Genomic DNA, 72,089 nt, shown 5'->3' with positions numbered 1-72,089 from the left:
TCATTTCTGGAGTCCTGGCTGCTGCAGTGCTTATGGCTGTCATCCTAGTCGTTCATCCTTCCAGTGTTCTCCTAGACTCTACGAGGGCTTTGGCTGCTATCTTAGATAATCTTTTCCTTAAGAGCCTCAATTTCCTAAAACAACCATTTGATAGATTGAAAGTTATCTATCAAATCGTTCTTCACATTGTTCAGAAGGTTGAAGCCAGATTCTCGTGTGTTATCATACAAGAATAGAAGAGCAGGGTCGATGAGCTCATCATAATGGGTTCTACCATTGAGGTCCTCCATCACCTGGATGTTCATTGGCTCTCTGAAAATTCCCAACCTAGTAGTATCCATGTTAAAATTCCTCCAAGCCCTCCTCTTGTCCTTTCTTATCACCTCCCCACTTTTTTCCATAGTCTTATCCTCAGGCAGGGAAGAGGGCGAGGCAGGACCAGGGGTCTCGGAGGTCAGGGTAATGGGGTCTTCCTGAAGTAGGGTTTGGTCCGCTTTTCTTTTTCTGGGGTTATTCGGGGGAGCATTGAGGGTATCGAGGGTTTCATCCCTGTCTCTCTCCCACCCCTTTTCCTCATCCTTCATAGTGTCCTTCCCCTTCACCTTGTCCTCATCCTTAGTTTCAGTCTCAGTCTCCTCTACTTCTTCACTGTCTTCTTTCTCCTCCTGGGGCTCAGGCTTGGGGAAAATGGGGGGGAGACCTCTAGGGCTCTTTTTGCTAGGAAAGCGGGGGTTGTGGGCAACAGAGATGACTTTGGTGGAATAATCCCCATCCTCAGATTTAATAACTTGAACATCCTTAGAGTTTGAACTGGCAGTGTCCTCTGAAGCATTAACCGGGTCACCAAGGGATTTTTCCCTAGTTTGAGCTTTTAGAAACTCATAAACCAAGAAGAGAAGGCCTTTGTGAAGGGCAAGATTAGTGATGGGTTTTCTCTTGAAACCCTCAATATTCTTAGACATGGAGGTGAAAAGAAAGAAAGGAAAGGAAATTTTAACAACATGCCTAAAGTGGTTTAGCAACACAAAATGGTGCATTCTTATCCTATTGAACCTGGAGTCAAGAGTGATATACTCAATGAGAATCTTGAGAACATACCTCCATAATTTTTTGATGGATTCCATCTCATAGTAAGTGTCTATCTTGATAAGTTTGTTCCTCTCAGTATCGTCCTTGAAAAATTTGCTAACAGCATTGGCCGACATCTTTTTTATCCCTGAAGAAGTTTATGCCAACCTGAGGGAATTTTGTCATCTCCGCTATCAAGCCCTCAGTGATTTGGTGGGTGACACCATCTATTTTGACTTTCCCGTTGTTCCATGTTTCCACCATCCCCTTGGTAACCCCAACATCGAAGCCATGAAGCTTCTCCATGAATCTGGTTATACCCCCTTTTTTGAGCTTATGTCAAACCTGCTCCTTCCCCTTCCACTTCTTTGTTTCCCCCCAAGGCTCTCTTCAGATCCTTTCCCCTACCATGGCAGACTTCGGCTTTGTAAATCCTATTCCTCTAACAGAAATGCTGAGCTCATTTTTTCTTGAGACACTGAAAACAAAAACGTAATTATGATTTTTGGTGGTTCTATTCATGCCAGCCCTCAAAGTGTGCCATCCATACGCATGATTATGACTTGAAAAGAGCTCTGCATGACTTCTAATTACACCTCTTTCGATGTGCGATTTGGCGTATCTTTCCATAATTAAAAAGGGGTGATATTAGTACCTTGGATTTGATCCTACTGAAGTAACTCAATCACCACTGCTGGGATTTCATTTCCATTTGTCCATGTCATCACCGAGTTTCTGGTAATGGCATCATTGGTGAACCAATCAGCAACCGAGTTGGCTCCTCGGTAAGTGTGGCTAATGAAAGTCCTTTTGAACTTTCCCAAGTCAGATCTAAGGTCCTCAATGACGTTAGCAATCGTCCAAGAGGGCGAGACATGTCCTTTGATGCAATTGATAATGTTTAGGGAGTCACCCTCAAGCCATAGGCTCTCGATCCCGAAAGCCAAGGCTAGCTTAACAATCTATCTGGCCGCACTGGCTTCAGCAAAGTGATTGGTCTGGTGACCAAGAGGGAAATAAACAACTGCAATTCCTCCTCCTGAACAATTTCTAATGATGCCACCACTACTGGCCAGTCTGAGATTCCCCTTAGCCACCCCATCGAAGTTGGCTTAGTGCCAGTCCTCAGGGGGGAAGGACCATCTTGCTTCTTGTCTTCTCTTGTCCCTGTCTTTCTTCTTGGCTTTACTGTTCCCTCCTTCCTTGATGTTTCCTCCCTTTGTAATGGCAAAGTTCTCCATAGTTAGACCTTCAATTTTCTCTGCAATTATGAACTCAGGAGCCTCTCTATCTCTGAAGATTTGGTTGTTGCGCTCTTTCTAGATTCCCCAGCAAAAGTGTGGGAGAATCCAAGAGCTAAAAATTTGAGTATCCAAAATAGAGTGGTGGCTTCTCTGCTAGCAAAAGAAGTCCTGGATGTTGGTAGGGGGGCACTAGTTGAAACCAAGATCCCTGGTCAGAAGATTCCACACCTTAGAGGAATAGGGGCAAAGGATGAATATGTGATTTACCGATTCTAGGTTAAGCTTGCAAAGGTTGCACCTATTGGGGATGAATTGGCCTTTCTTGGCTAAATTGTCCAGGGTAAGAATTTTGTCTTGCAGAAGCAGCCATAAAAAGATATTAATTTTGGGAGTGAGGCCAGAAATCTAGGCATTGGCCCACAATGGCTTCTCCATTCTAGCCCATAAGGAGAAGTAGCCAGAGGCAACAAAGAAAAGCCCATCTGAGTTATCACCCCAAATGACAGAGTCCCTGTTGTTGTTGATGGGGGTGGCATTCAGCAAAATCATCAGAGGGATAAGGTCCAAGGATAGCTTAGAGAGGTCCTGCCAACCTTGACCAGTTCTAATTCAATAATAATGTTGGAATATCTAATTGTTTGAATTTATAGTGGATATAGCTTCTATCATCTTCCATAACTAGGACTTTGTGCGAGATTTGTGAAAATGCACTGACTAGGTCATCCTCAACATGTATTATAGGGTATCTCTTAAATATAGGTATGGCTTTCTCCATAACATGATGTACTGATGACTCATCCATTTTTACTACTTTTAGCTTCAATAACACTTCACAATCAAATAAATACCTTAAAATTGTGAAATTAGGGCTTCCTATGAAATTCAATGAAATCTCTCTCCAACTTCTTCAATTTGCCTTTAAACCACCTTCTCAAGACTCTGTAAGCTCCAAGTGATCAAATGGTGTGTAATTAAACTCATTTTAACCATTAAATTCAATAAAATCTACCTCTGTATTAATTGTGTAAGTATGTATGCTCCAAATAGTTATTTCCTTTACCAATGACTTTGTTTTCATTCGTGCACTCACATATGACCTCAAAATTGTATGTGCTTTTAACTATAGCTTGTTTACATCCTCCAATACCTTGAATTGTGCAAAATCTAGTTCAATCATTACTGGTTCTAATGATTATCTGATGCAATATTCCGCTTTATGCTTGGTGATTTAGATTGACAAGGGAGTTTCATTAGTGATTACTAATTTCAATCTATTCTTTGATGTTTTTTTAGACTTTTGAATCCATACTTTTTTACTTATAGGTGTTCCTTCCTTTACAAATGTTTCATTGAAGTTTTCTACTTGCTCTTTCACGTTTTATTTCTTCCTTTCATCATTGCTTTCATTCCTTCTATAATTAGGTATCCTTGCATTCTATGATTTCTTATGAAATGATCTCTTATTTTTCCCAGAACTATTGAGTCTACATAACCTTGTAGTATGTCTTGGGTTGTTGCAATTGCAACATGTCATGACATTGTTTCCATATCTAGGTCTAGATTGGTTGATTTGTAATTCTTAATTTCTGGCAATGTATCCAAAGTTGTTGTACTTATATCATACTACTCTATTTCTTATGACATTGGTTTCTCCAATAAGTTTACTAGCTACAAGGTTAGTCCTTTTATGCATTATATTATTACTATTAGATCTACCTTTCCTATAATCATCAGCTTTATGTACATACACAAAGCAATTATAATAATAACCATAAAATAGTTTAGTATACTTACCTGTGCAATCAATTTTTATGTGTCCAAGATGATTACATGCAAAGCATCTTTCATTAAATTGTTTCTTTACTTCTTCAGGTTGCTCAGGTTTATTAGGTATTTCTTTGTTTAGATCTTCTTTTAGATTAGGTTGTTGGTTTACTAGATCTTATTCCTCATTAACTTTAGATCCCTTAGATGATTCTCCTTTAGCATATCCAATCATTGTTTTGTCTCTAATGGATTTTTGTTCCATAATCTTTTCATCAAGCTTCTTAGTTCTTGAATATAACTTCTAAAGATATTGGTTCATTTGTGTAAGTTATCCTTTTACAATAATATTTTATTTCTCAAGTTTTGTCTAATGTAGTTTTGTAATCTCAAGTTTAGATGCCACCTTGGTAAGTTTGGATTCTAGACCTCCATTCTCATATCTCAAATCTGACTGACTTTTCTTCTCATCTTCCATCATGCTCATATTTAAGTTTTTAATCTCAAGTTCATGTTTCAAAATTTCATTCTCCTTCTTAAGCTTGGAAATTGCATCAATATAATTGATTTGGTAATGTGACTCTTTCTTCTTGGCTTTAGATGATTCAATATGCTCTTTCAAATTCTGAATGAAATCTTGTGCATCTCTAACTTTGATCTTCATTTTATTTCTTTCCTTTTTAACTAAATTATGTTCCTCAAGACCTTCCTCCAGATTCTTCAGTACTTGATCCATATCCATAGAGATCTTACTCAAGATGTTAGGCTTCCTCTAAGAAATTGTTATCTAATACCAATTGTTAGAAATAGGGAATACTAAAGGGGAGGGGTGGTGGGGGGGATGAGGGAGTGTGAAACAGTGTTCCACAAACTTTTGCCTAAGTATGGATATTATTAACAATCTTTAAACTTACATATAAGATCAAATTGAAAAGTAAACATAACCATAAACAAATAAACTTGTAAAACCATTATTTGTTAACCAGGAAAACCATGGCCAATAGAAAACCCTGGTAGGGATGGCACCCACAAAATGATCTACTAATCAAAAGTATCTTGTGGAAGACATTGACCATTTAGGAATCCATTAAATATGCGTAGTGTATTTGTCCTTGTTAGAGGACCAAGCCTCACTAGAAGCCTCAATATTGTTAGGAGTTGGTATTACAATACAAGGAGCAAGTTGAGCCCACTTCCCAAATGTGCATATACAACAATATAATCTTTATACAAAAGTGTGAATACAAAAACCTTTAGTGACTATGCTAATATCTACAATATCTGATTTGTCCTTTGAGTTCCACTTTGTAAAATTGTACATGCACTATCTCTTCTCTGCTCTGGCATCAAATTCACATTCTTTACAATATTTTTCCATGTGTGGATTAACATCTAGGATGTCATCTCAACATTGTTAAGTATTTTTTTGGCAAACCAAAACAATCCCTTAACCAAAATGCCTTTAGTCTTCCTTTACCTTTGTTATGTCTGTTCAGTCGTGTACATGGTAAATCAACTATAACTCTATTTGTACACATCCAAAACTTTAACTTTGCTACCCATGTGTTCTTCAGTATTCAAACTATCTTCATCTAAGAGTGCACGTATTCAAGTGCCTCTAGTGAAGTGCACTAAAACAATCTCTATGGTTGCTCATTGTTTTCCTTTACAACACTTAGATATTTTTCTGAGTCTTATCATGCAAAAATTCATATTGTCTTTTGCCTTCTTAATAAGAGCTATATGTTTCCATAAATGAAAACCCTAACAAACTTCCTTAGCCAAATTCCCAATAGGGTTTCCATGTGAAAAAACATTGTCATTGATGTATGCTTTCTCGTGTGAGTTTGTATGGTTTTGCTTTATTGTATTTCTCACTACTTCTTTGTTAAAGAAATTGGTATGTAAGTTATTTGAAGTGTTAGTAGGGATACTTAGTTTTAAAGGTCAAATTGATTCACCCCCACTCTCAGTACTAGTGTACATACATACATACATACATACATACATACATACATACATACATACATACATACATACATACATACATACATACATACATACATACATACATACATACATACATACATACATACATACATATATATATATATATATATATATATATATATATATACACACACACACACACATACACACACATTCACTCTTACAAGAAAAGAATCTAACCTTCATAACTTCTAATGAATTTCATAAGGATTTAACATAGTCATGCAACCATTATAACATCAGATGCAAGCATAAAACCATTATTTGTTAACTAGGAAAACCATGGCCAAGGGAAAACCCTAGTAGGGATGACACCCACAAAATGATCTACTAATCAAAAGTATCTTGTGGAAGATATTGACCATGTTAGGAGTCTATTACATACGTATAGTGTATTTGTCCTTGTTAGAGGACCAAGCCTCATTAGAAGCCTCAACATTGTTAGGAGCTAGTATTACAATATAAGGAGCAAGTTGAACCCACTTCATAAATGTGCATAAACAACAATATAATCTTTATACAAAAGTGTGAATACAAAAACCTTTAGTGACTGTGCTAATATCTACAATATCTGATTTGTCCTTTGAGTTCTACTTTGCAAAACTATACATGTACTATCTCTTCTTCGCTTTAGCATCAAATTCACATTCTTTACAATTTTTTTCCATGTGTGGGTTAACATCTAGGATGTTGTCCCAACATTGTTAAGTATTGTTTTGGTGAACCAAAAAAATCCCTTAACCAAAATGCCTTTAGTCTTCCTTTACCTTTGTTATGTCTATTTAGTCATGCACATGGTAAACCAACTATAAGTCTGTCTGTACACATCCAAAACTTAAGTTCTGCTACCCATGTGTTCTTTAGTATTCATACTATTTTCATCCAAGAGTGCACGTGCTCAAGTGCCTCTAGTGAAGTGCACCAAAACAATCTCTATGACTGTTCATTATTATCCTTTACAACACTTAGATATTTTTCTATGTCTTATCATGCAAAACTTCATATTATCTTTTGTCTTCTTAATAAGAGCTATATGTTTCCACAAATGAAAACACTAGCGAGCTTCCTTAGCCAAATTTCCAAAAGGGTTTCCATGTGAAAAAATATTGTCATTGGTGTATGCCTTCTTGTGTGAGTTTGCATGGTTTTACTTTATTGTATTTCTCACTACTTCTTTGTTAAAGAAATTGGTATACAAGTTATTTGAACTGGTAGCAAGGATACTCAAATTTAAAGGTCAAAAAAATTCATCCCCACTCTCAGTAACAGTGTACACATGCACACGTGTACATATATACATGTACATATACATATAACACACACACACACGCGTTCGCATGCGCATGCACACGTACACGCACACGCACACATGCACACACACACACACACATTCACTCTTACAAGAAAATAACATAACCTTCATAATTTCTAGTGAATTTCATAAGGATTTAACATAGTCGTGCAACCATTATAACAGAAGATGCAAGCATAGAGCTATTGAAATGAGATTCATAACTCAAAATTTAATCCAACTCAATGGTACCATCAGAAAGGATAAGACAAACATAAATTTGAACCCTAAAATTGATAAGAAAGGTTGTCAAAAACCAAGAATAACATGAATATGCCCAATCGAGGATAATGTTTAATCACTTAGGCAGAGAACCTATGTGCAAGAGGGTTACTTGTGGAAACTTTGGTGCTACCTCTAAAATAACAAATTTTGAGAATTTTAAGGCATACTCAAACCTATGTAGCCAAGTGGAGTTGATGTTTGGTACCAGTAGATCCCTATATCATTGGGATAATTATATATATGTATGTATACATACATGCATGTATAAGAAATAGTGAGAGACAAGGAAGGGTGAGTACAACATTGTTAGATCTCCAATAGGAGTGACCACAACTACCTCCTCTCATCCTACAAGCACATCAGACAAGATCCATACTCAAGCATGATGGGTGAGTATTGTTAGCTCATAAATAATCATAATCATATAAATGAAGAGAACGTAAATAAATCACTAGTGATAAGGTAGTCATGTAACATAATCAAGTACCATGCTAGCCAACCAAATAGTATTCAAGATCACATATTTAAAACAACATAAAAACAATGATCAAGATCTTATTATCCAGATAGTACCACATCATCTAAATCTAATCCACACAAAGTCTGTAAGTGATAAAATGCAACAATTATGTCCAAACTCAAAACATCAAGTAGAATCACTACGACGGGTATAAAATCGATAATCAAATCATTGTCATCTATTTTGCATAGTTCCAAACCCCTTTGATATTAAGTTTAGTATTCTATATTCACAAATTGTAAACCCAAATCATGACATCTCACTCTAAATTATTCTATCTCCAACAGAAGTAATTTTATGTCTTCATCCCGATCAAAATAACCATCCTTGATCTTTTCATTTATGTCTCTTAATTATTATGCATAATTTTTTCTTTTTGCATGACACATTTTATTTGTATTTTTAAACTTAAGTATCAATTATTTATATCTTTAAATTTCCATCTCATAAAAAATGAAAGTAATAGAATGATGCAACTCCATAACAACTCAATGTAAAAAAAATGTTTTAGTTTGAACCTCCCAAATGCCATATTAGTTCCATAAGTGTTACTTATTGCTAGTCTAAATTTTGATTCACTATTATATACATCCTCTATTTTCGTTTCTCCCTTCAAAGTTAGAGTTTTTGAACCCTTATCGTCTCATCTCTTTTTCATCTCACCCCACAAAGTGTACCCTTCACGAATTATATTGATCCCTTCGAGGTCTTTGTGTCATTCTAGGTGTATAGGACTGAATCAATTGTAAAATACCTATGATCAAGTCTTTTGAATCAATTTGAACCACTTTATACCAAAGCCCAAAAGAGTTCAAACCAGTTCCATTGAAGGTTTTTGGATTAACACTTATTTTGCAGGTGGGACCTACCAAATGATTTGTGGGTCGTAATCGAACCAGTTCAAACCACTTTGTACCAAGGTTTGAAGAGGTTAAAATGAGTTCCAATGTTGAAAAATGGTGCCGAGAAGTAAGATCAATGATTGATGGGATAACTACCTTTAAAACATGAAAAGTGACATCCCAATAATGATGGAAAGGATGTATTGGAATCAGTACCACCGAGTACAGATGATGAGTTGGTAGCACAAGTGAAAAGGCCAAATCTTCAAATGAAAGATAAATCTAAATTGTCAAAGGGATATTAATGATGATTGGGGTAATTTAATCAAGTTGTCATATAATGAAAGGACATCATAACTTATTGAAGTGTGTATGTTGCACCGAGATTATCTCACCACTAAGGCTCAAATATTTAGTGGTACTTTTTATGTATTCAAATACATTTAAAATCCAGTCTAAGCTTATTTTTGTTCTAGTCTATAAAATTGAAGGTAAAGTGGTGGATGGAGAAAATGAAGTATTTCTAGTTTTCAGTTGCTTGCAAGTAAGGGTTGAAAGCTTTTTTTTTAATGTTCTTTTTGTGTCATTATTCTTCAAGAAGAAAGAACTTAGAAGTGTTTATCCTTGTTGTAAGTATAAAGTTTGTTACACATTTCTTTAGGAACACTTCTAGTTTAGAATGTTGACGACCTATAATTTATGATATAAATCTAATGGGGGTTGAAGTGGAAAAATTGCAAGAGAAGTTTTTGGCACAAGCAGAGATTAAAGGATGTCTTGAAACTTTGACAAGTGGGATCCTTGAAGTCGCTACCTTTCCTCCTGCCTTATGAAGCCCGAAGTTACTCTAGTATTGTCTTAACCATTACGATGTCAAGTCTAAGAGCATAGTAAAGAGAAATGGTGATACCCTTATGTCAATTTATAGGCAAACTATCATGTCAGTCTTCAAATTACCTAAGTCATCCTTTGCTAGTTTCAGTCCTACTCAATCCTTGGTTCAATTAAAAGAGGACCCTCAAAAGGATTGTAATCAAATAGCTAGAAAGTGGACTAAAACCTTCTACAGAGGAGGTTCAAGGCTCCCAAAGGTGTTAACTAGAGATCATATGAAGTCTCACATACATGACTTGGTAGTTTTGTTACACATAGTTAAAGGTTCAATTGATGTCCTTGTTTTTTAAGATTGGATGTTCCACTATATAGATATTGTTTTGAATGGTATGTAATTCCTTGATTGGGTTGAATTGATAGCTAGTTCATTAAGGAATCAACTCAAACATTCATAAGCTACTAGATAAGAATTCTACATGTCCTCCTATTTAACATATTGTCTTGCATGTCTGTGTAATCTCACTGCAATTCCTCATGAACCATGGAGCGAAGAGATCACAATGTACCAATATTGCACTTTGCTGAGAAAAGATGGAGTGTTGGAGGATTTATGAAAAATAAATGATGTCTTCTTAGAAAAGTTGTACCTCAACCTCACTAGAACCCTGATGCAAAGGATGTCTCTAGAAGCCCAAAATTTAGTACAAAAATATGGAAGCTTCTACATACAATTCCCCAATTTCACTTACCTAAGGGTAGGGGGAGTTGAGGAGGAACCACTCAGGTTGCCGAGGTATGCACTGGAATGTTTTGTTCTTGCTGAAGCTTGTAGACAAATATTTTTTGTGATTATGAACAATCTCCTTGAAGAAAAACGAGAATCCATGTTCCCAATTAAACTAGGTTCCCTAGCTTGTAACACTATGCTTAATGCCTCAATGATTGGGAGTGATTTGTTGAATCTCAACTTAGGGTTCTATCATGAAAGGGGAAATTTTGATAATAAGAACTTTGAAAAACTAGTACTGGGTTTGGGAGTTCGAATATAGTTGGTGCCTCACATTGAAGACCTATGGGAAGATTGCAGTAATGAACAAGAGGTCATGAAGAGGGATCACTCAAGGCTGATGATTCCCCAAATCAAATCACTATAGTTAAAACTCAATACGAAGGAACTCGTCGAAGATGATTAAGATGTTTTAAAACTAGGAGATAAAGAAACAAGTGAACAAGCCCTCCCCAAATTTGACTAGAGTCAAAATGATATAAATCTTAGGTCCAAGTTCATACTAGAATGCACTAACACTTGGTTGCAAGGGAAAAATCACAAATCAACTAGTTCAATGCAGGTGGAAAGAGCTAAAAGGGTGTCTCTTTATCACAATTCCCACCTTCTGACATCCCCCTTTTGTCAGATGATGTAGGTAGCATTTCCTCGACCAAGAACAAAAAGGTGGCAACCTCACTTGAACCAGCGACCAAGGCCCCCACCAGTCTATCCCACGGCTCCTAGAATGAGATTCAAAACTAAGTCTATGGCATAGGTTCAGATAGTGGTTCAAGAGACTAACTTCATGGATTTGGAACTAAATAAAGAAGACAACCCTATAATAGTGATATTACTATTAGGATTTAACTGTGTGATTTTGAGTCAAACTCATTGACCCATGTTTCATGAGTAGCGATTCAACATGAATCTATCTCTCATGAGAATAAATGGAACACTTAGCACTCATTGGATCTAGGTGATGCTCATAGGGGTGAAGCATTTTTTGAAACCTTCACTAGGTGTTGTGCCTTGTGAACCATTAATTAGAAAGCCCCTTAAGCTCATCAATTGATAAGTAGGAGATAATTTCCACAGGTCAAATTGTGATATTGCTATCAAGATTTAATTGTGAATGATTTTGAGTCAAACTCATTGACCCATGTTTCATGAGTAGTGATTCAACATGAAGCCATCCTTCGTGAGAATAAATGGAACACTTAGCACTCATTGGATCTAGGTGATGTTCAAGGATGGATACAAAAGTGTCTAAAGGTATGAATGTGGTTCAACAAGGTTTCATGACACCTACTAAATATGATGAAGGGATGATAGCAACAAGTTTTATCCCCTCTTAGCTATCTAGCTTAGTAAACAAAAAGTGTAGCCTGAGAGCTATCTCTCTACTAGTAAAGGACATAGTTACTAAGTATTCTACTCACACTCCTAAAACCAAAAAAGTAAAGAATAATGCTTGCTTGATCAAAGACCCTACCATGGGGAAGGTGACTACAAAGATAACCACTTATAAGTAGAAAGAAGGTGTGCATGAGGTGGAGGCTGAAGATTTTGAAGTTATGAAAAATGGATTGGGAGTTTTCAGTCAGGATACCAGTAACCATTTGTTTAAGTTCTCAGTCAATCACATGTTGAACTAGTCTAAGAAGGTTAGTCAAGAAAAGAGGTAATCAAAATGGTTAGTTATCACTATGGCTAAGTACATCAATTCCTTGATGAATGTTGGGGAGCTCCCCTTGATCTAGGCTCCCGAATCATTAAATCCTAACTCCTTTGACAACAAGCAACTATTAAAGCAAATGCAAAGGGGAAGACTATTCTTAGAAGTGATGAACACTTGGATAGGAGTTGTCATAGAAGAAGGAAATAAGTTCATCCAAGAGTTCACCACTACCTATGCAGAAGGAGAGGTACTGCTCAGAGAGATCCAAACCCTCATATTAGTGTGAGAAGTTAACGAAGTTAAATGTCAGGTGATAATGTGTCAAGTGCAAGAAGTTGAAAAATATGGAATGCTTAAGTTCCTTGCTAAAAATCCTAAGAAATCCATAGACCCTTGCACACTCTATTTAATGAAAAGCAATATGAAATAGAAAAATTCCTTGTCTAAAGCCACCATAGAAGAGGTGCGAGCAATTGAGAAGGAAATAAAGGAAATGCATAAGTTTTGAAAGACATGCAAGTAATTAACCCTACCAGTGTACTACAATTTGAGGAGGGCAACACAGATTTCGAGGGTTTGGTGAAAAGTTTCCCAGACACCATGGCTGAGATTAAAGACAACGATGATCCTATGCCCTAAGGTTTCACTACAGTGGCTAATGTGGAGTCCATGTTGTACTTGAACTAGGAGCACTTACCCAAACATAGTAGGAGGATCAAAGAACTCAAATGCCAAAAGGATGTCTATAGAGTAAAATCGCTAAGTTTGAGAAACCCACATTCTCACACAACTCAAGAGTTTGTGAGTATTTTTAGAAGTTGGAAGCTAGTTAGGCAAGCCATGTCAGGAGAGGATAAACTTGATGAAGCCGATTACTTGCATGGCGTGTCAGTTTTGAATTGCTTGCCTTTCTAAAGGCTTTTGTCTTAGAGACTATTTTTAGGTAGTTATTACCATAATTGTTTTGTAACCGAGAGAGCTAGGTTTTGATGGAGGCCTCTTGTAATTGATACTATATATGTTGGAGCATAAAATTGGTTGAGGGTTAGATTTTGGATAGGGAAAATAACTTAAATATTAGTTTCAACTAAGATACTTTTTTTTTTGGATTATGGAAGGAAAGTTTGGTAATTTGAATGTTTATTTTGAGACTTTGGGCTTGAAGACACATATAAATGCATCTATCAATACATGTCACAGTCTAAAACTATGTATTTGAACTTTGATGTAATGATTACTGTGTGGATTCTTATATCAACTGCTCTATGATATTGGTTGTTGTTTATCTTAGGTTATCATCCTTTTTCGTGTTTCTTTTTTTACTGTCTTTGATTTCTCTATGCTTTTCAAACTTGGGTAATTTTGAGAAAACTTTGTGTTTCTTGATTTATTTGAACTATTTTGCAGCTTCTGAAAATTTTCCTTCACACCTAAGAGTATGTGAGAGTTCCTTAAGTACTTTATGGAAAAAGTACACATGTATACACTTTTAATATAGGAATTTATTGAAAATCTATTAAGAGGGAGTTGTACCTCTCAAATTCATAGGGAAATGATTAGCATATGTTTACTCGACTATTATGAACTTTTATTATTTCCCAGATAAGGGTATAGAGTTAGTTATTTCATATTGTAAAAGGGAGACAAATATGTTCGCCAACACTTACTCAATTCCTTTTCACCACTAGTTGCATGCTATATTAGTCAAATTTAAGGCTACAAATATGACGTTCCTTAGCCTCAAATCCCTAGTATTTATTTAATGAAACCATTATGCACAGCCAACATCCTCACAATTAAGACTATTGATTTAATTGTACCATTTATATAATACCAAAATCATGATACTATATGATTTTGAACTATCAAAAATTCACGAAACTTGTGTGAAACTAATAATGGAGTTAATTGATGAGATACTATGTTGTAAAAAGAAAAAGAAAAATTCTTTTAAATTATCCATACAACTACTCTTCCTTGGGCACAACTAGATCTTATATAGTTGAGCAATGAGATGTTGAAAAATGAAAAAAAAATACACACACAAGAAAGTAGTAAAAAACATACAATGTGAAGGAAAAATGGATACAAGTCATTTACTTAGCAAAAACTTGTATAAGGGGAACATTCTATAAAAAAGAATTCACATATCAAAGATTTTGCACAAGCACAATTCCCTCCCTTACATTTTCTCACGTACATGCAATGCAAAAAGTTTTTGGATCAATAATCAAGTACTATTTATGACCATCTCCAAAAATTTGGAATCAATTTTATAACATTGGATTGCCAATTCTAGGATACAAACTTAGGCCCTCAATTAGATAAATACTTAAGGACTATTTATGGTCATCTCCAAAACTTTAGAATTGTTTTATAACATTAAATTGTCATCATCCAGGATAAGAACTTAGGGCCTTTTGGTTTGGTACATATTGCAATGGGTTATATTTATGTTGTTATACAAGAACAAGAGATAACAATATGAGATATGATGTCTCCCATTTGAAGATATGAGAGAAAAAGTATTTTGAGTTGCCAATGGAGACTCAACTCTATTGTTTTATTGTTCATGCAAGTTCCATAAAACTTGAACTCGTTCACATAGGTGGCACTTTTAGATATTGCTAGAATAGAAAGAAGTCTTCACTGGCTTTTGAAATAGCCACTAATTGACATACCCTTCAAATTGTTTTGACTCATAAGTCTAATACAATTGCTCATTTTTCATTCTAAAATGAATCCATAATATTGTTATGAAATTGTTAAACTTAGTTGGTTTCCTTATTTCTTTGGTATACAACATTTTGGATGTTTGAACCATGATTCAACCAACTAAAACTATATGCATTTTTTTAAATGAGCAAATGTTTCAAACTAAGATATTCATCTTTTTTTGGGACTATTTAGTTATTATTTTAGTAATGTGAATGATTTATTGCTTCATTAAAAAAAAATAAAAAATATTATGATGAATTGAAAGATTTTAATATTTAAATTGATTTTACAACTCCCACACATATATAAAATTTGTCACCATCAACCTTCTTTGCAAGTTTTTATTTTCATATAATTGAATTGAACAACTTTATCTAGGTAAGTTTTGAATTCAATATCTTTATACTAAGTAGAAGCTCAAGACCAAAATTTTAATTGAAATTGATAATTCTTCTATTGCTTTCAATCAATTTAGATGCAACAATATTATCTACAACTTCAAAGAGTTCTAAGATAGACAACATATTTATTGTTTATATAGTCTTTGACTCAAATATTGTCATTAATTTGTCATTATGAATATTTTCATATATTAGTTGCTAGTGCACTACAAAATATGCATACCAACCTCTTTTCTTGTTTTTCTTTTTGACATTGTTAATGTACTTATCTTATGTCTAATATTGCACAGTTGAAAATAGATGCAATATTTGTATCTCGTTGATCCATTAAATTTTCTACCCTAAATACACATTCTCATCATGTTTACGCTCAAGCCAAAATAAACAAAATAATGCTATTATTTACTTTGAATAATTTTCATTCACATGCATAGTTTAAATTAATTATATTTTCTTTCTTAGCATTTTTATTTGGCCAAGCTAATATCCCATACATTAACCATGTGGTTAGTTTCATTAACTATTCCTTTACTTTCTCTAATTTTTGGTTTAATTTTTATCTTAGATCATTTATTGATCTCCATGCTTTTATATTGGTTTAAGTAATGTAGTAATGAAGATGTAACAATTCTAAAGGAGAATACCATTGTTTTGTTAGAAGCATTTAATGGGAAATAAATCTTATTTTTAGACTTTTAGAGATTAGACATTGACCACTTCAAATAAAATTAGAGAAGAAAGAGAGAAGACCCCAACTTGCTAGCTATAATACACAATCGCTTAAGGCACCACCTTTGATTTAGTGGGTAAGACAACTCATTTTATTAAAAAATATAAATGCTCCACAAATCCTTCTTAAAGGAACAAGTTGCTCTTCATCATTATTATTTTAACATTTAAAACATTAATCAAACCAAATATTTACATTATTTTTAATACCATATCAAACAAACACAAATTTCCTATCTACTTAATCATGCATTAATATCAATGTCATACATTACCAACCATCCACTCATAGACTCATAATCTTTATTATTTTAAAATAAATATATTTTATGAGAAGATTGTAATTCAATTGACTAATGATGATAATATGTTCCTTGATTATATTGTCTATTAAGATTCAAACATCTAAAATTATAATATAAAGAAAGAGGCAGCTCCCTCTCGATTCCTAATCACTCTTCACACAAATATATACCTACTACTCTTGAACTCACAAGGAGAAAACTTTAGACCTAAATGTTGCGGTTTAAAATAGTGTCGCATCGTATTCCTGAAACAACTATATAAAGACGTTTCTCCTTTAAAAATGAATAAACGAGAAAGTGAAAATGATAACTGACTTAAATAGTAAGCAAAAAGTTGAGTATCCGCTAAAGTGGATTCTGCGTCACGAAGAAAACGGAGGCACCTAAAAAAAAAAAAACACCCAGAATATGAAATTAAAAGCTGATATCGATTTCCTCCAACTATATTCCAAATCCCCGTCACATTTTCTCAAGCAAGTTCTTATTTTCGGGAAGCTGAAAAAAACCTCTCGCGAAATTGTGAACAGCGAGGTGCGAAACAGTGAATTCCGTCATGGAATGGGCTCCACTCGCACGCCTGTCTGTCTTTTTCCGATTAATCAAGACAGGCGCTCTGATCGATTTAATTGCACAATTAAGAGCTCTCAACAAGATTTTAATACTGCCTGTACCCAAAATGAGTTAGTACAAGAAATCTTCCGGCACTTAAAAACTCCAAAATGCCCGATAAAATTCCGAGTTTCAACGGCTCTGTACTTCCCAGACGTTGAATTGATGGCTTATTCATCTTATGCTGGAATGTGCTTGGTCTCGTGAAAAATGGCGCCAATTTGAGGGGGGTAACGGAACCGGCATTTGGACAAAAATGTATAATCGACAGACCTTTTTGCCGTATGTCGGGGTTCTGCGAACGTTATTCGGACATGGGCTGAAAGCTTCGATCTTGGAAATGTCTTTAACTTGATTTGATTATTTGGACTGCGTAACCAGAAAGTCGGAGGGTGTCTGAATTGTCAAAGTAGAGAACCAGAAAGCCACAGAAAGTGCAGAAGAACCGAATCAAGGGCGGCTACAGCTGTATCAAATGTGCCACTTTGGAATTTTAATCGACCGGAAGACGTGGATCTTCTGTAATTGTTTAGAATATTTTCCCACTCTTGGTCAATTTGCCAGGTAAGCTTAATTGTATAGAAGAATGTGTGGGAGTTATGTATAGAGCGTGTCCTGACTTGGGATTTTTTAATGTAATCCAGCTTTAGTTTAGGGTCTTGTAATCCATTTTCATTGCTTCTTTTTATGTATCTTGAGCCCCGGTTCTTTGACTTCATCTCTTACCTTAATTTGCTTCCTCCTAAGCTGGATGAATGTCATACCTGAACAAGTTTTATTTTTCAAGCGTGTGTGCTTCGTAACTTACTAGAAGATTGAGTTTGTTTTGCTCTAAAATCTGCTATTTGGGCTATCGAAATATCTTGTAAAATAGGATCAACAATATTCCCGTGAACCTAACCTCTGAAATAAATACTCTGGATGTCAGATCTGCTTTTAGATCGTCTGTATTTGAAGGGTGATTTATCTGGAGCGCCGAAAGCTTTCCAGAATTTACAAGAGCAAAGGCATTTAACTATAGAAATACTGGAGCCTGGTGCGGCACATTTGTTGTTTTCAAAAGGTATGCCGTCTGAACACGTGATTTACATGACAGTGGATGGAGGGAAGTCTTTCTGTCTTTTTCTCTTCTTCTACAGGTGTTTCTCATTGGCTTTTTAATTGTTTACGTCAGCAATGGTACAACCGTCAGAAAGTTCCTGCCTGCTGCGTCTGGAATGAGGCGAGCTTTCAATTTTGTCTTCACGGCATTGAAATTTAACCTTATGTAGCAGAGGGAACTAATACAAGCAAACTTTTTTTTGCACTCAGATTATGATATATCACCTCTGCCTTAGCTGTAATTCATGTAAGCGGCAGAACTGGAAAGAGGAACGAGTCAAGACGCAGCTTTCACGAGCTATTGGTGTGGCTCGGGGAAGTCTGTTGTCTGTTTTGTTTCAGGTGAGAAATGCATGGAATTGAAGTTGAATCTCCTAGCCGTATTTCTTTTTAGCACTATAACAATTGAACATTTTACTAAAAAATGATTTCTTTAATGTGGTAAAAAATGTAGGCCCCTTATGAAGTAAAGCTCGAATTCTGTTATGTGCTGAACGATCTTTATTTAGTTGTTTCAGATTTTCAATACATGCATTATTCTGATTGACGGCGTGCTTCTGAAATCTTTGGGTTTACAGTTATTGGCCATGAGTTTTCATAATTTAGTTTTATTTCTTTCCTCTGTTTTCTGAGTGAAGGCTGTGGCAAGATGCGTCTTTCATAGCCCTCGTTTTTTAACCAAAGTGCGGATAATTTTTAGATAGTATTGTTTGGGTTTAAAACTTTAAAAATGCTTGCTTATGCTTCTTTCAATCACTTGGGTTTACACGTTGGCTGCTACGAAATCAACCTGACATACCACAGTTTAACACTTGTAACATGTGCTACCACAGTGGTTGTACTCCCCACGCATGTGATCCTGCAGAACTGTGTGCAAATGAAAACAGTAAAAGCCAAACGTCGTACTTCTTAGACGAGGCAAAAGGGTTTGACCTGCACAAACTGGTGTTTGAATGCCTTTGGTAATCCATTCCTGCTGAATGAGAGCAGGTTGTGGCTATAAGAATACTGCAGATGTGGGGCCAGATGAAAACAGCAAAAGCCAAACAGTCACCTCCTGATAAGTGGCAAAAGGGTTTTCCCCGCACAATTTAGTGTTTGAATGCCTTTTATAATGTTGCTCGTGCTAATCTATTCCTGCTGATTGAGAGTATGATGTTGCTATAGGAAGAATTGATGTAGTTGTTTGTGCACCTATAAAAAACAGTAATCTGGTAAATGTTTCCAAATTTTTAAGTTGTGAGAATGTAAATTCGTAGTGTCATTTACTTGTATTTGGATGGGCATGTTTGAAGTGATGTTTTCAGTGGTTGAAGCTTTTTGGAATATATAGTAAAATTGTGTTTACGTCTCAGGCTTTATGACTGCTATTTCAGATGAGGGTCGTTATTGATATGGACAAATTATATACGTATTTGATAAATAACTAAATCACATTTATATTTAATAAATTTGTGAAACAAAATGATTGTCTATGGTAGTCCTTTTTATGACTGCCATTTCTTACATTGCAATTTTGTGATTAAATTATGTGAAGACATAAGCTGAAAATAGAAAGATTTCACTGTACAAAATGTTTAGCAGTGGAGATCAAGCCTAGTGGATTTGGAAAATTTCTCTGTTTGCTTCTCTGAATATATAAGGATATATTAGGTCTCAATAAATTTATCCTTCTTTTGCTACCAGTTGCATTAAGCCCTGATGTGATTGTGCAGACTCCATACGGCTTATAATTATGCACATTATATATGCCTCAATGATAGGAATCAGTTAAACCTTTTGCATAGATTACAGTCTCAGAGAGTGTCTATCTACGTTTTTAAAGAGAGGGTAGATTAAAAGGCTGATTCGTCAAGTTCTAAATGGCTGGGCTACTCCTGCATATGAGTAAAGCTGGACAAGATCTAAAACTGAGGAAACAAAATATTGAATGTTTGCACCAAACTTGAAACCTCAGAAGGGTACTGGATGAGTTAGGACCAAATACCGAAACATACACATGATTATTTGGACAGGATATAATGCAACAGCAAAGATGTCCTTCCTTTTGTATGGGACAGTGATTAATAGTTGAAATCAGATAGTATTGCTATTCGGCCCCTATGAATCTGAGTTTTTCTTCCTCAATTAAGTGTTTCCCAGGAAAAAACATTCTGCAGAGTGTGCTGTATGTGTTGCTTTCCTTTACTAGTGGATTTAAGCTTAATACCAGCATCAGATATTTGAAATCATTGAGATGGTTGGAATTTTAGCAATTGAAAGTTTTGTAGCCACAATCTCGGTAATTTGTAGTGATTATGGATCAAATATATACTCCATGAGGTAACTTCTATAAATTACTTTCGTTGTCCTTCTGCAGACTTGTGTTGTGGATCACACAGTGTGATCTAAAACATTGATGTAAACAAAACCTCTGCAGTTTGCTTCGGAACTCATACTATTATTCTAATGGACTGTAACACTGAAAACCTGATATACATGATTGAATAAGAGGCTTCAGTAGTTATGCTGTAGAAGAAATGATCACTGCTTCTTTAAAACCAGATTTTTCTCACAGATGGTTGCATTCCTTTAATACCCTACAACAGCTCCCTGGATTTTCCCCTAACCCTGCTTCCTTAGTTGTCTTCTTAATGGTATCCTGGTCTCTAATCAACTCTTAAAATCATAACATCCTATATTAATGCTTTCGATGGAGCCTTGATAAATAGAGTTTGACCCTCATTATTTTTCTTTTTCAGACTGTCTGACTTATTATTTCATTCTGAGCTGATTCACACTTGTTGGAAAAATTCCAGTTTATTTAATATCTACACTAGTATCATTCTAATTATAGTGATACTCACGACTCCTCCAATAAATTTGAACACAACTTCTTTTACAGGGTTAGTATGAAATACAATATGTTGTTCTAATATAAGGTTATAATGTCAGATAGGAACTAGTTCAGTAGATAAGCATATCATTCTTCAATGTGCTAAAAAAAAAAAACTTAAATAAAAGCCAATATCTTCACCAAAAAAACACAATGAACAAACAAAGATGCTTTTGGTTTCTTTCTAATCTATGTAATAATTTAATGCTCTGTACACAGTGTGCAGCATTTTTGATAATATTGAATCTCATAAAAGCACTAATCTCAAGACACAACTTAAAATACTCAAAAAGAGGTGGATGAATAGCTTAGGCTCTTTATGACTTGTGGAGTGGCTAATGAATCACAATTATTCTCCTTGGTTATATATATAATATTGTTATGGGTGTCGTCCTTGTTTTTTATTTGATATATTCTAGTGTTGAAACTTGAAGGTTGAAAGACAAGCTACCGCTGAGAAATCCTTCTCAAAATTTGTAGCAAACTTGTTCATTTGAATTTCTACAGAGACTGCCACTTCCCTTATCCTACTTGTTTGAATACTTTGATTCATAATGACTGAATCTATGTCAAATGAAGTACTTGATTGTATTCAAGTACTTCTCTGGTTGTGAGGATGAATCTTCATTCTTGCTAGGCCCTTTTCCTTTACTTTTCTTCATCTATCCAAAGAGGGCTATATTATTGTCACCACTTTTCTTTGTGGCTTTTTGACTACATTCATGTTTCCTTTTTGATAGCGTCATCTCATGGTCTTTGAAGAGATGATGACTTTCTTGGGCATAAATTCCTTGTACAAGTGCTTGCATAAAAATGACAATCATTCAATGCCAAATTCACTAGTTTTGCATTGTCAAGCCTCCCCAACTATTGCAAGTTGGTTGTGGAGTTGTGTGACGTTCAATAGGTATTTGGTAATTAATCTGATTTAACAGGCCTGAGTTTGTCTCGCAATATCATCTTCCTGTATATGTTTTCATTCTGCTAAGGACTAACTAGAGCATAAAGGGCCTCCTTGGTTGTTAACTTTTCACAATTTTTTTGACAAAAATGTTTAACTGGATAGAAAAAATTGATTCTTGTTGAAAAAATGGATTTTGATTAGTCTGTTTGGTGCACTCCGATTTCATTTTTGGCGCTGACTTAATGGGCAACTCACATAATATTTGGATCTCTAAAAACCACAAGTTTCCACAAGAATGGTCTTAATTTTTAGTTCACACCAGCCTACAAATTTTCCTTTCTTCTGGCTTTGAAACCATGAAGATTTTTAGCCAAGAAAACAGAAGCCCCAATGTTCGATAGTCATAATTATTCTTTTAACACTGTGTTAGGATTACAATATTTGAAACTTCAAACTTTAGAAAACAAATACACAGTTAAGGACATGTTAAAATCAGTTTGTCATTTCCTCAAAAAATGAACAAGGAAAGCTCTACAAGCTGTTCAGCAAACAGCTAAATGGTAATTCATCATTGTATATGTATCTTCCATCTTTGGCCTGCCTTTATCCCATTTAGCAAAAGTCTGAGCCTCAAAAAGCCCCTTCTCCTTCTCAAGAGATGGGTTGGAATATGAGTCAAACTATTAATGCATATCTATTTTATATGAGACTTAATTGGCTAAAGAAAAGACTTTCACCTTTAAAAGTGAAATGGAAAATAGAATTAATGCATATCTATTTTATATGAGACTTAATTGGCTAAAGAAAAGACTTTCACCTTTAAAAGTGAAATGGAAAATAGAATAACTCAAACCAGTGCCAACTTGTTCACCCTAAACTTGTGTGGAAGCTATCCGAGTTAAAAACTTATTGTTAGTTAAACAGATTGTTCTTTCTCTTTACTCTTTGGATGCCCAATGTTTGTGAACAACAACTGATTACAACAGTTGGAAAGTTGTTACTAAGTGACTAACTTCCCTCTGAATTCTTAGGTACAGCGCCCTTTTGTATTTGAAATTTGCAATGAATTATGTTTGTTTCTAACTCTAAAAATGGGGTATGTTCTTAACCCGAGAACAGGAAAGGTGAACCAAGTTAGGCCTAAACAGGAACTAACTTAGGCAAGAATTTGAATTTTAAGATTAGTCAAGTTTATGGATTCACACATCTTATGAATCCACAAAGTTTTAACAATTCTGCAATAAATGCTATCTACAACTAAACTGATATCAGTAGGTTACTAGCTCTAGGAATGGAAAAGACTAAGTTGAAAGAAAAGCATAAAAAGGGATCTCTCTCGAACTTCCAATAACAATACTATTATCTTCAATTCGCTGTTTCGAAACAGGGGAATAAAACTCTGCTCATTCCTTCGATTCAATTCAGACCAAAAGAGAAAACATGAAACTAATATAGAAATGAAATGGAACAGAAAATGATAGACACAATACCCTCAAATTGTCTCTGCAACATCAAGTATTTCACACCAAAAATTAGTCGACCTTCTATTAATCTTTCAATTAGATACATATAGGATTCCGAGATGACTGTCACAAAATGAATTTAAATTGGTTCATCTCAATTGACAAAAGGCAAGGAGCCAATTGTTAGCTACAATCATTATATTAAAATGTGAAAAGGGGGAATAAGAATCACTTCGCCTTCTTTCCTTTATTTGACTTCACTCTGTAGGCTTTGGTGGTGACAATGATTGGAATCAACTCCTCATGTCTATGAACATGAACATTAGTGTATCTTAAGAGCCACTTGGAATGCTCTCTGGCTAGATCCTTAACGACATTCAAATTCTCTTGTATTTCCTCCATAGCCACGTGTGTATATTTGCCAAGTTTCTGAAGCTTGAACACTCTGTTCCGGTGATCTGAAGATATATCTATCAAGCCATCTAGATAACTGGAGAAGTTCTTTTGCATGACGGCCACACGGATAATCCCTTTTCCTTGTCCACTAGCCTGGGAATCTGTATCTTGGCCCCTTATTAATTCATAGTCTCTGTCTTGATCCTTTTTCACTTTAGCTTTTGTTTCCTTCAATCCTTCCTCTGCCGCTAGGATCATTTCAGATTTGAATTGCATGCTCTATAGCCATTCAAATAAGGGCTCATCTCCCCTAGGTAGAATCTTTGCCTCTACAACTTCCTTAGCCTTCATGTGAATAATCATTTTCAGTAGGGAAATGCAATCTTCACTCTTGATCTTCTTTGCTGCCAGGGTAGCTCGATTAGCTGAGATATTATCTTTCTCTATTTCAAGCCTCAATTTTGCAATACCGATTTGCTCTATGATCGTAAATCCTTTGTGCTTGAGTTTTCTGCCCCACTCCCTACCAATTTTTCCGAAGTGCTTGTCTTCTTATAGCTGGGAGATGAGAGCTTGAACGTTAGTAGTAGTAGGATCACTGGTGATTGACATTCTTGAGATGTTTGCTAATAGGGTGACTAATTGCCTGATGAAGCCATTAAGCTTGTCTCCACCTTCATTTTGACTTTTGCTAGCTTAAGGCTTTTGAGTTGCCCCTCTATCACATCATTTCTTGACTTCCATAGGCCCACCTTAGTATCATGTCTTACTTCTTCGAGATCTACAAAATGCAAGGTGAAATCATTCGTAGACATGTCTTCAATCCTCCCTTCTTTAGTGGGCTTGGCAATCTCCATAGTCAAATACCCTGTTTCAAGATCTTGTCTAAGAATTGACAGGGTCTTTTGCTTCTTGACTTTACTTACTGCTGATCCAGAGAGAGTAGCCAGAGATAAAGTCTCTTTATTGGGAACTCCCTCTTCTTTCCTCTTCCTTTTTCTGTGCAAGGTGTCCTCGAGCCATGATTTTGTGCCAATCACCTTGGATGTAGTCCCGAGTGTGTCTATACTGAGCATCTTTTTTTTGACCGGGGTCAATGTCTTCATAGCTGAAGAGAAAGGATTCTTCGGGACCTGTGAAATGAGCTTTGAAGATTTAGGGTCTTTCTCTGCTTCTGTAGTCTTCTTTGCTGCTTCATCGGACTCAATAGACTTACCTCCATTGCTTCCACCATCTCCAAGATCCACCACTTGTACTTGGGGACTACTTGGTAGGAGTAGTGTAGCACTCGTAGATGGGATCGGACTGCTATGGGGTGAGAGAGCCACTGTGATTGCACCATTTTTCAATTCCTCTGTCGTCTTCTTCTCAACATTTGTTGCAGTTTCGATTACTAGTAGAGAAGCGTCCTGACAAGTTTTGGCAAGAGGAATGCTCTTGTCAGGAGGTTGATCACCTCAATTTAATGGTTGTGCTGGTCCTTGAGTGATAGACATGGTTGCACCTGATGTACCACCTTGGGAAGAGGAAACCGCTGCAACTTTTGGGTAAGCTTGAGCAAATGTGCCTTTGCTCTAACTTCTTTGAGCTGTGGTCCATTTGACCCATTTTTCGGTCCTCTTGTAGATTGGAGCCATCATTATATCCAGCTCTTCCCCAATGTCTTCATAAGGCTCCAAGCTTATTGGAGTGCCTTTGAGCTTGGTCAAGTGTGTGTTGCTATACATATTTTGGCCATCGTCCTCCACCCCTTCTACATCAATGTTAACTATATACATCTTCACCTGATCAATTGTTAATCTGGTGAAGGCTCGATCATAGCTCTTGAACTCATCCTTGTAGTCGGCCCAGTAATCCTTAATAGTGGTGATATGCTTTATTACACTCACTATTTGCAAGACATCCTTGGCATATCCATTCGTGTCAAACATGGGCCTTAGGACTTCGTACATGACCAGCTTATACTTCATCTCAAATACCTTCAACATATTCTTGGCGTCGGAGTGGGTGTCGCAACTAAAAGCCCCTTCCTTCATGGGGAATTCATATCCTTTCTTCTTCAAGCTCCCGTTCAATATGTTCACTTGAATGGCTTGTCGTACAATCTCGATCAGCACGAGCATGTCACTGGAATACCTTGGTAGCTTCAAGGGGAATCCATCGAAAGCTGCAAGACGCAAATAAGAGAGAGATGAGAATTGAATGAAATAATTCCCAAAGTGGTTGATGGCGACCATGGCTTCAGGACTGAATCTCCTTTCTAGATATCCTTGTAGCTTCCTACAAATCCTCATGGTAAATGCATCATTTACTTTCACATACTCTGCATAACTATTCTGTAACTGTAGGCATGGATAAAACTCATAAGATTTCACATCATCATGAAAATTTTCTATTCTTGGGAGGCCTGGCCATAATTGCATTGAAGCCAACATATAGATGAGGAATGTAATGCCCCGCCCGGAGATCCTTGGAAACAAGGATTCAAATCAAGCGAAGATATTTTTTTTTTTTACAAGTATGAATGCACAAGACAACATCATACAGGGATCACAAAGATCGCAATGGAAGACTTCAACACAATCCCGACAACCAACGAATCTCCGAACGCCACTACCCAACTAACACACCCAAACAAAAGCCAACAACCACCACAACAAGATGAGGGCACAAGAAATGACCACTCATCAACGAAACACCAAGCTGGGGTAAAATGCAGAATCTCGAAAATTTGGCTAAGCCTGAAATCCTGAAGCCCTGAAAATTGGCTAAGTTTGGATTTCTGAAGCCCTGAAATTTCCTAGAATCCATAACTTATCTCTGAGAGGTCTGAAACCTATCTCAAACGATTTGTTGCGTATATTAAAATATATCTTAAAACGATATATTTTAAACCTCGAAGGTCTACAACAGAAACCCAAAAATTGAATTTCAAAAGAAACCTCCTGAATCAAAATGCAACAACATAGGCTCGAAGAACGCCCAAAAGGGTATCCAAAACCACTCTCAAAAAGATCGGATCACGAAGAAAAGTGCTCGCTGAAGGCACACGCAAATTTTTCACAAAAATCGTGCGACACTTTTTACTAAGGGAGGGCGACACTTCTCCCTTACTGCGTGCGACACTTCTCAAGAAGGCATGCGATACTGGAAAAGTATCGCGCGACATTTCTCATAAAGCCGTGCGACACTCTTCCAGTGTCGTACGACACTTCTCCAGTAATGCGTGCAATACTTTACAGTATCGTACGACATTCTTTCTATGGGCGTGCGATACTTTATTAGTGTCGCACAATGCTGAACAAATGTCGCCCATAGAAACACGAAAACACTCCCAGAAGCAAAAAGTACCAAAATAGAGCAAAAAACCTCCACACCAGGGAGTATCGGATCCACAAAGGCTCGAGGAATGAACACTCGAGTGCAAGAACAACACAGAAAGAAGAACATCAAACCATCTAAACTACAGCAGCAAAGAACACACTGAAATAAACATCGCAATAAACATCGCAGAGAACAAAAGTAACATCGCAATGTACAGAAGTACATCTCAGGAACAAAACAACCAAACTAAGTACGCGGTTCCTCCCAACCGTCAATAGCATCATAAGGCCATCGTGGATCTTAGCCATCCCCCGCGCGTAATATCCCAAGCCACCGACCAAATCGTCGGTATTGTCATAATAGGGATATCACTACTAAAAACATGCAACAATATAAGCATAAGGAAATCTAACATGCTAGTGATAACGCATAAGATAATCCTACAGTAGATAACATCACCTATCACATGCTAAACAGCAATAAGCAAAAAATATGCTAATACAATAATTCACAGCATCTAATCATATGCTAAACATCATAATAAGGGAATGCGTCAAATAAACTAGCATCATCTAAACATGATATACAAGCATCCCAATGAAAGCATAGATAACAAGAAAGCATACTCCGGAACCCGAAGTACCAAGTGAAAACATTCAGCAATGGTCGCACTAGGATAAGAGACTGTCTCTGTACACCAGTCCCTAGCAGTGGTGAAGGTAGCTACGCCTCCCAACCACGTGGCACCCATAGGTCCACACTCGTCGTGCTGATGGAGATAATGATCCAACCAAAAACACACAAAAGAACATCCATGGCTAACACTCACGCCAGACAGTATGATGGCTGCAACCAAGAACCTAAGACAATGCAAGGAGTAAAGGTCCTGGTCAGACACTCAAAAGGCTACTAAGTAGGGGCTGACATCATGGAGAGTCGCTTGGCATCGACAAGCCCAAGCTCGGATCATGCGTTTCAACTCCTCAACGGAGGGCCCCGCACACACATTTTATTATCTTAAGTTTTATTACCAGTCACATTTTCTTTAATTATCACTTAGTTAAAACTTCCTCTGCCAACCCTATGGGACTAATGTCACCAGGCTGCGAGATAGAAGCCCCCTCCATATGCTACCCTACCCTACTCATGCTCATCCTACGACAAGTGCCCGTGGGCATGCATACTCCCATCCCAACCCCAATGATCATAACTTCCGGCAAATCCACGGAAGATCGGGCCTCGCAAGTCACCCAACAAATGTACGCGCACGTACTCGTGTGTGGCGCACCACCATCACGAAGATCATAACACAAGGACAGGAATGAGAACACAATGCAAAGAAAACACCCAACTGAAAGCAACACGGGAAGGACGGATTCTACACGAATCCCAAAGCCAATAAAACCATACATCATTAAATCACTCAATCGGCCTCAATCCGAGAGTATGGATTCTACACGAATCCCAATGATGCAAGAAGACCAAACATCATGAACTCACTCAACCGGCCTCAATTCGAGAGTATGGATTCGTTCACGAACAAAAGCAAAAGTCCAAAAGAAACCATAGCAAGTTTAAAATCACTCAACCGAACACAACGTCGGGAGTACGGATGCAACACGCATCCCAATGCAACATAAAAGTGCAAAAGTGGTCTGACTGATATCCAAACGGATCATCAAGGTCCACGACCCACATTGTGCCAAGAAAACTCGAGAAAATAGGGCGGTACACAAAACGAGGTAAAAATCCCAAATTTTGGAAAAACTTCAAAATTAAAACCCATTTGGCCTTTGGGTTCAAAAACCCCAAAAATTCAAAAATAAATGAAATCGGACACCGTATGCAAAAACGGCCAGCATAACGGCGTAAAATTCCACACCCTCATCCCAAAAAAATAGGGAAATGTTCATACCCGCCCAACCGGGTAGAACTAGCATACAAAAACGAAGGGGAACACTAGTTTTCAGCATCCAAACAAATGGCTACCAAAAACAGAAGCAGAAACGGAGCAGAAACAATAAAACAGGAAAGCCCTACCTCACAGCCAAAAGGGCAAAACGGGAATCTGAACCATAAAATAAATATCCCGCAGAAGTAGCTGAAAATTGCGGCAATCCAAGGTTTCCCCGAGCTGGATCCAACGAGCCCAACCTCACGATGATCCCACGCCCGTAGCTCCCACAACGAACAAAACAGTAAATCCTCATGAAGAGGATTTTGGGTTTTACTCTCCAACTTTCCAATTTGAAAGTGAGAAGTGAGGAATTAAATTCCTCTTTGGATATTTATTCACTTTTTGGGTGAATAATCGATTAGGGCATTTAACCAGCCAATCCAGTTAAACCCCAAATCGACCCAAACGAAAACAGGCTATTCCTATAAATAGGAATTCATCTATGGCAAAGCTGCCAGAAATTAAAATAAAATAATTAAAAAGCTCGAAAATCCAAAAAACACATAAATCTCCTTAATAACTTTTCGTGACAATGCGAACCTCTAAATGAACAGACACGCTTACTGGTCTAATCACATAATGCAAATGAGTTCGGATTTAATAATCACCGAAAGGTTTAATTTAAACATTTAATTAAGGATACATTGACCATACAAGGACGACATTGGTAAAATATGAATGGCTGAATCACCAACTCCATGTGCCACTGCCAGGGATATAATTCTGCACACTAAACAACACGATCAAGTGCAATTGCATATAATAATATAGCCGAAGCAATAAATGCATTAAATCACCTAATTTAACCATTTATTTAATTATATTAAAATAATCTATTTACATCACTCACGTTCGCATAAAGCATAGCAACGCAGGAATGAAGTAAATAACCATAGCATTAAATCCATCATATAGCGAAATCAGAGGTATGTCCAAATACCAGATAACCAGATAACATCGTAAAACACACTGTCATCTCAAAATGACATCATCATGCAATATGATTAACTGAACAACATAGTAGTCTAATATCTATGATACTGGAATCAAAGAGTAACATTTGACCCTCAGGTCATCTCAAATGTAAACATAACATGAGTAACAAATATCTCTCTAATCAGAAATATAACAAGGTAAATGTCCACAACACATAACCAAAATAATCCCACATGAACAATCCATTTAATTACTTACGCATTAAATAAGGCACTTAAAACACATAAGCGAACACAGTCATAAACATGACTAACCACTGCTACAGGAGCCTAGTCTAGTGTAGCATGGTAAAAGTACACAGTGCAATCTCTACACACATCTCAGGGTAATGATAGAACAACCTCATGATACCACATCGATCCTGGTAACCACTGACACAAACCTCAGTGAACCAAAAATCACATCATAATCTCATAGATCAGTCAAAAGCATAAATAAAGCAACTGATACAAAAATATAAATCCAAACACCTCGACGATGTAGACCACTCAGGTTTATAACCATGATCCCATCACAACAAAAGATCAGCAAGGTTGCATCCATCAGGACGACTTACAAAAGTCAAATGGGAGAGGCACTACAAGGAAAGAGGACATATAGAATGTACTATAAAATTTGGCTGCACGAAGAGCATTGGACAAAATTTCACTTGCCTTGTGAGCCCAATCAATGTATTGAGTGTCAGAGCAAATGACTTGTACTAAAAAGAAACACTGCTCAACGAAATTCAAAGCTTCTACCTCACCTTTCAACCTATGTAGAACCAAAATATCAATAATCTCTGGTTTGAGGGTGGTCCCGAACAAGGTTTTAGGAACTTTACTCTTAGCACTTTGTGGTTTCTGGAACCATGTCTGCATGATTGCTTTCCTCTAGATCATCTTCTTTGCGGAAAACTTAGAGACGGCTCCCACAAAGGTTAAGTTTGAGAATTCTTTCCGTTCTGGCACACGGAGGCAATTGACCTGAGTTTGCCTGCCAATTGAAATCAATAGTGTCATCAACTAGCACAATTTGCCTTGTCTCCGGGTTGTAATGATGTATGCATTTGTCAATTAGCTGTAATGTTCCAAGTGGGAAATATGCCATACGATAGAGATAGTAGGGGTGCAGATGGTGTACGGATTAGTTCGTACAATATAGATTGAGGGTCGTACGACTATAGGTGGAGGGCTACAATACAATAAAGTCGAGGGAGAGAGTGGAGGTACAGTGAAAGATGATTTGGATGCCATACATTGTGCAATCAGGAGGTTGTATGGGGAAAGAGGAAGGCGGTACGATGGCTTTAGAAGGGCCGTAGGGTGGTTTGAAATGGCGTACGGGGGTGATGGGAGGTGAAGTTGAGCCGTATAGCAAAGGTGATCGTACGTAGTGCCTAGAGGGGGAAGTTTACTTGGCCGTACGGTGTGCCTGAAGGAGAAAGAATGGGCTGTATGTTGTGCCTGTAGGAGAACGGACGGATGAGTAGATAGCATGAAGTGGTATGGGGGAATGACTAAGTAGGCCGTACAATGGGTCGTACAATGAATGGAGGGAAGAAACAAGGTAGGTATGGGGTGTGGGGAAAAGAATGTGGGGGAGAGTGAAGGCCGTATGACAAAGAGGGAGCCGCAAAGGAATGTTTGGATGCCACAGAACAATAATGAATGCAAACTAAAACACAAGAAGATCAGATACAAGATTAGAGACTTGAACAGAATAATTCCTCCAATATATGCCGAAAGGTGGTGCTTCTATTTGCCAGATCCGAGCGAAGTAATACATGCAACCACGGAATAGGGTGAGGGATGAATCCCACCGAAACTGTACGAGCCAAATAGGGAAGATCTTTCACTTCCGAAATGGCGAATTATAGAGAACTCCAACAGGAATTCGTAGAACAGAGAAATATAATCCCAAGCATACTGACTACAACCTACAAGCCATGCTTAAATACCCGTTGGGAAACTTTCCGAGGGTGTACAAAGATAGCCGATGGCGACACAAACTACGAAAACAAAAGTAAAAATGGGTCTGAGATATATTAAATCAATTGGCCCATTACAAAAGTTTGATTTATTATTTATTTTATATCGGGAACATTACAGTCCTCTCGTCCCAAAATTTGCTTGTCCTCAAGCAAATGCAAACCTGGTTCTAAGAAACCTTCCATAATCAGCTCCTTCAGTTTCGAGTCAGGCACTAAGTAGATCTTCCCATCAAAGTAAATGATGTCATCAATAACCTTGTATTTTTCATCGTGTACATAATCATCCATCAACTCACATGCGAAAGTGTTCTTGGAATACTCGGCCGATAGATGAGCCCGCCACTTACCCAAGGAATGCGGTGAGGTGTTGACTATCTTGTTTTTACTTGTAGCCTCTGGGGCCAAATCCTGTTTAAAAATTGCCTCCATCTTCTTGATTGTGACTTCCCTCGATCCTTTATTTGACATTCCTCTTAGCAACACCTTCTTGCCATTTGTCTCGAATGAAAAGTCCATCCTTTTGAAACTTTGAGTGTACTGGTCAAGAGTTTCCAACCATTGGATGCCCAAAATGATATTAGTATCAACCAAATCTATGACAAAGAAATCATCTGCCATGGTATAGTTTCCCATGGAAATTTGTAGCCGTGGGATCACATGAGTGCAGGTTAACAAGGTTCCTCTTGCAACCTTAACCTCAAATCCTCCGTGCTCAACTGTGTGTAGGCTTTTACTAGTGGCCAAAAATGAATTGATGAAATTGAGTGTGGCGTCACTATCAATCATGATTGGGACTCGTTTTCTGTGAAGTGATCTGCAAACTCTGAAGATACCACCTCCAGTGGATGTAGTGAGGGTAGCAATGGAACCCCCTTTTTGTATCAGGGCATTTATTCTCTCTTGCTGGGTAATTTCTTTGTCAGTCGCTGCAGGTATTTGTTCTTCGTCATCATCAGGCATCACCTCAATGTAGTGAATCTTTCATGAAACAGGCAGCGATGACTTGGACCCCATGGTTCTTTGCACGTGAAACAGAGCTTTTTCCTTCGGAGTTCTTTTCGAGAATCTTCATCAAACTGAGGTTTTTTCTGAATTTGCTCCTTGTCTTTGTCTTCTTGTGGGGATGGTGTTGGTGTAACTGCGTGAGTTTTGGAGGAAGATGTGGCCATGTCACGCACCTTCTTAATAGCTTCGTTGAGTGTACGTGGGTTGAACCCTTTGATCCAGCCTCTCAAAGGCTCTCTCAGCCCATCCATGAATAACACAATTCGATGTCTTTCAGAGATGTCTGTGACCAAAATTGACAGCCTTTGGAACTCAGTGACAGTGTTGTCTACCGTGCCCGTTTGCTTTAGTTGAACTAGAGCTTTGAAGTTTAGCTCAGGATCTTTCCCATCGAAACGATCAATGAGTCTCTTAGTAAACTCAACATAAGAGGTCACTTGGTCGTGACTGAGAGTGACCAATCCATGATGCCACCACTCATGCGCCACTCCTTCGAGATGAAGTGCTGCGAACTTGATTGCTTCCTCTTCGGGCATTGGATTGAGTTGGAAATAGGTATCTGCCTTTAAGACCCACGATTGTGCGATAATGACTCCAGATCCATGAAATGGCGATAAGTTCACCTTCCCGATCTTTCTCCTGAGATCATCATTAAAATAATTGTGATTTCCTCCGCTAGGATATCTCATTCTTAGATCAACATAGTCTCTGTAAGATATTTCTCCTTCCATATTTGCATTCTGCCGATCTTCTCAAATTTTTTCTTGCATTTCCTCAAAAGTGGCCTCTCTTCCTTTGTGTGGTGCTTCTATCCTTGGAAGGGAGATGGGTATCGAGGGTTGAGAGCGAGAGGGTTGAAAGTCTGTCCTTCTAGAAATAGAATCGTTGCTATGCCCATTTTGTTCTCTTGTTGTCTTTCCCTCGGCCAATTTTTGTAGAGTTTCTTGCATAAGCCTTTGGATTTCGTTGATTTGCATTTGATTACTGTTCAACTCTCTTAAAAGATTCAAGACAATTGTTGTAGGATCTTGATGATCTGCCATTCTATCAATAGGGTTATTTTGTCTTCTCCTTCGAGTATAAACTTGCATTCACTTCCACAGGCAGGCAAGATCTAAAGCTTTGATACCACGGTAATGTTTCGAGTGGGAAGTATGCCGTACGGTACAGATTGAGGGTCGTATGACAACAGGTGGAGGGCTACAGTATGGTAAAGTTGAGGGAGAGAGTGGAGGTATGGTGAAAGATGATTTGGATGCCATACGTTGTGCAATCAGGAGGCCGTACGGGGAAAGAGGAGGGTCGTACGATGGCTTTAGAAGGACCGTACGGTGGTTTGAAATTGTGTACGGGGGTGATGGGAGGTGAAGTTGAGCCGTACAGCAGAGGTGACCATATGTAGTGCCTGGAGGGGAAAGTTTACTTGGCCGTACGGTGTGCTTGAAGGAGAAAGAATGGGCCGTATGGTGTGCCTGTAGGAGAATGGACGGATGAGTAGATAGCGTGAAGGGGTATGGGGGAATGATCAGGTAGGCCGTACAATGGGTCGTACGATGAATGGAGGGAGGAAACAAGGTAGGTGAGGGGTGTGGGGAAAAGAAAGCGGGGGAGAGTGAAGGTCGTACATCAAAGAGGGAGCTGCACAGGAATGTTTGGATGCCACATGGAACAATAATGAATGCAAACTCAAACATAAGAAGATCAGATGCAAGATTAGAGACTTGAACAGAATAATTCCTCCAATATATGCCGAAAGGTGGTGCTCGATTTGCCAGATTCGAGTGAAGTAATACATGCAACCATGGAATAGGGTGAGGGTTGAATCCCACCGAAACCGCACGAGCCAAATAGGGAAGATCTTTCACTTCTGAAATGGCGAATTACAGAGAACTCCAACAGGAATTCGTAGAATAGAGAAATATAATCCCAAGCATACCGACTACAATCTATAAGCAGTGCTTAAATACCTGTCAGCAAACTTTCCGAGGGTGTTCAAAGATAGCCGACGACGACACAAACTACGGAAACAAAAGTAAAAATGGGTCTGAGATATATTAAATCAATTGGCCCGTTACAAAAGTTTGATTTATTATTTATTTTATAATGGGAACATTACATTAGCTCCGGGGTCTGGACTCCAACTGGAAAACAAATAGCTTTGACCAACTTGCATCCTCGAAGTTTCTCAGTGATGGGGTTAATCCGCTTAGACTTTACTCTCTTTTGAAAATCCTCCATGTCATTGAAGCGAAGAGAAGTGTCTGTGAAATTCTGCGATTGAGATTTGATCCCAGTCAATCCGTCGAAACTCGCGAATCTAGTTGCCATGATCTTGAGGACAAGATTCAAATTGAGAAAGTGAAAGGAATGGCTAATGCAACAATTACTGGGCTTTCAAAAAGCTTATGCACATTAACATAATAACAGTTCAAAGAAAGAGTGGTAGTTCATTCAAACATTTATGTTTCTATATATGAGAGCCTCAATTCATCCGTTGATCTTCAAGATTTGCATCACACGAATGAATTTAAGGAGATGCCTGTTGAATAGTAAATGCAAGAGTTTAACGGACATCTAGAGGTCTTTTCATTGTTCCGTTGAGCTCAACGGTAACTTTCTATGTCTCCATAACTTACTTTCCCATTTTCCTTAAAGTTTCGGGAAGTTACCATTAGGGTACTCCGTGGGAGAATGTCCGCCGAGTTAGATCTTGATTATTATTTCTTTCCTGGAGTGTTTAGGTTTGCTCTATTATCATTCTGAGATATTCTAATCATGACTTGCGAATCCAATCTGATTATTAACTTGATTTTCTTTGGAATTCGGGAAACTGTCCTCATGGGTTGAAAACTCGCCGAGGAGAAGACAGTTTCTGTTTCTCCGTTAATGTTTCCTTTCTTAGTCGGACTTTGGACAATTGCCCCTCTTGAAGTCGGAAATGTCTAAATGAGATGCAAAGACCTTTTTGAGGACCACTCAACGCTCCTTTTCATTCCAAACTGCCTTTCGAAAAACCAACTTCATGGGTTGAAAACCCGCTGAGGAGTTAGTTTTGAGTTTTCCGCCGAGGGTGATTATGAGGGCCACAATGAATTTGAACCATTTTTCAAAGTCATAATTGTAGATAAGACATTGATTGTCTGCATGATACCTTGTTATTTGCATGTTTTTGATGTGCGTGCATCATTTAGTGCTCTTCGCGGGAAATCATCCTCATGGGTAGAAAACCTGCTGAGGAGAAGATGATTTCCAAATTTCTGCGAGCATCAATTTTTCAAATAGTGATAAGCCGTAAACGAATATAGCTTGTAGTTGGTCGTTGAATGAGTAAAATGAATTTCTATCAAACTAGGCACTAACCTACCCATAAGATCACTCGACAAAATGAAAAACCACTTGGCTAGAAAATGAGGAGAGGGAGAGAAGGGAAAGTTTGATAGAAACTCGCCTAACCTAAAAGGACTTAGACCTAGACTCAAACAAAACCAAGGCTTCGCTCTTTCATTTAACACAAGTACTCACTTTTGCTAATCGGTTAGAGAATGAAAAGTGGGGCAACACTTATCAAGGATAATAATTCTTCAATCTTATAAATATCCCCCTGTCATTGATGCAGATGACATCCTTCTATCGTTTTTAGAGAATATTGTGAATTGAAAAGTTTATGTATTTCAAAAAATAGATTTTTGGTGTACTACTTCAGACTAAAAATATGAAAATGGGAAGAAATAAACTTTTAGACTGCAGCCAAACCAGTCAAATTGCTTTTCTATTTCTCAACTTCAAAATTTGTGAAAAAGAAAACATTTTACAAAAATATGAAACCCAACAAATTCATTTTAATCAAGGGGCTATGACATCTGAAATGAAACAAAGGAAGAAACCCCAGAACATACATTGGCTTGGCTTTGCTTTACAAAGTAATATAATTCTATAACTTGATGTCCCTGTTTTGCTTGTATTACACATGTGAATGACAGAATTTAGTCATTACCTGTAAAACTATCAAGCATTTTATCTTCCAAATTCGCAATTTCTATGAGAATTTCTGTACTATGCAGACACTTTACATTAAAATCTGGAAAAATAGTTTAAATATGTTACTTGCTCGTTGATGTGAAAACATATAAATTTATAGATTTTAGCTTGGACATATGTCATACCAGTTGAAATAAAATATCCCAGGGCAAACATTAGGGTGGAGGTTCAAAACTATGTGGAGGAGAGCATGGGTGTATAATACCAGGGTTTCCCATGTGGTTTCAATGTTAAGTTTAACCCTTTCCTCCAGATTTCCCCAAGGCAACAGAACTTTGGTCAATGATGTGAACTCTTTGTAATGTGCTGCTTGCTGCAAACACAGTGGTTGGTGAGGTGGTTTCTTTTCTTCAATGCACTTAACTGGAAGAGAGGGGAGCCAACAAAAGTGTAGAAACCATTGAGTTGGCCACATGATGCTCTTCAGCTAAATTTTTGGGAAGGTGAAATTTGTGGTGGCTGATTATCTAGAGGTTGTGGAAACTGAAAGAGAGTTATCAATGATTTCCATTGATATGATATTCTATCCCACTATCATTGATAATTGAGATTTTCCTCTGTTCATTTGTTTTTTTAAAGTAGTCTGCAAGCTTGCTGTCCTTTGTTTGAAAGGAAAGGAGTGGATTTTTGTTTTAACTTTCAAACAATTGATTGTAGTAATTGACAAAAAAGGTAATGCAAAGAAAGTAATTGACAAAAATGGTAATTGACATCAATGAGCTACATAAGGTACAGATTATAATGGCACATTTTTCTTTTGAGAGAAAACACCTAGGATTAATGATTATACCGCCTTCTCATTGTATATATGAAGATGCATAATATTGTAGCTGTTTATTTACTAGAGAGAATGCTTATGGAATTGTATTATTTTACTCCTTTAAAGAAATGTAAATGCTTATTAGAGAGGCTTTTAATTTCAGGTTGTAAAGATAAGAAAGGACATCAAGTCAATTCTAAAGTAAAGATGGATCGAAGGAACTGGCTTTGGAGAAAGAAGTCGTTGGAAAAGACAATTTCTACAGCGGATCAAGCAGATACGTTACCAGCACAAAGAGCCCGTGAAGAACAGGTGCAACCATTTGAAAGAATTAATTATAATCTCACGCATCTCTTTTGAAATGAGAAAGGGATTTGGAAGTATTTCAAATTGGAAATTGCTCGTGCTAACTATTTAATTTTGTTGACTTCTAGTGCATTATTTGTAGTAATGTTATTTTCCAGAAATTGGAACGTTAAATAAAATATAATAATGTTATCAGTTTATTAGGCAAAACCCATCAACATGTACTTTACCATAAATAAGGAAAGATTTAAAATATTTTCCTGAAGTATTTGCTCATAAGAAACAAAATGCTCATAGGTTGTTACATATATGAGATGTGTAACATTATACATAAGTACAATAAGCATTTGTGTCTGATAAAATAATATAATTACAAGGGTCAAGCATAGATGTGTAATAGAAGTACAATAAGCATGTGTCTGATAAAATAATATAGTTACAAGGGTCAAGCATCTTCTATGCTTGGATAAAGGTCTTACAAAATTTTATTATTAGTTCAAAATCTTTATAAGCATTTGTCTAATTAATGCAAGAATACCATTCACATCACATAATCATAAAGTGTAGATAGCAAATGCAATTGTGGATGTATTTTTTTGTGAAATCTTACATGGACACTATTCTCTAATTCTAGAAATTTTAGTGTCTCTAGTTGAAGTCAGCAAATGTTGCAAGTATTTTGTATGTTTGTTGTCCCTTTGAAAAAGAATACACCTTTTTTGGTAATGTCCCTTCTTGGGATTTCTTTTACCCTACCTAAAATAACAAACGCAATTCATTTGCAAACAAAGCTCTTATAAAATATAATCAAATGTAACAGATTATAAAGATAATTCTGATATAGATCTTACAACAGTATGAATCAATAGTCATTAAGAAATAGTAATATGTGATAACATCTACACTTACAAGTATTACATCAAATATTAAGATTTCATAATAACATATAATATCATTTGGGCATCGTTCCTTTATAATCAAAGTGCCACAATAGCGTTAATAATTATTCATATTCCTATTGTAAATATATTAGGAATTTGTTGGAAATTATAGCAAACTGCCATCTCAATTATAATTGTCCTTGTATTGCAAGAGCATGGGCGAATTTGCCATCCTTCAATTTTGGGGTGGCGTATTTTAGAAGATCCCCAAGCTGAAGAGCTCTTGTGTGCCTCCCAGACCACAATTATTGTAGCATCTTGGGTCCACTCCACCCCCTTAGTCCACCTTAGAGGCTGGCCGTCTTCCTTGATCAAGCCCAAGAGCACTCATTCACCTTGTGGTCCACAAACATGGCAAGATTTCTGGTCCACCCATCTTTTGTTGATGTCCTTAAAGCCCAGGGCATGATTGGATTTCTGGTTCTCAGCACCCCTTTACCCATGAGCATGGCAGGATTTTGGTTCATTCATCTCTGAATGGGGTGTTTAATAACTTGTGAATTCAGATGGCCGGCCATCCTTCCTATTTGCAAACCATTTCCAACAAATTCAAAACTGATTTGAATTTCCAATAGGAGTTCGTTATATGCATATATTAATAGGTAATCATATCGGAGATGCAAATAGTTTACTTACTATTAATAATTATTTTATTTTCGCAAAGTACATGCATATAAATATATAATCGAATATTATGTCAAACTGATCTCAAAACAGGATGATAGCTGAAGCCAATGTTATTTCTGCCTTATATATTACTTTACCCTTAAGTTTTTCTTATTTTCACTTGATGTTCTCCTCAAATGAGGCTTCCTCTCCGTTTGTACCTCCAAGGTGGGAAGGGTCACAATCCTAGGTCTTGAAAAGGTACCTATTATGCAACTGCTGCCTTTTCACGTTGTACCTGTTCCCCCTTCCTGATTGCTGTTGTTAAAGGTAATAAATGTTTGTTGTTCACCATCATAATTAATATCTCTCAAAGGAAATTGACAAAAAAATGGTTATTCCTTTTCTTTTCTTATTCGGCAATCTGCTATATTTATTAATTTAGATTTATACTATCGTTATCCTCTTATGATGGGGGTCATGACATTTTTTGAAAGGAAGGAGTGGTTTATAGTTTTTGATTTTTTAATAGGTAACATTATTGGTATTATATTGATATTAAAGAGAGAGATTACAAAATTTGAGGTATGGTCATATACCTTACTACCGTATATCTACCCGTCTCAAGGCCATACATAAAACATTACAAAAAACTGCGAAGTATTAACACTCTGCCAAAAGCATGGACTGACCAAACCAAATACAAAAAACCAGAGACAAAACAAAAAGATGCCCGCATGCTAATGCCGTTGTCTCCACCATTATCCTATAGCTACTCCTTAAACATTACGAAAAACTGCAAAGTATTAACACCTTGCCAAAAGCATGGACTGACCAAACCAAATTCAAAAAACCAGAGACAAAACAAAAAGATGCCCACATGCTAATGCTGTTGTCTCCACCACCATCTTATAGCTACTCCTTAAACCAGTGCGCTGCCTCCTCGCGTGTGAATGTTGGCGTATAGTGATTGTCCAACACAGAAATCCCCTGCCTAACTCGACGACACTTGCTACAACTATCCCCCGTCTCTTCAAGCAGTGAGGCATCCACCCAGACACCCTTTGCCGAGGAAGCTCCCCCCTCTTGTTGATTCTTCTTCATGAGTTGATGACATAGTGGTTGCCTTGGAGCGAGTGTGCTCTTTCTTGGTGTAGCCTTCATGAAACCTCGCTTGCTCTTAGCCGACACCCAAATTCTCCCAAGTAGAAAATCTTCAATCTTTCTCCAACCCTACTCCACCTTTGGGAGATGTACTCCTTGTAGATTTGCAGAGGACCACACTACCAGTGGCTGAACAAATGATTCTCCACCACCAATCAATCTTCAAGGCTCCTCTCCCATCTCTACACCCACACCTAAGACAACTTGTTCAATTATATCTTCCAACCCCAAAAGCCACTGTATATCAACCAAAGTAACGTGACTCAGACTTGGCTCGGACTCGACAGTGACTCGGCAAAGTGAAAAAACCTCGAAATTTTGAGAATTTTTTAGAATTTAAAGAACATTCCATGCACCCATTATTGACTAAAGCTTAAAGACACAATAACATCATTAAATAGAAGATAATTTGATCATAATGCACATACTTAAAAGTTAAACATACATCGATTACATAAGTACAATACTACAAAGGTAAATTGTTAAATACTAGTAACTAAACAGTAGCTGAAGGAAATATTATAAAAGTAAAACATAGATATATAAAATGATAAATCCATGCAACCCATCAAAATGTATATGTATTATGAAATCCAACACATTAATAGTCATCATCAAATGTTCCAAATTTCGATCATATGTTAAGTTAAACAAAAAGTTAAAACAAGACTAGCTATGGCTCCTAGTCCTCATCATCATCGTCATTCTCATCCCCAACCTCAACCTCAGGCTCAGTATAATCTATAAAATGCCTCTTAGTAAGGCGTCTAAGGTAGGCCCTGGATGACTGATTAGCCATAGCATTAGCCTGTAAGGTGCCTCTAGGATCCACTGTAGTCTCATGCTCTGCCAATGCCTGTGAGGCCCCACTAGGAACAATTGGAGCTCTCTCGTCCTTTGCTGCCATAGCCACGGCCTCAACCTGACCCTCTCTATCTGCCTCGTCAACCCATTGTAGGTCCTCATCATCAAAGACATGATTAGTAGCCTCAACGATCCACTTAGACTCTGGATCAACCTCCTCTAGAGTAATTGGAGAGGTGTCACTATCCAAAATCTCTCTGGTCCTAATGTGCAGGTTGTAATGCACAAAGACTAGCCTATTCAATTTTTCCATAGACAACCTGTTACCCCTCTTCGAGTGGATGTGCTCGAACATGCTATAGTTGCGCTCACATCCAGAAGTGCTACTTGGCTGGCTCATTATGCAGATGGCGATTTGTTGAAGGTTTTTGGTTGAAGGCCCAAACATTTGCCACCATCTATTTGAGTTTTGAAAAAAGGAAAAGAAAAAAATATTAGTCTCATTTCAAAATTTGAACTTTAAAGCTAGAAATTTACAAACTAGATTGTATAAGGCTTAATCTGCAATTTTTACCTAGCTGCAATTTTGTACGACCTTCTTTGCAAATTTGATTTGAAAAAATGGGCCCTGATGCATTATTATAGGCATCCATCTCAAGCAATATATCTGTGGCATTAGTGGCGATCTTCGATATCTCCATGTGCACCTCCTCATTTGCCTTGAAATCTTCACGGAAACGGTATGTCGGATTGAGGTAATAGGCTGTTGCGTGGATGGGCTTATGAAGCTGATTTTGCCATCTCCTATCAATTATGTCCCAAATAGGGCCATAGTTTTCCTCAAGTCCTACATATTTGGCCTTAATAGCCTCCTTGGCCCTATCCATGCCCTCATATATGTAGCCCATAGAGGGCTTCTCTCCATCAGCAACTCGTAGGAGGGCTACAAGGGGCTTAGTGATCTACAAAACAATTAAACAAAAAAAAAATTTAGTGAATGATGAAAATTTGCAAAGTTGCCCAATGAAAATAAAACAAAAATATGTATGAGATAAATTAATTTGTAAAATTTTAAGACTTAAGCTTTTAAAATTTAAATTACTTCCACAATCTTCAAACATGGCTCCCAAAAACCATCATCATAAATGCATTTTGTTGCATCTAGCCTTGCAAGGGTGGTGGCAAAGGAGAAGGAACTCCATTCTGGACCAACAAACATTCACCTCAAAGCTAACCTTGAACTCAGCAAGGATTTTAGTGTGATAAAATTAGAGGCAAATCTTGTGATACTGGAACGAGCCAACTCCTTTTCTTTCGTGTATTCCCTCATAATGCTGAGGACCAAGGCATGATTATAGATGAACTTACAAAGATTTTTGGCCTTAGCAACACATGATTTCACCCATTCAAGCTTGCCAATATCCTTTAATATGAGGTCGAGGCAATGGGCCACAATGGGCCACACATGGAGTTCAAAAGATTCTTGGGTGTCTCTCCATCAAAAGTTTTCCTGCAGCAATTTTAAATTAGTTAGTAAACAATGAAATTTTATTGATGTATTAAAAAACTTTTAATTTTCAAAATTTAATGAAAAACTAAAATAATTTTTTTAGAACTTAGGAAGTTAGAAGTTAAAATTTTACCTGCAGCAACATAATTAGTTGCATTATCAGTCACCACTTGGACAACATTCTCTTCCTCCACCTCCCTTATGACCTCCTCAATAGCCTCACATAAGAATTTTTTATTTTTGACATGTGAGGCAACATCTATAGACTTCAAAAACATGGTGGATTCTGAAAGTGAAAATTAAACAAAATAATTATCATTCAAGAATCAATAGTTAATAAAACAAAATTTTAGTTATTCAATGATACATTAAATTTTAGACTTCGAGAAGTAGAGGATGATGAATTACTTGCACTAGAAACAAGAAAGCTTAAGAGGGTCCTATTCCTACTATTTGTCCATCCATTCGTCATAATGGTACACCCCGTTTGGCTCCAAATCTTTCTATGGTCCTCCAACTCAAGTTTCATCTCTTCAACCATTTCTAGTAAGAGGGGGCCACTCAACTCATCTTCAGTGGGGGCTTTAAACCCCGCACCATAGATGGAAACCACATTAATCATCCCCTGCCAATAAGGAGTCCTGTTACATTTATAAAAACATTTTAATTAGCATATTTCAAGTTTTCAACATGAAATTAAAATTATAAAATCGAATTTAAATTTTAAAACTTAAATTAAAAATGTAAAACAATCAAATATAAATGAAGTTGAAGTACTTGGCTGCTATAAATGGAATGTTGCAGAAAAACCAAAACTTGCAAATTGCTCTTATTCCAACTTCATGGATCTCCCTATTCCAGCCCAAGCTCTCAAGTGAGGGTTGTGCACCAAGAGTGGAATGCGGTACAAAAAATTGTCCAACCTAGGTTTTTTGACTCTAGGACGAAAGGTAAAGTTAGTACTACTAGAAGGGGCAGCAGCCGCAACACCACTAGTAGTGCAAGGAATAGATGTAAAAGAAGTATGACTAGTAGAAGCACTAGGATGATAGGGGGGAAGGGAAGAACCTTCTCCAACACAACTTACTGAACCTAGCCCGGGTGTAAAACTAGACACAGAAACATTTCCAGATGAGCGTGGAAGGGAATTAGAACCAAGTTGAGCTAACTCTGCTAATTGTTTTTTGTTTTAATTCCTTTTCTTGTTCATATTTCTCTAAGGCAACATAACAAAAACGTTGAGACTCAATAGTTGCAGCTCTACAAGGCTCAGCATCATGACCATTTATGCCAACAATATGGTATTTCAATTTATTTATCCCCCCACTATTAATGACCTTACAAAATAGGCATTTTGTATTAGTTCTACCTCTACCGAAAAGTCTATGGTGTACTTCCAACACTCATCTTTTTTATTGCTCGTAGAGAGCTTGGGTTTTCAACCTCCAGTAGCCATTATGAGTAAAGAAAAATGTAAAGGTTGTTGCAATAAGGCATTTTAGACCAAATATTACCATTTAAGCATTGTATTTTATGAAGATCTAAAGTAAAAAAAAACCCATAAACATACAAAAAAAATTCATCCAAAAAACCCATAAGCATAGAGAAGAAAATCATCAAAATCTAAAAAATCAACTCTTACCTCGTTGAAATGCTTTGGGAAGTGTTGAGAAGAGCTCCTATAAACTCCTTGATGATTTAAATGCAAGCTCCAATGTCACAAATGCAAACTTTTCTCCGCTTCCTTTCAGCTGGTTGCAAAACAATGACACTCTATTTCTCTTCTTCCTTTCTCACTCTTTCTTCTTCTCACAATAGAGTGTTATGAAAGCCCTTTTAGGGTTATAAGAATAACAAAGCCCTTTTAGGGTTATAAGAATAACAAAGAACAAAAAAAAAATTAAAAAAAATTGTTTTTATGTTTTTTTTACTCAATCGGAAGCTTGCTACCGTGGCTGGGTTAAGTGGGTTGTGACTCGCGAGTCAGGCGAGTCATGTCACCTCACTCGCCGAGCTTGGGTCACGGGTCATTTTGACTCGGTAGGCCCGAGTCAGTGAGTCACATATCAACACAAGCAGCAACTACACGACGAAACTCCTTCGTTTCGCCCACCATTAGTGCTAGCGCCAAAAACAAAGACGCCACGTCCAAGTTCGATTGCCGCTTCCAATATGCATCTAGGTACTCCGGCCCAAACATCTGCTAGACTCCCTCCAAGAAATCCGGATCATCAAACACAAATATGTTCTTAAGGTGCTGAGCAGTGATCTTACCCTTGTAAGTCCGCATCTAATTCTTAGAGCCCAAAGCAATATTTGCCTCCCTTTTTGTCACCTTTGAAAAAGATTCGAAATTTGGCTTGTCTTTTGCCTAAATTTAACTTGTTTGGAACTCTCTAGAAACAAGCATATGTCGGTGTGCCGAGAAATGATTACACAAGCTTGATATGCGCAGAGGATTGGGATCTTTGCATGTCGTAAAATGATAAATGTCATCGGTGGTAGGAGTCATGATGCCTTCCCCAAGAAATCGACCAAGATATGAAGATTATTGTTAATAAAGTTGGCTAAGGCAATTTCTCTCTTTAATCTAATACGAGGAGTCTAAGGTCCCCAAAAATTTCATTTTGAGTTCCCATTGCTGCATTTGCGTCCATGTTAGCCAACATGTCCACCACCCTATTCGCTTCTCGGAAGGTATGGGGAACCTTGAAGTCTTCAAATTCCATTAGCAATCCTTTGATCTGCCGAATATATTTATCGAGATGCCAAGCATCCAACTTCCCTTTCTTTATGCCATTAATAATTATCTTTGAGTCCCCTTCCAAATGGACTCTTCTAATACCCAGTTTAGCTCCTAAAATAAGAGCCTCTTTTGTTGCACAACATTCAGCCACATTATTTGTGCCATTATGCAGATGTTTTACCATGAAGGCAAGAGTATTGCCCTTGTAATATCTTGCTACACAACCACACCCCAATACCCCCAGGTTTCCCCTAGCCATCCCGTCAAAGGTTTTTTTAACCCATCCTTCCTCTGGTGTTGTCCAGCAAACCTTTACCCTTTTTTGAATACGATTAACTCTACCAAGCCCATAAATGGGCCAGGAGTGGTTTATAGTTTTAAACCATTGTTTAAATTGACAAAAAAATGTTAGATTTCAAAGAAAATGCACAATATCAATGAGCTGCAAAAGGTATAATGGAGTGTACTTATGAGAAAAATCACCCTAGTGCTCCCCTGCCATAATCTACTTCTCTATTATACTTCATAATAGCATGTAGCTTAGCAAAGACATGAATAATTGATTCTTCAAAAACTGTGGAGGTGACATACTTGAAACAGTTAAGAGTGAAGAAAATTGTTAGCAAGAATTACTCCTTTGCAGACAACCTTGGTTTTTACAGGAAAAAACATCTAGTTAAGTCTCCATTACTAGATTTTTCAAAAAAATCTCTATATACATGAACCTGCTCAATTCTGATTTGGATATGAGATCTGATTTCCATGGGTAAAATATTGGCTTCCTCAGAAGTGCTGAGCCCTTTAAGGAAAATAACAACATTTCTGGGAAGCACTCAGTTAGTCCAGAGTTGTTTCTGGGATGAAGTAATGACATGTAGCAGAACTTTTAAAAACCAAAAAAAGTAACTTGTTCCAAACTAGTCCACCCTATTTACTGTTCATGTTTTTGTAGCTATGGCCGGATTCCTTCAAGCCAACATAGAAACATGAAGGTTGCAATAATATAATTATCATATTATTATTGTGAAACAAAATAATTACTATATTATTATTGTGAGATAATATAATTATTATATTATTATGTGATAATAATTATAATATAATAATTATATTGATAATATAATTATAAAAGCAATGGAGCCACATGTGAAGTGCATTAACCCTTGGTGAAGGGGCACCAATGATAAGTATAAAGAAAGAATAAATCCTCCAATGATAAGTATAAAGGAAGAATAAATCCTCGATTCTCATTGCTTCATACATGCGCAATCAGCAAAAACATGGTATCAAAGTGGGTTCATTTTCTATGCCTATTATTTTAGGATACTGTAAGAAGCTTGTGGAGGATTTGGAATCACTGTGCTGCATATTCATTGTAATACATATTCAGATACTATGCTCTAGATATTAATCCATTTAAAATAGAGCAGGAGCAGGAGCCCAGGCTTGAAGCACAAATCCAGATAATATGAAATCTAAGGAATTATCAGCAAATGTTAGATGTTGATGAGTATTCAATAGTATTGATAGTAAATGGCATCTTGTCCCCTATTTGAATATGTTAGGAATGTTGATAGTATACAACATCACTGATCATATGCGATGATACAAGTGTTGTAGGGGAAATCTGCAAGACTCAAACAAACTGATCAGTAGCACCAATTTATCAATATGCTAAACTAACAAATTCAGTCAACCCTACAAACAACAAAATAAGAAACATATTATCATAAATAAAACACACAAATGAATGCATGCAAACTGACAAATTCTCCAAGCTTCTGTTGCTTCTCGTTGATCGTATGAAGTGTGCACTCAGCTGTGACTTTTGCAGCACTTAGACTCTGAGTTTTGAGAAATGTGATAAAAAGATATGATTTCAAATGATAGCAAGATGATAGAAAACTGACAGAGGTTCAATGTGAAAATCAGTGATGAAATTAAGAGGTAGGAGGGTTGTTTATATAGATTTTCTGGAAATCCATAAACGGTTGAGATTGATTTGGGAAAATCATGATCAACGGACAAGGATGAAAGAGACTGGAGGAATAATTGAATCTGAGATATTTTCAGTTTTTGGAGAGATAAAGTTTTCAAAAATTGAAAATGGAAACATTAAAATCATTTCTGATTTTGTTCAATGTGAAAATCAGTGATGAAATTAAGAGATAGGAGGGTTGTTTATATAGATTTTCTGGAAATCCATAAACGGTTGAGATTGATTTGGGAAAATCATGATCAACGGACAAGGATGAAAGAGACTGGAGGAATAATTGGATCTGAGATATTTTCAGTTTTTGGAGAGATAAAGTTTTCAAAAATTGAAAATGGAAACATTAAAATCATTTCTGATTTTGGATTTTCAGAAAAACTCTGATTTTTCAGTTTATAAGGATTTTCTAATTTTCTAATTTTTCATTTCTTCATAAAATTGATTTTTCAGATTTTAGAAGATTTAATTGAATAAAAAATTCAATTAAATTTGAAAGATGAAATTTAATTGACATTGATCCGAAATTGAAATTGATGTGGAATGAAGATGAAATTAGATTAAATTAAAAATTTAATTTAATAAAGAGGAATAAATTAGTTAATTTAAATAATCAATAATTATTATTTAAATTGTGGGAAATTAAATTTAATTACCTAATAATGATCAACTAATTAAAGGTTAAATAATTAAATGAACTTAATTATTTAATTAAAATTAGGGAATGATTAAATGATGCAAAGATTTGATTATAGAGGAAATAAGATGATTAATTAATGATTTAAGAACCCTAAATTAATAGAAGAATAATTAGTGCGTTAAATGTAAACTTGCAAGTCTGTACATATTTTGGTGTCTACAACAAGTTCATAAAATTCCCTTGATAGATACAATATCCGCAAAGGAATCATCGATTATAACAAAGATATTATAATAGTTAGCAATCTTATCATCAATTATATTAAATGCTAGCGAACAAGGTAATGATAAGACCATGGATAGCCGGTGTTGTGGATGAAAGAATAACATATACAATGAGTATTAGTTCTAAACCTCACAGAAGGGAGGACAATACTATTAAATGCCTTACCAATTATCCTCCTCATAAAAAAGGTAGATCTAATCACGAACCTAACAAAGAGAATAATTATGAGGATTTGATTGTTATGGGGATTTGATTAAATACTTATTTTAAGTATAGAAATGAATGAAGAAAGAGTGGTTTCAAGATAATTTCAAGATAACTAATCATACAACAGTTCACATAATAGACTAACCTGTGGTTATAAACCATAATTGATGACAGTGATTGAGTTACATTAAGGGGAGTATCATTAAATATAAAAGAGTCAACAATCACAGAGATGGTGATTGTGTATTACAGAGATGGCACATATCATTATCACAGAGATGGTGATTAAGTATCACAAAGACAATAACTTGTAAAAGAGCAATGTCAGGTGTCGAGCTGATTGCTTTGATAAATGAATTGACAATAGGTAATAATCAACAAAAATAGCAAATGATATTGGTTACAGTATCATCGATTATACACTAACTGGTAATGTCTTGAGAAGGCACAATATCACTAACAAAAGCATTAAGAGAACAACACTTAATAAAATCTACTCATTGTTAGGAAGGGATTGATATAGAAGGGAGGTGACTCATCGAGCCTTAAGGGTTGCCACCTTTTGTATCTAATGTTTGCTGGAATAATCTAAATGGAGGCCAACTTATATAATGTTTGAGTTTTATATTGCTAATGAAATGAATCCGTTCATTTCTGATTAAGTTGGAGAAGAATATTTGTTACAAAATAAATGTCAGGAGTTAACTATTCTTGCAACTAGAGATTGCATGCGCAAGTTTACTATAGTTGTGTCTTCAGATATATTGAACAATAAAGGAGTTTACGGTGATTTTATTCGTCCTGAGTTGCTACAAGGTTTCTAAATTTGCCAAGTTCTAAGCTTAAGCTGGGTGGCGTTGGTTGATTCTTGCACACTATCTCTGTCCCCATTCGTTGGTCAGGACAAACCTCTCTGTGCGTAGCGACAAGGCAATATTTCAAAGGTTTTGAATATATTTTAAAAGGGGAATGCATTTGGTGAGCAGTTAATGTAATATTACTGAAAACTGGATGATAATGATGAGGACAATGGTTTGGATGCACCAAAAACATTGAAGAAGTCGAAGACAACATATTTCGGTCCATCATGCACCCTCCCTTAGTTTTATAAGAGGCTTGACATATCCATCAGTTTGTTTGAGATTGCCATGATGAATTCATTCAAATTTTTATTTCTCATAGGTTGCCTAACACATAATTAGTAGAGATGAATTACAAGTGGACTCTAGTGAGGTTAACCCCCTCTTTTGGTAGCTTGAATGGGAAAGTTCTCAAAGCTTTATACTCCATTGAATATATGTTTGTGTACCTTTGTCCTATAGTTTAAACAAAAGTGGCAGCCCAGTGGGCTATTGGTTAAGTGAGTGCATATTCCTTAAATATTATAAGAGGAACTTGAAAGTGAAAGGTATAGATTTCAGTCCTGATCAGCTCAACATGGTTAGCTTACACAGTTTGAGAAGAAATAATTTGCTGAAAAATATTAAGATATTTTATAATTTTGAGCTTCAAATGAGAAGGTCAAGACTCAGGTATGGAATCCATGCAAATGATCAAGATGTTTCAGGAATGTGAATATCTAGCCATTCATCACCCGAAGCAACAGACAAAGAAAGTAAGTTATGTGCGGCTGCCTCTTGTCATTCCTCTCCAACCTCTATTTCTGGTGTTGCACATTTAGGGACATCTTTTTTCTCTGCCCCCCGGGTTATTCATTTGTTTTTTTGTCATCTGGAGGACACTTTTCTTTTAGGGGGTTCGTGTAGATAGTATTATTTATGTTGTACAATTTGGTTATATTTGCTTGGAAACTGCTGAGGGGTTTGTATTCAAGAGAAGGGAACAGATGGTGATATTGTTCTTGTTTTTTAAGTCTTTGTATGGGTGCCTACATGTAACTCTGTTGAAATTGATTTGCAAATTTGTTATAAATCATTTATATGTGTTTAATCTGTTTACTCTGCAACAGATAGTCGTTTATCAACTAAAAAAACGTATCCTATGCTCAAAGAGCAATTTACTTGCATATTCTTCCGTAAACATTAAACAGTGAACACTGTTTCTCTGTTCCTGAAGACCATATTATGATTTCACTTTCAAATGATCTGACTTTTTTGCAGTTACTGTATTGTGCATGATATATGTGTACTAACTACAAGCTGTACCATTTAGATAATGTTTACTGGCATGATAGTGCATAATTTTTTTATTAGTTCATTAAATGTGTGATGCATCAAAAGTTTACTCAAGTAGTTAGTATCAGCTTTACACACTAAGTAATACATATGGGATTGCTTATTCTGAGTACAAATAAAAACTGCAGATCTCAATAGAGTTATGCTAAATGATATTGAATGTCACAGGATCCGAAGTCAGCTGTGCCTGAGCATTCTGATGAAACAATAAATCAATTGCTGCTCTCAAATAATGTGAAAGATCTACGTGAAAGACTAGCTGCCGCTCTTGCTGAAAGCAATGCTAAAGATGACCTTGTTAAACAACATGCAAAGGTTGCTGAAGAAGCAGTGTCAGGTAAAGTTACTTGTCACCTTTAGTTTCTACAATTTCCATTCCCCACAATTTTATGTTCTAGTGTTTTGTTCAAACATTCGAGGTTTTGAGGGAACTTTATTCTGGTTTCTTTCCGCATGACAAGATAGATGTGCATCCAACATTATTTTCTAAGACGATCCTCAACATCGAACATTCTTTTCTTTGTCGATCCTCAGACAGCTTATAGAAGCAATTGAAAAGCATCATCCCAGTTAATATATTTTTTCTTTGGAAGTTAAATTTGTAGTGTTCAATGAATTATAATTAAAACTCTAATGCAATTCAGGCTGGGAAAAAGCTAGAGAGGATGCAGTTTCTCTGAAACAAGAACTTGATGCTGCACTCCAGCAGAAAGCTGCAGCTGAAGATCGTGTTCTACATCTTGATGGAGCATTGAAAGAATGCATGCGACAACTTCGTCATGTACGAGAAGAACAAGAGCAGGCTATCCATGATGTTGTCATGAAGAAAGCCAGAGAACTAGATATAATTCGGCAAGAACTAGAAGTGAAGCTGGCAGAAAAAAATCGAAGGCTACTAGAAATGAGTGCACAAAATAGTGCACTTCATGAGTCTCTTCAAGAGTGGATGAGGCAACTTGACAAATTAAGGGAAGATAAAGTTCAGGCTGAAGCTGAAGTAAGTCTGTTGCAGGTACGACTAAGCTCGTTGGAAGACGAGAATGCGTCAGTGAAATATGAGCTTTGTGTCCTTGAAAAGGAACTAGAAATACGCAATGAAGAGAAAGAGTACAATAGAAAATCAGCTGATGCTGCTAACAAGCAACATTCAGAGAGCATGAAAAAGATTGCCAAATTAGAGACAGAATGCCAAAGATTGCGTGTCCTTGTTCGGAAAAAATTGCCAGGACCAGCTGCTGTGGCTCAGATGAGGATGGAAGTTGAAACACTTTCGAAGGATACAGCTGAATGGAAAAGAAAAAGGCTGCATGCAAGAAAAGAGGGATTGGGGTTGGTGTCAGAGGATCAATTCAATGATAGCGCTCAGGAAAATAGCATAAAACAAATACAGTTCCTGTCAGAGCGCTTGTTTGCTATGGAAGAAGAAACTGAAATTCTCAGAAAAACCATAGCAAAGAGGGACAGTGAACTTCAAGCTTCTAGGGTAATGTGTGCACGGACAGCTAATAAATTGTCAAAGGTCGAGTCACAAGTCAATGCTGTTTGCAAAGAGAATGGTATCAGTGGAATAAATGGAATGACTACAGATGGTCACATGGAATTGTCAAAATATGTCAAAATGACATCTGAACCAAGCCTTGCTTCTATCTCTGAGGATGGAGGTAATGAGGATGAAGCTAGCTGTGCTGAGTCCTGGGCAACTGCATTGATTTCGGAACTTGCACATTTTAAGAAAGAGAAACCCAGCGTGCTGAAAAATAAGGCACTTGAATCACCGGAATTTGACTTGATGGATGATTTTATTGAAATGGAACACTTAGCTACAGTTTCTTCTGAAAAGCAAGAGATATCTCCAACATTTCCTGGAAAAACAGAAGAGCTATCATGCAGTCATACTGAATTGAAAACAAACAAAAATGGCAATATGTTACCTATGGTGGATAAGAAAGTTCCTTTAGAAGAAAGCCTTATGAATAGGGAAACAGATGTTCCAGTCGCTGAAAAACACAAAGAACAAAAGCAAGAGTCTTCAACCTTTGAATCTAAGATGCCAGTCAATGAGTTAGCCTTTTCCAGCACTCAAGAGATTTTGCACATGATTTTAAACACTCACACAAAAGGGAAGAACATGGATGAAGTCTTGGAGAATGTCAAGGCTGCTATTACAGCATCTCAACGCTCAGACAGTGAACAAATTAGCAAAATAAAAGAAAAGTTGACTTGTCTGAAAGTCTTAAGTAATCCCGGTTTTGAGAATGGTTCTTTAGATGAACCCATATCAGGACAGTTCTCACCGCAATCTCCCTCTGAAGGAAATTCTTCTGAAGATGAAATCAGTCCATTTGCATATTCCAAACATAATAAAGAAGTCTCTGCTGACTCAAAGTTGAATGCCTCTATTCACAAAATACTGGAGCTTATTGAAGGTTTTGTTCATTCAAACTCTGTTGAGCATGCTCATTCTGAGAATATGCCACTAAATGCTTCTGGTTCTGTTCCCCTTCAAAACTCTATATCTGCTCCAGGCTATAGCATGCGTGTTCTCCAGTGGCAGAATTCTGAGTTAAACTCTCTTATTCAAAGTCTTGCAAAGGTTTGCAGTGATCTTCTTCAAGGGAAGGCTGATGTAGTGGAGTTTGTTGAAAAGATAAGTTTTGCATTAGATTGGATTGTAAATCATTTCTTTTCACTTCAAGATGTTTCAAGCATGAGAGCTACAATCAAGAAACAATTTGCATGGGATGATGAATTGCATAGTGGCAGTGAATCAGAAGCTAATGGTGGAGATAGCCCAACATTGGGGCAAAGAAAATCTAAAAGGGTTGAGAAGGGGCAATCTGAAAATGAATCTATAACTTCTACACTTGCTGCTGGAGCTTCTGAGTCAAACATTACTTCAAATGACTTCAATAAGGTTGAAGTAACTCAAAAACCAATATCAGACAAAGAATTGCTTAAAGTGGAGCTCGCTAACCTGAAATCAGAAAAACAAGACCTGGAGGGGATGCTTCAACTAGCAAAGAAAAATATTGAGGCACTTAAGTCTCAACTTTTAGAATCAGAGAAAAAAATTGAAGATTTGCAGAAGCAGCTTATGTCATTTAGGCAATCAAAAGAGTCATTGGAGAATGAGAAAGATAATCACATTTCTATGATTGAAGAACTTGAGTTTCAACTCAAAGCTGCAAGAGCTGAATTATATCAGTTTCAAGAGAAATTTACCTCATTACAGGCAGAGCTTGAAGATAAAGGCAGTTGTTTCCAGGACTTAGAGGCCACATGTCTTGACCTGCAATTACAATTAGAGAGGTAAATCCTTCCATCACCTAATTCTCTAGTTTTGGTCAGCAGGTTACTTACGCCCATATGTTTATAGTTATTACGAATGTGATTTGTGTTATGATCTAATGTAAATTTTTCTCACAGTGGAGGCAAAGATGATACCTCTAAAGAAGAAAGGACAGCACTTTTATCTGAATCTACTGCCGAGGAACAGAAGCGTTTGAGAAAGGTACCTTTTCAGACTAGATAAATTAAAGTAGACATGTACATTCCTTTCATATTTTTGTATGGGTGATTGTAGTGTAAAAAACTCAAATGCTAAAAGAAAAGATAGACCAATAATATTCTTCATTTGAGTGCCAAGTAAGACATTTGTGTGAGGTTTGTAATGCAAATCTGAAATTCGAATGTAACCTTGTAAGTCAAATTTGAAATATAAGGTAGCCATTTTTTTGGGCTGACTGAGCTGATTGAGCCAATCCTCCATTGCTTCCTTTTCCCTCTGAAGTGTACCTGGGATCTTGCATGACTTCTCTCTATTTCAAGGACACATCTCCTAATCTTTCGTTAAGAACTCTCTGCTGAAACAAATCGCCTCTGAGGCCACGAGTAGAAAAAGTCACCTCTGAAGCTATGGCTAACTGATGACATGTGGGTGTCCTTCAAAGTCAAAACAAGAACAAATTGATCAATATTTTAGGAGCTAGGATTGCTGGATAAATATTTCAGCAGCATGGTCTTCCCCTAGAAGGCCAGAACATTGGGTATAGGAAAATGGATGACAAAAGTCCATGGCAGCAAAGAAATCATCCTGCGTGTGGAAAGGTTTTTTGACTTTTCTGTTGTCATCTTGTCTGACAAAGATGAGAAGTGTCGGATTTTGAGAATGGTTCCTAGATTTTGGTCCTTACAGACTGTATCGGTGAATAACTTGAATCCAAAATTTGATTCTTATGAAGAGACTCCTCTTTAGCGGCAGTGTGGTCATGGTGTCCTCTCCAACCCTTGCAACTATGGTATGAAAATGCACTGAATCTAATGGTATCTTGACTGGGTCCCCAAGATGTATACTGGGCCCAACAAATTAAATTCTTTGCAGCAGATATTTGTGTGGTAGTGGAGTTGTAAAAGCACAAGTTGAAGCTATCAATTTAACAATGAATTATTTTATCTTCTCTTAACAGCGAGATTAGAAGCAGATTTCTTTCAAATCAAATATCTCTGTGAAGACCTAATGGAAATTAAATCCTGCGAACTCCGAAATGAGGGATTCCACCAAGCTTGCTAAATGAACAATATAATCAGCCAAAAATTTGTGCGAGTCAGCAAGGATATTTTTCTCTTCCAACCCACATATGGTTCTGGATCAAGATAAACTTGAGGAGGAAGAGGAGAGATTAATAAGAAAATGAAAGAATACTGATAACATGAGTCCTGAGAACCGCTATCAGAAGAGAAGGCTTGAGCCCCTTGTTTTTTTCTCTATCCAATCCCAAACTGCAAATCGGTAATGTTAAATTTGACACTTGGCTTCTTGAGATGATTTTGGTTGAGCTCTTCTATTTTGCCCATGGTAAGTCCTTTGAAGAAGCTTTGAAACTTGAAAACCAATTCAGTGTCTTGAACCTTGTATAATTTAGTGTCTTGTACTTAGATATCATCCATGATGAAGATATGCATTGATACTTGAGCGTATTTGATGGAGCTTAGGCAGCATGTCATCAGCAACCAACAAAATGCGAAGGAAGCTTATTTCAATGTCATCCTTTGTTGTTTTGAATATGATATTGTGAGTTGCAAGAGATGTGCTTTTTGATCTCCACTCATTTCTTGTTGCTTCTTGACATCAAGCCCTCTTGAGTGTTCCTAGCACATTTGGAAGCACATAGACATGAGATTGAAGCAATGGGTTGCAATATTAAGGTAAGATTATCAAAGAGTGATAATCCTACTTGATGAGAAAGGATGACCACCTAATGTTGAGATTATTCACATCAAAGAGGGGAGTGATTTATACAAGGTTGTTGCAATTTTCAATAATGACTTTTTTCGAACCACAATGACCAATCAAGGAAGGAGTTCTCCATTGGGTTGAGCAATCAATAGTTGTTACTTGTAGTATGAGAGGCATTAATCACATATGGATGAAGGGCAATGTTGTTGGATACCTTGTAGAAACAAGTGAAAAGGACTAGAGTAATTAAATACAAAAGATTTCAATTTTTTCATTTAAAGTTGAAATTACTATGTTTTGTAACAACACATTGATTCGTAGAAGGCAAGAAGACATGTATGTGGACTTGTGAAAGGGTAGGTGAGTGCATTATGAGTTGTACTTAACAAAGATCTTCTTACTAGATTATGAGATGCGTGAGACACTAGCATTGACAATGTATGTAGAAGGGAATGACATGTAAGGTTGACAATATATTGAGTTTTCTTTTATAGTTTTGTGAGAGGAGGTACAACATTCAACCCCTAAAGATATAAACAAGTGATGAAGAGGCACTAGGACTAGTGTAGATTGTACCGAGAAATAAGGGGCACACAAAATGGACAAAAAATAGTTAGAAATTGTTAGTAAACAGACTTGTCATTGTGATTGTTTCTCTGAACTTGACAATGTTTGCCGAAAGAGCAGTGCGAATCTTTCAAACAATTGTAGAGGTCATTATGGAATAACTATCTTTCTCTATGTTTGAGAGGGGCAAATCCCTGTTTTTGATGGGTCTTTTTAGAATTTCTTTGTACTTTTAAGTTTTAAACCTTGAAAACACAATAGGGAGAAAAGAAAAAACTAAAGAAAGGTGACTATAAAAAATCCCAACATTAGATATACGAGTATCATTTGACATTTACATTGGATAATGATTACAAAGTGGTTTTTAGCGCAAAATAAGGCTTGATGTGCAATGATGAAAGAGGACTAACAAATCTCAACATATGAAGAAACATGTTATCTTATTACAAACATAATTGAATCAAGAACCAATGGATTACACAAATACTCAAAGGGATTACCAACTTAACACATGTGAAATCAATAATAATAACTAGTTGACACATTCAGGCTTTCAGACTAATTGCATTCTTCATCATCCTTTAGAAAGAATTTAGAAAGCCTTAGGTAGAAAGTGTGAGCGCCAAAGCTCTTTAAAAGTTTCTCTAGGATTTCCTCCAGAGTTTCTTTTCTATAGAAGTCCCCACATTTGCATTTCAAATTACCTTGTATTTATAGGTTTAACAGGACATTTACCTAGTAACTAACTAGATAATTACCCCCTATCTACCTAATACGAAATACATTTGTTAATAAACATTTTTTTGGTTAGGGTTTCCATCATTCGTATGCAATTAAGGTTCATTTCCTAATATTAAGTTACAATGAGTAACATAGTCACTTTTATTAAAGAAAAACTTGTAACTTTTGAAGAACGAACAAAACATAGAAGAACAATTTGAAACTTGGTACTTCTTGAAAGAACACGTCATCATATTTATCAAGGTGAGTGTCATGTCTTATCTGAATCCACAAATAACCTTCTCAATTATGATTTAGGCTTTGAGGATACATACTTCATGTAGATTTTCTCTTAATCTTTTCCTTGCACAAACTAGTCGTCCTTTGGAGTAGTGTAATCTTTTCATAATCTTATGCAATAATATGGTACCTCCTAACTCAATTTTAACTCATTAGGATTGCTTGATGTATCTATCAATTGTTAGAAATAGGGAATATTGAGAGGGGGGGGGGGAAGGTGAATCAGTGTTACACAAATTTTTGCCCAACTATGGATATCATAAACAATATTTAAACATGTATATATGATCAAACTTTAAAGTAAACATAATCATAACACAATGCAACTCAGAACACCATTATTTGTTAACTAGGGAAAACCCTGGTGGGGATAGTACCCCACAAAATGATCCATTAATCAAAAGTATCTTGTGAAAATTATTGACTCTGTTAGGAGTCTATTACATCTGTATAGTGTATCTGTCCTTGTTAGAGGACTAGGCCTTGTTAGAAGCCTCAACCCTATTAGGAGTTATTACAATACAACCCTATTAGGAGTTATTACAATACAAAAGTTGCAAGCTGAGCCCACTTGCCAAACATGCATATACAATAGTACAATTTGTATACAAAAAGTATAGATACAAAAACCTTTTTGACATTGCTGATATCTTCAATATCTGATTTGTCCGTCATAGTTTTCTTCACAAAACTAATCATGCATCCTTATTGAACTGTACTATCATCAGATTCGTATCGATACTGATCATACAAAGTGCGAATCAAAACATTATAACATTACATTACAATGCCACTCTTATTACAAACAAAAAGTGTCTTCCTTTATACCTGACTACTTAATCAGCGAACCTTCAATACCTTGCACGTTTCCCAAAGCTTGAAATAAATTTTTGCTAAGTGAGGGTTAAAATCTGGGATGTTGTCCTTACCTTGTTGAGTCATTGTTTTGGTTAACCAAAACAATCCCTTAACCAAAATGCCTTTCTCTGTCATCTGCTATGTTTTGCCTGATATGACCCGCACCTGGAAAACTATCCATAACTCTGTCCGTACAACGAATCTTCTTAAGTGCATTTAACCACGTGCTCTATACATCCTATACTAGCTTCCCTTAACTGCACATAGCCTGGAGTGCTTCGAGTAAAGCGTGCTAAAACAAATACCTCGTTTGTTCACTGTTTTGCTGAACAATATAAGTTTTGCTCGACTTAGACAATACCATGCTAAAGCAAATACCTCGACTTAGACAATTTTCTTAGTACAAGTATCCAGAACTCCACCATAAGTTTTTCCCTCTTCATGGTAGGGGTTTGTTGCCATAAGTGACAACTCTATATCATCTTTATATTACATAGCCAAATTGCCAACATCAATATCTCCTTTTACCTTACAAGAGATGAAAGAATGCCATCTCCATGCTTCATATGCTTTCTAATGTTCACTTTGACTATCCATATTCCGGTGAAGTTTCTATTGACGAATTCTTCTCCATCTTCCAGTGAAGTAGACTTTTGCCAACATATTCTGTAGCATTCATCTTTTGTATAATTACCCTTTACACAATTCATGGCCGTGCCAATACTCACACCATTACTTACCCATTTGGAATCTTGTCTTGTCCATGGTTACAACGCGTGTTGTCAAGAATTTAGTTCTTTGCACAAGATGTCATCAGCTTTGAACAATTATTTTTGTGTCTAACAATCCACACACTCTTTCTATGCCTAGCACTTTGCATGCATCTTTGAGGGCCACGGACTGATGCTAGTTATCTTTTTACATGCAAAATCAACACTGTTGGCATTTGGGCTGATTTATTTAACTTGTACATTGACATTTTACATAAAGTTGTCAATTTGTGCAAACTTACCAATGGTCATTTATTTACCTTTGATCAACATTTAGAAAGGAGTTTTTAACCTTAGAATTGGTACTTCCAGTGGTCTCCCTAACTTCCATTGTTGCTTGACTTATTCTGATGAACTGGAATCACTATATTTTCTTTCTGGTTCATCTTGAGAGAGAAAACATGCAAACCTGTACATCTTCTCTGCTGCCCAGAAGAAGTAGGTACTGGTGTCATGAGATCACATTTCCTTGAGGCATTTTGATGAATTATTTATGCAACACTTTTATGGTTTTATACTACCGTGCATGTGGCATCTGCAACTATAATATCTGATGTAAATCTTCAATCCATTATATTTCAATGGATGTTATTTGCCTTTGTAATAAATCCCTTATTTTGCACATGCACAATGCAATGGATATTTCTCGGAGAAGGTACTAATTGTATGTACTTTTCTTGGTGCAATTTTGATCATCAATCTATAAACCCTTTATTTGTGCCATTGAATTGTAACAAAAGCTCCAACAGGTTGAGGTTCATGGTTCACCTCTTCACTGGCACTTCGCAGCCTTGTCCACAACTTCCTATAGTCATTCATTTGACATTTTGCATAGAATACAAATTGATGCCAACGACTTATTTCCTCCTCTCCCTTCAAGTGCAACATGCTTGGCTGCCAACTTTAATCAATAAATGACTTATTTATTTCAATAAAAAGGCCAAAATGTTTTATATCTATCCTTTGTTTTCAATGTTTGTTGTCCAATATTATAAGCTTCCCTTTTTTAGCAAGAGTACTTTTGAGGTTGTTTCATTTAGCAGCACCAGTAATCTCTGCCTACACACGAAGCATGCATGAGATGAGATCCCTTAATGCATTTTGACAAATGTTTTAATGAGGGATACATGAATGCAGATCCGTTCAATGTTGAGCAAGTCTTGGCATTAGGCAGAGAGAAGCATTGTTAGAGGCTTAACCTCCCAACCATGAACCCTAAGTATCCCCACACAATCTCAATTGAGAAAGGCCCTCCCTACACGGGATAAGGCACGGGAACACCACTTGTCCTGCCATTGAGCATTCTGGTGTTAGAGTGTCAACTTCACAACCGACTAGGCTGTGGACTCCTTCCATCAACCTATCCTTCTGACTGCAAGCTATCCTGATCTCTAGTGATTACAGCAGCATCATATGCCACTAAACCTATCTTGGTCAGGTATTTATATGGACACCAGGTATTTATATGGACACCATGTGCCCGATCATCCATGGTCGACGCCACAACAAGTCCATACCCTTTGCCCACCATGAGTTGGTTCGGTTATAGATTTAGTTACTAAATTCTTCTAATAATTATCATGTTCTGATTCAACTCCTTTACTTGCAGGAATACTCCATGGCTATTAGTGGACACCTCTCATCTCGACCATATTTGGTCATCCTAGATGATCTTGGGTGTGACTGTCCTTTATTCTTGAGTAGTTCCAGCTGTCTTTGCTATCATTGAAATTTTCTGCCCAAACAGGGGCTTGCATGGAAGCAAAAAATAATATGCATGTATAAGTATTACATCTTGTCATTGAGATAATGCTTCCCTCGTCTCAGAGGTATATGGTATAATAACTTTGTACAAGGGAAGTACAACTCGTGACATTATTGAATTCTGGAAAAAAGTGACACAACAGATCAAGAGATTATAACTATAATACTAAAGCCAAAACTTTACTGGATGACATGCATAAGAATTCTGCCATGAAATGATTGAAATAGGCCACACAACTATTGGGGCGAGATATACTTGAGATCAAAACATCAATAAGATATATGGTCTGATCTGAATATCATTGGCTGAAAGTACTTAAATTCAGACTTCAACAATGCATATGAACAACCTTTAACATCATTGGTTGAAAGTACTTAAATTCAGACTTAAACAATGCATATGAACAACTCTTAATATCATTGGTTGAGAGCACCTAAGATCATACATTGTTAATGCAAATGATCTGGCCTTAACAATGCTTGCTGACAGTATGTAAGAATAAAATTGTATGAAATGGTAAAGTCAAGGAAGGATGATACCAGGTACAACCTGTCAGTAAATGGTAGACGATGAATGATTAACTTAGACTTCTTTTGCAGCAATCGAGCCTTCCCACGAGCCTCTTGTATTACAATTTCAATCGGCTAGCAAATGTTTCTGTTGGTTCCATGCTAACTTTCAGAGGAATGGATGTATCCCCTGCGGTTGGGAGATCTTAGAGAGTGAAAAATATATGAAGAGTGGAGACGGTATTTTCTGCTGAATGCCCTCAGATTCTTGGAGAGAGGAAGAAGGTAGTGGGTGGCATTGGGAACATATATGCCTAATGACTCGATACTTGCTTGGAGGAGTTACGGTTCTTGAAAGCTTTGCAAGGTGGTAGCAGTTATATTATGCATTAAGTCAGAAAATAATAAGAAAAGAAGGTGGCGGGCGGCATTTACATATTTGAGGCTGAGCTAAGTCAAAAATAATAAAAGAGAAGGGTGGCGATGGATCCCATGATATTTTAAATTGCCACCGAATGAAATAATAATAGACAATAGTGTCCTTCTCCATGAATTATTTTAATAAGAGTATAGTATTTGCCTAAGTTTGCGCAGAGTATATACACGAACACACACACACACGTGTTATATTTCAAATATGCGTAATGTTACATATACGTCATATTTTAAATATATGTATACATTCATATATGTGTAACACGTGCATCCTTATGTATATACTAAGGTGTTATTAGAGTAATTCATGTCTGACAAAGGAAGGATTCTAGCTCATCCAGATACTCCATTCAAAGGTAACAATTGATTTATTTCATTTATTATTTGAAAATTATATTATGTTTCAACCTAGTTAGCTCATGGTGGACACTTGGTATACTCTTGTTGCGTAGCCGGCTTTTCCTTGACCATGGTGGCTTAAGTTCATACTTGATGGTTCAATAGCAATAGGTTGGTGCCCTCATACCCTATTCCCTCTTTGCCAATGCTCCTCGCTCTTCTTCGCGTTCTTGCAAAAAGAGTTTACTAGGTGAATCATTCGTCTTTCAAAGGAAATCTAGTTATCATAACTAATAACTAACTTGATTAACCATCAAAAAGTATCATAATGACTAACCACATCTCTCTTTTCACAAGACATATAATAGAAAACCAATATTCCCATTCTTGTGAAAAAACAAATGAGGTAACTAATCTAACCATCCATTTTGAATTATCTTAAATATCAACAATTATAAAAAATGGGGATGTAACAGTTGTCTTTGGTGTATGCTCGGATTTTGTGCTGGAGTAGGAAAACTGAAAGCAAAATCTTTGTTTGATGAAGGTTGAAGAACACAAATTCACATTTTTGTGTTTTCTTTGTTCTTGTGCTCTGTGTGACCTAAAGTAAGAAAATAAAAAATGAATCCTTGTGTCTTAAAACCTACACATAATTTATTAGTCCCTGCCTATCTATAGGCAGGGTACTAATGTTTTTGGTTGTGGTCACCATTTAAATTTTATGAGCAAAGTCTACATATTGCCAAAGTTTACAATAATTTATTTTTAAATGAATTTTTAAACATTAATTCCTTATTTGTGATTGGCTGATCTCTATTTTTGTAGGGGTAATATTCAATTTTCTCCAACAAAAATTCAAATATTTTTCTAATATTAATTAATGAATGCATTAATTACAACTTTATCTTTTTAACATTTGTGACAAGTGGATTAACTTTAAAAAAGATAATCATTTTATCTTCCACCTCACAAATAAATGTCTAATCAATATTAATTATCAACATTAATTCCAAATCAATTGCACTTTTCACCAATTTATATTTTTAAATTAATTTTTTTCTTTCTTATATTTTAAAAGTTTAGAATCAATTAATCAATACAAAACTTAAGATATGCAATATAACATATTAATGGTTAATAACTTATTTTTATATATAAAATGATTATTATATCATATCACATGTAATATATAAATAAATGATTTTATTGTATATAATGTAAATATGATTTGTAATGATATTTTAAAAGTATTGAATATTTTAATAATATTTTTTAATACAATAAGACAACATAAAGAAGATCAAATATTTAAAATTGATTAGTTTGTAATTTTTAATGTATTTTACAAATAAAACCTCCATCTATTTTTTTTCTATTTTTTTCTAGGTAATTTTTATATTTTATTAAGTAGAAGTAAAGATTTACAATTTTTAGGCAATTCATGCCTGTGAAAGATCTGAACGTCTTGACACTAACCCACTACAACTATTCAGCTACACCCATTATACATTTGACAAAATGGTCATAAGCATCGAAAAACCTCCATCTATTTTATCTACTTTCTAACCATCACATAAGGCAGGGACTTGAGCTCAACCAGAGCTCTTGTTATTATGAAAGTAATAAAAGCAAAAAACAAAATCCTTGTGGCTTAAGCACATGTATAATCCATTGTTTATGATGTGTAGTAACCATAATTTTTCTATGATAGTGTCACTATGACTTTTACTTCTCACGAGGGACAAAGAGGATTAGGAATAAACTTATAGATGTTCAATCAAAGACAGAGTTTCGATGTATGGGGTTTGAGGCAACTAGTTCTATTGGGGTGCATGTATAATCCATTGTTTATGACATGTGTAGTAACCATAATTTTTTCTATGATAGTGCCACTATGACTTCTACTTCTCACGAGGAATGAAGAGGATTAGGAATAACCTTATAGAGGTTCAATCAAAGATAGAGTTTTGATGCATGGGGGGTGAGGCAACTAGTTCTATTGGGATGCACATTTTAGATGCCCTTCTATTAATTAGAGTATGTAAATTGCCACTTAAATTTCAAGGCAACTTCACAAGAGTTAGTCTACACCATTATGTCATCAGCAAAGGTGTAAGAGTATGTAGAGGTTTGTCACTTGAATTTATTTTTGAAATAAATAGATTGCCGTTTTTTTCAATGACCCAATTCTTGTACTTTCCATGTTTTCATTGAGGGATCCTACTCCTAGTACTATGATTGCCCGGGATTCACGAATTTCAGCTAACTCTACTTCTTTTCCATCTAATTCAAAGATAACTGCAACATAGCCTTAGGAGAAAGTAAGGATGAGACAAATGATGTCATTAGAAAAATCTTCTTTGCCAATAGCCTTCAATTCCAGGTAGCTTGCTTTCCTTAAAGAGGCTGCAGTAAAAATATTGAGAGAAAGACAATCATATATGCCATATTTTGAAAATTCTGTGAATACACCTTGAGTTGCCAACTACTCTTTCTTTTGGCTACTCAAGCTCTTACAAGTTTAACTCACTAGTATTTATAGACACAAGAATAACATAGATAAAGATGTCAATGCAGGTAAAACATTGGCTAAAAAACCATGCATTTTCTCTTTTGAGACTCAAACTTTAATTTAATGCATTTTGTTATTGAATTCTGCAGAAATATACGTTTCTTAAGAAATTTTGATTTATAGTAATCTATATGTTGTGGAGTACTTGTCTAGTCAAAATTCTTGGGCTTGCTGAGTACTCACCGAGTCTGAGATTTAAAACCATGATATATGCTACCAAGGGAGATGAAAGTGAGGACAACAATCTTGGATAAGAATTATCTTGAGATTACTATTCTAGTGGAGAAAATGATGGCTACCTGAGTCACTAGTGGATGCAGCATATTTATGGATGGGCAGATTGATATTATGCTTTGTCCACTCATCAATGTTATGGTCACATACATAGAGGGCCCTTATTTTCTTAGGGCTATTGATTTTTTAGGACACCACAAGGTTGCTGATTTTTAATTTTAAACTATTAGTTGCTATCGAGAAGGTTAGGCCAAATTTTGTGGAAGTGACATTAGTACAAAGTTGTTGAGAAATTGATTGAGGCACCCTATAGACATATTTGGTGTACTTCTTGTGTGCATGCCATGTATCGTGGACTTGAGGATGTGGAAAAGTCAGATGGACCAAAGTGTTGTTTTTACCAATACCAGAGATGTGCTATTGTTAATCTGTAACTGCCATAATTCACATTCTTTAGGAACTCCTCTAGGGAGATTTTGTAACTTGAAAAGACTAGATATGTATCACACTTCTTTCTCTTGGAGAGGGTGCCTGAGTTACAAGAGGCATTGCCACTAATGGTCATGATGACAAGGTGGAATTAGTGGCCCCATTCGAAGTAAGAGCTGGAGAGAAGGGTTCTTGTAAGTCCATGGCTCAATTCTAAGGTTATAAAGTGAGTTTTCTTCCTGACCATTTAGGTTCACCAATGATGTTAACCTCTGAGGGCTTAAGTAGATTGGTTAGGAGTAAGATGAAGTTTTACAGTGGAACAATATCATCAACTAGTGGGATATTCAACTTCGTTTGTCTATTGCCTCTAATTAGAAATCTATGTTGCATAATATACTGATAACCACAAGCTAGAGAATGTCTAGACATCATGACTTGAAATTGCGAGATCAAGGAACTAATTTGATTTCCTCTCATGTTTGTTACATAATGCTTCAATTTTTTTTATTCATTTGTCACATGTTGATAGTGAATACCTTCTTTGAAGCATAGTTTTGATTCGTTTGATTAGAAATTTCTTTAAGGTAAAATGCTCTTGGGAGTCTTATAAAAGCGTTAATAGTCAATTGATGCTTCATATTCTTAGTTGATGACTGAAGAAATGAAATTTGAATGACTGAAGTGTTAGCTTATGGTTGTGCAATCAATTTCTAATCACGTTTGCAATTACTATTTGCTGTGAGAGTGTTTCCTAGCTCATCCATTTGCCACAGATTAATCATAAATCTTCTTTTGAAGGATACTTCTGATTTAATTTATAAATACTGAAGTATCCACGAGGTAAAATGCTGTTAGGAACTTACACGAGTTTATAAGAGCTTTGCAGTTAATTGATATGTTACATGTTAAATTACCAGAATAAGAAGGAACTTACAGAGTTTTATAAGAGCTTTGCAGTTAATTGATATGCTATATGGTAAATTAGCAGATTAAGAAATGGAATTTAAATGACTGAAATGTTAGCTAATGATTTTGTAATGATTTTAGTAATCACCTTTGCAATTACTAAATGCTGCAATAGTGTTTCCTTGCTCATCTATTTGCCATCTGTTAATAATAATTTTGTTCTTTTGAAGGAATCTTTTATTTTAAGTTGTTTAGAATATGAAGGAGGTAAAGTACTGTTACAAGCTTAATAAAAGCTTTGAGGCCAATTGATACATTATGCAGTAAATTACTGGCTTGACAAATGGGATGTGAACGTACAAAATATTAGCCTATCTAATGCGTATTATCTTTGTTATGTTGGATAGCAGTAGCAGTTAGTGGGCATGAACAAACAAGAATGTTTTCACACATTATTTTTGGGTTTGATGCATTTTGTCACCAGGAAAGAGAAATTTCTGCTGCCAATAAGAAGCTAGCTGAATGCCAAGAGACCATTCTCATCGTAGAGAAACAACTAAAGGCACTTGCATCCCCAAGTAAGGCCAAAGACAATTCTCTGCAGTCATCTCCAGTTTCCCGTTTACCTGAAAAGACTACTCCAAATATGAACACACATGCCTCTCTTTTGGACCGTATGCAAGCAGAAACAATAGCTGAGGAGCCTCAGGATTATGTAGCAGACACATCTACAACGAAAGATGTTCTCTGGTCAGGAACAGAAAAAGAGGACTCTCATCAAGAGTCAAACACTCCCAGGAGTTGTAAAACTGGATTGTTTTATGGTTGGCAGGGACCTTCAGAATCTTCGAGCATTAGTGGACATAAACATGAAAAGAATGTAAGTGGAGGCAATTCTCAATCTGAGACAACTATGACCTCACCAGTGTCTCCTGCAAAATTCTTTAGCATGAAGATAACAAATTCTGGAAATTCATCTCCAAAAGATTCAAATGTTGAAGTAACTGGATCTGCTTCACCTAAAAAGCGCCATGGGAGTGGATTCAGCAGATTTCTCAGGCGAAAGAAGAAAGGATATTGACAGGGTCTAAATGTGAAATTGGTGACAGTTTTGTTGTAAGTTTTGTAATAATGTTTTTTTACAGGTTTGATGCATGCAAGTAGCTTCCTAGAATGGTGTTTACATGAATTTGGCATCATCACTGTTAATCAGGAGGATCATCAAGTGTCTTTTGGAGAGATCACACAGTTGTTAGGGTGACTGGTGACCGATTGGTGTTCAGTGTTTGATTATTAGCTCAGATTCGGTAATATGATGGGTGAGTTTGGTATAATGAAAAATATGTGCTGTTGGAAGTGAACAGAATTCCCTCTTCATGCAGGAGTATTATATGACAACTTAATCATCTATTTACGGTGTTCTCTTAGATATCTTATGGAGCACTCTTTCAGACGTGTGATCTGACAGAGAATTTCTGGCATACAATTTTTGAATATACCATCTTGCTATCATTATGTCAATGGGTTGAATTGCTTTACTGAAGAAACATTATCAAAAAGAAACTACCAAGGTGCCTGATCTTTTCTCATTTGTTTCCTTGTCAATTTCTCTATGAAATGGGTTAGAGGCATGGGAAGATTTTTGGCAAAAAGTTTCCTTTATGTTTGGACCCCCTATATGCTACAATGCTGAAATTGCTACAAATTAATCACAAAAATGTGCTTCTGGTAGGACTGTGGACACCCATTTCTTACCGTGATGATAAATGAAGGGCATTGAATGAAAATTTTCAACTGGGTATGTGCAACTATAAGCAGAACTACAGGTGGAATTTGAGAGTCAGCTTGAATACAAGAGAAATGATGATCGAGTTGTGATAACAAGAAACTGCAGGCATATTTCTACAGTGAATGCCATGTCCATTTGTTTATAGAATGGTCTACAATCAACACTCACAAATGCCATTTATATTCTGTATGTTTCTACAGGATTCCTGTATATGTTTAAACAGGCAAAACACTGACCAACACCTCCTTGGCATGATTTGCATGATCTGCAGAATATGGATTGTCAGCTTTGACATTCACGCTACTTGAAGATGTATATGGAAAGAATAACAAGGTAGAGTCAATGTATGATGAGTTTTGATTTTTTGTTAACAGTTGTAAGGGAGATGGTGTGGTGGACATGTTATATATTCAACTTGTTGATCCATCAATAAATTCTTGTTTGTTTGAGGACTGATACTGTATGGGAACATACTGTCCGAAATCTATTTGTACTGACTAATGCCAAGCAACATTATTTTTCTGTTCTCCATCATGATGTTTGTGAGTAATAGAGTGCCTTGTAAGCCTCAATGCTTAAGATTGCGTGCTTTATTCAATGATGACAGAATTCGGTATGCAATCCTCATTGCTGTTGGCATAATGAAAATCTGCCAAAAGAAGGTTTGATGCATTGAATATTTTGTGTCAGTCAATTAAATAAATTGCTAGTAGACACTGTGCTGAGTTCAACAGACCAATACGAAGTACTTGATTTTTCTCTTGAAGTGACGTTTTTTGCTCAATTTAAAGGTTCCCTTCAATTTATTGTTAATTGTTCTCATGTGGTGGAGATATAAGAAGAATATAAGCTCAGAAGCATGCTTTCTAATTGATCTAGTCAATAAAAGGCTACGTATGTTGTGTAACAAATTTCTGTTTGTGTAGTTAATGTGGTATTCCTGACATTTCTTCATCTTATAACTTTCCCTCCGCATTATCTGTCCAAACTAAGAGGTTACTTGTTAGAAATATTTTACGCATGAAAAACAACTCTAGGAATCTTGAGCAATGAGATTTTTTAATTTCTTGGGGAAAGAAGTGCTTTTAGACATGCCATGTTGTGAACCACTTTTTCATTGAGTTATTGGTTAAGATAATTGTGATAATTTAGAGACATTTTAATGAAAGGAGATTTAATTTCTTGGAAAAAATGCTTTGGCTAGTTATCGTTAAGTTTTTTTGTTATTGCGTCTGAGATCTCTATTTAGACGTGTCATGTTTTGAAACTCTTTTCATTGAGTTAATGGTTAACATAGTTGTGATAGTTTAGAGACATATTAAGAGTAATTAGGGCATGTCCCTGTGCAGCTGCTAGACTTATTTTAACTATTAGTTGTTGTTCCATATTTTTAGCATTAATTTGTGGTGCTGGAAGAGAAATTTTAGGCAAATAAAAAAGAAGAGGAATAAATGGGGTGAAGACATTTGGCATTTTTCCAATAAGCAGTGGCTGCTTATTTTCAGCCCCACCTTTTTAAAAAGCTTATCTTAAGATTTTCAGCAGCTGCTCCATTATTTTAGGAAAAGATTCTAATTTATCCTTTCCTCTAAACTTAAAAATTCCACGGGAACACTGCAACTGCTTAATTTTAAGCATAAATTGTCTATAAGCAGCTGCATGGGGACATGGGGTTACAATCATGTTAATTGAAAGATTGGTTGAATCATCTCTTTAAATGTTACCTTTGAAATTGACCATAACACACTGAGTAATTTGAAAATCGTGAGCAATGTCGGTCTTAGGTAAAAGCTAGAGCCTATGCCATACTAGGTTGATATACATTTGCCAATGATGTGAACTTATATAATATTTGAGTAATGATAATTATTAAGTATTCATGATATTTTGACTACAGAACTTTTGAAAATTGATTCCATTCTTGTTCACAACTCATGTTTTATTCTTGATATTGGGCCGAACAATGACATGGTTTTTTTTTTTTTTTTTACGGTGATTTCCCAGGGTGTACTTTTTCTCTTCCCCACTCCTCTCAAATGCTTGGAGCATAGTATTCTTATGGGAAATTTCATTAAGGCAAGTCTCACCTTACATTGATATTGATATGATACAATATGATAGATTTTAATGACGTCCACAAGGCTAAAGTAGCCTATGAGACCCACACGATCACCACCCCCCCTAAGGTAGGAGCAGAATTAATCTAGTTGCAGAGTTTTGGTTAACTTGTCTCTCCTTCACTGAAGTTTGATAATCAGAGTCGTTCTCTTTACTTGATCCTCCTCAACTAAGTAGTTCAAGTCCTTGTTTTGTAAAATCTTTGTATAACCGAATCTGATGTCACTATATGCTAGGCAATCTTTGATAAAGTGCTGCTTCGTAACTATGGCTCCCATATTACAGAATCGACATGATTTGTCTGCCCACTCTTCCTTTGGAACTTGCCATCTACTAGTTCCACATCGCAATCGATGTGAACTAGTTTTGAGTTGCGCTATCAACATTTTTGCTCTCCAATCAATAGGTGCTCTTATATAGGCCTTTTCATCATGACTAAAAGTGAGGTTAAATTCTTTAATGTAATAAGATTTTTTCTGCACTTTGTGCTTTGTCCATAAAATATTGCAAAATTTTTCCATGACAAACTTCTTTATTTCTTTAATACTATTCGGGCAAGTATGGATGTTGATATCTCATTTTCGCATCCATTTGTCATTTTTGCTTCATCCATGTGCTTTTCCGCCTGATAAGTTTTTCCTCTACAACTAGCTTGGGCTAGCGATGTGTTTCCAAGCCTTGGGTTTTCTTCAAATAGCTAAGCATGCAAACCAATGCGACGACTTCTAATTGAAAGGACCCCATCTCAACCAATAAGATCACATATGACATTGTGGTCTTTGACTTTAAGATTGCATGCGATGAAGTGTTTTTTAATTCTTTCTACCTGTTGCAATTTCTATTCAAGCATATCGCCGCCATTTGTTTTTGTCCTTTTCAATGGGGGAAGCCTTTACAATTTTCTTGTTTTGCCCTTGTTATTTGTGGTCAGCATATCTTGGATGAAGAACTCTAATCAAATTTTATTGGAGACTAGGAGTCCCTTCACTAGGAGTAGGGTTGAACTCTATTGTTGTGTTATGGATTTCTTCACACATCCTTCCAATTGGGTGATGATCAAATGAGGGTGTTGGATGATGGGATTCAATGTGGGGAAAGCATCCCCTCTTTTAAACCTTGGTTTGCTGCCTTGCAATTGGAAAATCTTTAAATTTTATGGTTATTTGTTCCAACAATCTCAATCACCTCCATTTGTTTGACAAGTTTCTTGTTTTTGGATCTATTGACAATGCCTTTGACTATTTTTTATGCTACAATGGTAATCTTATTGCTTGTATTGTAACT

At 36.4% G+C, this 72,089-nt stretch overlaps 1 protein-coding gene across 5 annotated transcripts; it reads left to right on the top strand.

Annotated features, from left to right (window-relative positions):
- The first annotated feature begins 16,750 nt into the window (after positions 1–16,750).
- Positions 16,751–69,218, top strand: LOC149552161 (filament-like plant protein 7). Of its 5 annotated transcripts, none has more exons than XR_016352868.1 (9): positions 16,751–17,631; positions 17,996–18,289; positions 18,379–18,510; positions 38,022–38,170; positions 51,421–51,589; positions 51,897–54,561; positions 54,679–54,763; positions 67,383–68,469; positions 68,631–69,218. XR_016352868.1 is itself a non-coding variant. In XM_089787638.1 (9 exons), exons 5-9 carry the CDS (start codon positions 38,066–38,068, stop codon positions 67,977–67,979), a joined length of 3,621 nt encoding a protein of 1,206 aa, XP_089643764.1. In that variant the 5' UTR covers positions 16,934–17,631; positions 17,996–18,130; positions 18,242–18,289; positions 18,379–18,510; positions 38,022–38,065; the 3' UTR covers positions 67,980–69,218. The 5 variants fall into 5 exon arrangements, 4 of the variants coding, with proteins under 4 accessions (XP_089643763.1, XP_089643764.1, XP_089643765.1 ...); XM_089787638.1 differs by having other exon boundaries at positions 16,934–17,631; positions 17,996–18,130; positions 18,242–18,289; positions 67,383–69,218; XM_089787639.1 differs by having other exon boundaries at positions 17,032–17,631; positions 17,996–18,130; positions 18,207–18,289; positions 67,383–69,218.
- Positions 69,219–72,089: the final 2,871 nt, after the last annotated feature.

Source organism: Cupressus sempervirens, chromosome 6, assembly GCF_028749045.1.
Source record: "Cupressus sempervirens isolate cs-2001-9-10 chromosome 6, ASM2874904v1, whole genome shotgun sequence".
Classification (NCBI taxonomy): Eukaryota; Viridiplantae; Streptophyta; class Pinopsida; order Cupressales; family Cupressaceae; genus Cupressus; species Cupressus sempervirens.
Note: the sequence above shows the minus strand (reverse complement) of the source record. Positions and strands in the feature narration are given on the sequence as shown.

What these genes read in the sequence shown, in the direction of transcription:
- LOC149552161 (XM_089787637.1), top strand. Translation starts at nt 38,066, where the DNA reads ATGGATCGAAGGAACTGGCTTTGGAGAAAGAAGTCGTTGGAAAAGACA. An exon ending in AAAGAGCCCGTGAAGAACAG is followed by an intron (nt 38,171 to 51,420) that starts GTGCAACCATTT and finishes TGAATGTCACAG; the next exon opens with GATCCGAAGTCAGCTGTGCC. An exon ending in CTGCAATTACAATTAGAGAG is followed by an intron (nt 54,562 to 54,678) that starts GTAAATCCTTCC and finishes TTTTTCTCACAG; the next exon opens with TGGAGGCAAAGATGATACCT.